At 41.3% G+C, this 72,089-nt stretch overlaps 1 long non-coding RNA gene across 1 annotated transcript; it reads left to right on the top strand.

The window, feature by feature from the left end:
• The first annotated feature begins 633 nt into the window (after nucleotides 1-633).
• LOC122458472 lies at nucleotides 634-44,234 on the top strand. The gene is made up of 3 exons (XR_006278529.1): nucleotides 634-738; nucleotides 28,223-28,293; nucleotides 44,052-44,234. It is a non-coding gene; the product is annotated as an uncharacterized LOC122458472 (long non-coding RNA).
• The last annotated feature ends 27,855 nt before the right edge of the window (nucleotides 44,235-72,089 follow it).

The raw sequence follows: 72,089 nt of genomic DNA on the forward strand, positions 1-72,089 counted from the left end.
CTAATAAATTTGTTAGTCTCTAAGGTGCCACAAGTACTCCTTTTCTTTTTGCGAATACAGACTAACACGGCTGCTACTCTGAAAGCAGGGAGGAGTGTGTGTCAGGATTAGAACTTGGCAAATACTGAAAGAAAACAAAAAACAAACAACTAGAAACACACCCATAAAGATTATTTTGATATTTTAAATGAGTTCACTTTGTGTTCACACCTGTTTTGCATTTAATTTCTGCAAATATTCCAGCAAATATATTTACTGAAGAAACAGTCACTAAACCTGCCACTTGTAAACAAATATTTGTGAAAAGCTTTTTCCCTATTTGTATCCCCAAATATTTACCCCCGAAATTAGATTCTAAGAGTTCCACTCATCTAATCAAGGAATAGAAACTTACCATATAACCTTTGTCTCCATATAACCTTTGTCTCCAATCAAGATGCTTACATTTTAACAACAATCTGCAGACAAAGTATCCTTCAGACAAATGAGGAATACATAGATAAAATCCTGATGTGTTCATTGGTCATTCCAAAACTGAAAAGGGGAGTGAAATTCATTATGTAAATTATTCATTGCCAGTTATTCACTCAACTCTGTTCAGGAGGAAGGTCTGCCCTTGACATCTTCCAAATAGGGGAGTGCATTACAGACCTGCTCCAGATCAACAGTAGTCTGACCTTTGAGTTCAATGGGGATTGGTTCTGGACCCAACGCTAAGCAAGAGTGGTGTAATACAAGGTAAAATGCTTTTTTAAAATATATATAGATTGTTTGAAAAATAAAAAGGAAACTGAAGAAATTACTTAATTGTTTATTATACTTAACCTAATCACCTCCCTGCTTTCTTGTGCTTCTCCCACCTCTCTGTCTGGTTTGCTGTTGTCTCTAGTCTTAAACTTAGAGCTTAAGCTCTTTAGGGCAGGGACCATCACTTGTTATGTGTGCATAGTGCCCAGTAAAATGGGGCTTTGATCCTTGGCTGGGACCAATAGATGCTATCATAATAACAACTATAAGAAGAAATGTAGTACTGTATTTACTATGGATCTCATTCTGCTTACTATACACATATAAGCAAGGACTGTAGGATTGGGCCTAGTATGCCAATTGTCTAAATTGCTTACAAAAGCATCAGCTAAATGGTGGTTCATACATTTGTACAGTACCATCAAGAAGCATACAGAAACCTAAGGGGAAAAGAAAGAAGGCAGTTTAGGAGGCAAACAAATTTTACACTAAGTCCAAGCCAGGAGTCTATAATATGTTTCGTTTATATTTATACAGAATCTATCTGAAAATTAAGGTGTCTTTAATTGCCAAGGGTAGCAGATGTGTTTTCTTGAAGTTATTGCCAAAAAGAAGTAAGTAAAAAACTAGAGTTCAGCTCCTTTGCTTTTTAGAGACTGCTGTCCCTGCTGTCTGCATGTTCCAAGAAGAGTAGCAGCCATATATATCAAGAGATTTAAAATATTTTAACTTGCAGGTCTGTAGCTGCAGCCGATTATTCTTATTCTGTTTCACGAGTGAACTTCAGATGTAAAGTGCTGCATTCCTTGTGCACACATTTGCTTTTCATTAACAAAGGATACATGTGTACTGCCAGAAGTGAAACCCTAAACCTAGTATAATAGTTTACAACAACAGCATTAGTAATACAGCTTCTCACATGTCTCGTCAAAAGAAAAAGAAGTAGACTCAGAGTAGTGAGCTTCTCACCTCCAGGTCACAGTTCAAATCAAAATCCAACTGTGTAATTGGACCTCACTGGTGCCCTGTTTGGTAGACTCATCAGAGAGACCAAGAACTGAACACGCATGAAGACTAAACTGTGGTACCCTCTCACTATCAGAAGTAATTTCTGCAGGACTCAGGCACGTTGGTTGGGGCTGACTGGGGAAGTTTGTACTGCCACTATCTGAGCATACCTACTCTTTGGAAAATAGAGGACTTTATTCTCCAGGATTCTCAACCCCACATCTTTTAAATTTACCTTTAAAAAAAAAGGTTTTTAAAATATTATAAATAGTAATGCACACAAAGGGCCTAATGTGAAGTCCACCGAAGTCAGTAGGAGTTTTTCCATGGAGTCCAAAGAAATATCCTATTATTTTCCATTTTATGAATATATTACCACGCTTGATTTTTTAAAAATATACTTGTCTTATTTTCTCAGACATTTAACAAGTGACAGTTTTAAGCACATCTTAGAATTAGGGATAAAGACTTACATATGTTAACAGGACCACTTACTCTGCCTAAAGTTCAGAAAAATTGTAAATCTTTGTAGGATCAGGGCCCAATTAATTAATGTACTCAGTAGCACAAATATTGACTACTCTAGTGCCTAAGCAGTAGCTAGGGAGACTCAAGACTGCACCTTCCAGGTTTACACTCAAACATGAATATTGACACTTCATGAGCCTTCCTTTTAGACTGGTGACAGGTGATGGAACAGAAAAGAGAGCATGTTCCAAAGGGGGAAGAATTCCACATGAAATGGTAAATGTACGTTGATGTAGAATATGGGGAAAAAAGCAGCAAAAAGTGTACATTTCTGCAACTGAGAAGAGAAACCACTATTTGCAGAGAACTTCACATGTTGGTCTTGATCTTGTGAATGGCTGAGCAGCTTCCTTTGAATCACTGAGAACTCTCAACTCAACTTTCACTGAAGTCAATGTGAATCAAGGGTGCAAAGCATCTTACCTCTTTCAGGGAAGGAAAATTGAGAGAAAAGTTTATATCAGCACAATCACTTGTCTGGCTTTTTTACCCCTCCTTCTCCCATCCTTGGTTATTAAAGACTTCACACTAGCTAGGTCAGTGTACAATAGTTCTCCATATCAATTCCTCACCTAAACTCCACTGCTCTGTTTGATAATGCTACCACCTTCCCACTGCCACAGTGTTGTGGTTTTTTTTAAACTATTAACGGCATTTATTCAGATGACATACTTTTTTAAAAAAAACAACAAATGTCCTACATTCTACATACTGCAGAAACCATCACCCTGTGACCAAGAGCTGCAGAATGCCTGAGGTAGGGAAACACTATTTATTCTTGTAATGGCTTTTATGGACAAATCAAATGAAGTGAGATGTTTCTGAAAATTTGATCATTCATCACCAAAGCATTTTCTCATCTTGTACTCATCAGTTCACTACCCGCCACTGCTAGAAATATGTCTTCTGTAAAGAAATAGATAGACACAAACACACACGCATACAGAACAAGTGTCTGGCCTCCTTTAGATTTATAGAGAAGTAAGGTATGTTTAAACATTCATTTTCATTTTTTTTTAATAGCTAAACTCCAAGTGCTGTATCTGGCCATGAAATCTACTTCTGCATTTTAGGCCCTTCTTCTCCACCAACAGGACAGCATGCATGGCCTATTTTCAGGTTACTGTTTTGTTTTTGTTTTAATTGTAATGGTTTTAGAATTACAGAAAAATATACCAAAGATACAGTGAACTCCAAACCTGGATCTCTACAGTCATTTTCTGAGGCAATGGGAAAGGTGATACTGTGGTCACAAAAAGTAGTTTTAATCCTGGCAAAGTGTTGGGCTGTGGAGGTTGTTGTTTTGTTTTGTTTTGTTTTTTAACGTCATGAAATATCACAAAGTAATTTGGGGGTTTGTGGGATGAAAGTTTCAGCATTTTTGCTTGCTTATGAGAACTGCGCCAAAAATGTCATACACCTATTTGCAAAAGCTTGGCAGCAGCTGACAAAAATTACAATATATCAGTGTTCCCTTTCTAATGCTGCTTTGCAATAGAAAAATTTTACATTGAATTTCATGTTGTAAAGAACTGAATGAAATTAATCATAGCTGAAAATAATCATTTCAAATCAATGTTAACAGTAAAACTATTTGCAGTTAGTTACTGCTAGTGATGGGCAAAACTCAAAAAGTTCAGAGGATCTAGTCATAAAAATCAAGGCAAATATATCAAAAAAAGTTCTGATTTTAACAGAGCTGTCTTGCTTCTGGTGGACCTTTTCACTGGTTCATAGATTTTAAAGCCAGAAGTGATGATTACGGTCATCAACAGTCTGAACTCCTGCATAACACAGACCCTTGAACTTCACCCAGTTATTCCTACATCTCTCCCAATATCCTGTGGTTGAACTAGAGTGTATCATTTAGAAATAAAGGCATTTGAGACCCATCTGCTGTCTTCTATCATAATAAGGTTAACTGATGTTGAATTGGGATGAGCTTTTGAATGATAAACAACCTCAGGATGGCATGAAGAAAATATCCTGATGCTGTCACACTACATCCAGAAGACAACATTTAAAAGGTAGCAATCCACAATGCTCATTTTCCCTCCTATCCACCTCTCTTTTTTCTACACCTCAACCACATTCTTCTCCCACCCAGTCTCATTCTTCTTTCCCTCTGATCACCAGTGTCATCTCTTCAATGCATAAGAGCATCATATTAACATCCTCCCTCTAACTCCCACAGAACCTCTTACCTTAAATTATGCTCTGTCAGGTGAGAGTTTCTCTCACTGCTGGATTCTCATCAGTTCAGAGGCACCCCAGAAAGCATAAAACCTTTCTGACCCCAAGAAAGCTCTGGAACTTGTGACATATAGACTTGAAATTAGACGAAAGTTTCTAACCATCCGAGGAGTGAAGTTCCGATGAAGTGAGCTGTAGCTCATGAAAGCTTATGCTCTAATAAATTTGTTAGTCTCTAAGGTGCCACGGGTACGCCTTTTCTTTTAGGCTTCCAAGTGAAGCAGTGGGGGCAAAAGACATATTTGGCTTCAAGACAAAGCTTAATAAGTTTATGGAGGAGATGATATGATTGGATAGCCTAATTTTGGCAATTAATTGATCTTCGACTACTAGCAGTAGATATGCCCAAAGGCCTGTGATGGGATGTTAGATGAGGTGGGATCTGAGTTACTACAGAGAATTCTTTCCTGGGTGTCTGGCTGGTGAGTCTTGCCCACCTGCTCAGGATTTAGCTGATCGCCATATTTGGGATCGGGAAGGAATTTTCCCCCAGGGCAGATTGGCAGAGGCCCTGGGTTTTTCGCCTTCCTCTGCAGCATGGGGCACGGGTCACTTGCTGGAGGATTCTCTGCACCCTGAAGTCTATAAACCACGATTTGAGGACTTCAATAGCTCAGACATAAGTTAGGGGTTTGTTACAGGAGGTGGTAGGTGAGATTCCGTGGCCTGCATTTTGCAGGAGGTCAGACTAGACGATCATAATGGTCCCTTCTGACCTTAAAGTCTATGATATAAAGAAAGCAGATGGCCCAGCAGAGTTTAAGAAATCTGCTGAGACCCAAGATGGATTTCTTTACGCTAAGTATTGAGAGTGTTTGAAAATCTGTGATTTGCTTATTATGTCAGAGGTCAGACTAGGTAACCAGAATGGCCCTTTCTGGCTTTAGAAACTATGAAGCTGTGACTATGGGCAAGTCTACACTACAGAGCTACATCAATGCAGCTGCGCCGCTGTAGTGTGTCTGGTGAAGATGCGCTATGCCAATGGGAGAGTGCTCTCCCATCGGCAAAATTACTCCACCTCAGCAAGAAGCGGAAGTTATGTCGGCAGGAGAGCGTCTCCAGCCGACACAGCACCGGTATAGACAGCACAAAACTTGCATTGCTCAGGGACAGCCTTTTTCACACCCCTGGGCAACGTAACTTAGATCAACTTTAGCAGTAGTGTAGACCTGCCCTTAGTCTTGACCTGAACCTAAAAAGTTTCAGGTTTGAGTTGAAACTGAAACTGTGAAATAATTGAAGTTTGAAATGTATGGAAGTGAATGAGACTGAGGGAAGGTTCTATTTTTGCAAAATGTAAAAACAACCACAAAAGGGAGGTTATAATAAAACCCTCCAGTGTCCATTACAATATTCCTTTAAAAGCTGAATGATTTATTACTAATGGCTGGCTTGCCTCTAATGCACAGGGAAGTAAAAAAGACAAATAAGACTCATTGCATAAAGGTAGTTCTAAGAAAATGGACCATAACGGTTTTCTGAAGAATGAGTTGGCTGTGAAAGTATTTCTTGCTCTGCCTTCATATTGCATCGCTATCAGACAGGCTAATCTTCTTAGAGATAATTGAAATAGGATTTTTTTAAAAGGCATTTCTAAAGAGGAGTCAAAAACATATTGTATATTAATGTATTGAATGGAGGCAATTTCTCAAATATGTGTCTTTTCCCCTTATCTTCAATATTAGTATTAATAGAGATGGGCTTGAACTAGCATCTCATATCCAAGCCAGCCTCCATCCCAAATTTCAGAGGGGCTCAGGATCAGATACTCCATTCTGAACCTTACCCCACATTTTTGTACTCAATTCAAAGGCAAAACCAAGAGGGATTTGTTAGCCTAATCTGGTTCAAATATGGCTGAAGGCAGCAGAAATCTCTCAAGAACTGCTAATCTTGAGAGAGACTGTCTCTTGAACTAGCTGGTATTTTTTCAGGGCTATCATTGTGTAACCCTTCTGCCCATCAGAGTTGGCAGCAACAAGGGCCGGGTTCAGTATCTAGGGGTTCCATTCCAATAACGCAATGCAAAACCGGCTCGAGCCCCCACCCAGTGACCTGGGACAAATATATACCACCTCTGCTGGGCACCTCCAAGAGACAATACTTCCCTTCTCACAAGCACAGAGTTTTAGTGTAGCAAAAAGCCTTTTAATAACAATGTGGCATTATGTTGGGGAAACACCACCAACAGGATTCATAACACAACCCATGAGCAAAAAACCCACCCCAAGCAAATTGGGGCGTGTCCTTTCCCTTTGGTTCTTGAGTCCAGCAACCCAAAATCACCCAAAGTCCCAAAAGTCCAACAACCCAAAAGTCTCTGTCCCTGGTCAGGGCAGCCCCAGAGTTCGAAAGTTTATCTGCAGAGTTTTACCTCCCAACCTGGGTGGAGATGGGGGAGGTGTTAAGGGGCACCTTACATGGTCCAAAGCTGATTGCCCCACCTCTCCATGGGGCTCCGCTCTGCCAGCCACCCCCATGAGCTGCTCCAGGCATCTGACAAACTGCTCTGCTCCACCAGCAGCTCTGCTCTGCCAGCTATCCCGCAAACTGCTCTGCTCCGCTCCACCAGCCATCCCGCAAACTGCTCCTCAATATATCTTCAGGATCCCCCCACTACTTAACGCAACACTCAGTGATTTCAGCTCTTAGTAAGTTTAGCTCTTTTGTGATTTCAGCTTGTAGTAGGGGAGCCTCAGTGCTGGCACACTGTTAGCCCAAAGTGAATTCAGCTCAGCAGCCTCTACCTAGATTCCTAATGGAATCAAAATTAGCTCTGATATTCCACAGTGGAGAGAGGAGGAAGTGCAATTAGCATGTACAGCCCTCACCAGGGGGCCTGTACCACCAAGTATTAATACATGTCCCCAGCCCCCTCCCCCCCCTCTCTCTATTCACTGGGTTTTGGAACCCATGACCCTTGCCTAGCGAGTGCTGCTTAGTTGATGGTGAGTCTCTCCATCATAACAAAAGTATAGTTCCACTGTCCTTGATTCACATAATCAGGATAATAATAGTTTATTCCTGCCCCAATAACAGAGAAACTGGGGCTCCTACAGCAACCAAAGTGACCATCTCGGCAGGGTGGGTGTGCCTATGCAAATGAGATTAGCCCCTGAAGTTCTCTTCCACAACCCACCATGACTCGCTACCAGATGTCAGGGTAGAGCTCATCCTGACTCTGCTTACAATTGTCATTCCCAGGTAGAATGTGGTGCAGTAGTTGAGCCTGGAAATTCACTGTGGTAGGTCAGCTGTCCACCGAGTGGCAGCTATTGCTATTGGGGAATCCCTTAGAAGCAAAGAGTCCAGAATGGCCTAGTACTGTGAAACGTTTCTTAGTTGGAGGGAAGATAGCTTCAAATGAGGGGATGCCAGGGTTTTAGCCAGTTCCTTACAGTGGTTCCCTCGTCCCACCAATATCCCTTGCATTTTGACTTGTTTTAGCTTTAGTCAGTTGTTCTTCATTTTGACACCAATGCTGGACAAGCAAAAGGTATTGGGAGGCTGTGCTGTTGGCATTTGCTGTGAAGGAGATATAGACTTGGAGGTTGTCTTTGTACTGCTGCATTTGGCACCATGTTGTCTCCCAGCATTCCTGAAACTGTTTTAGATCCATAAGCAGTTAGACCAAATATATTCGTAAAAGAAAAATAAGTCCATTCCACAGCACACTGATATCATGGGGGTGGGGGGAACTTACTTGCAGATTTCCTGAAAGCCTCCAGCTCACTGCAACATCCATATCCACATTTTCTAGTTCTGTATTAACTAGTGTTTTGTTCAATTTGATTTTATAGCACTTATCAAAAACTATAGGCACTTCCCACAAATTACACTTGAGATAGTTAGTAGAACTCTTAAGCCCAAAATTAGGCTTAAAGGACACACCCCCTCAGGAAGGGCTGGGGAGAGAATGGTGGGGGGCAGCTAAAGGGTTGAAAGAACAGAGTGGGAGGGCTGCTTCTGATGTTGGGAAATCCATGAAGATTCAAGGACATTCCTTCACTTGGAGTTTAAAATTCATGAAATTCTTTCAGTGACATCTCACTTCCCACTTGGGAGGGGAGGAGCTGGGCCAATCATCAGACAGAAAGACATCCCCCATGATACAAAACATGCCAGTAAGCAGCAGATGAGACAGCACACGGAAAATTTTACAATAATTGATAGCCAGGAGTTGGAGAATTTCCTTACTTGAATTTAGTCTTCTCAAAAAGATTGAACCGCATTTCATCTTCAGCTGCTTTTAAGAACTCATAATATATGAATGAAACCATCTTTCTTTATTAAGAGCATCCACTAATGAGCCTTGCCATTCCTCACTGAGGATATATCTGATTATTACATAGAGATATTTATCTATTTATATGTCCCCAACCACTTTAGTATCAGAATACTTTTTTCCTGTACCTTATAAGCAGGGCTCCTGAATTTATGGTTTTAACCGATAAACACCCCAGATCCCAAAAGTGAAATCAGTGTTTATCCATTACTCCTTCCAGTATATTCAAAAAGAAATCCTTGAAAAACTCTCAATTTTGGACATCTATATAAAACTCAAAAATTGCTAAAAATAAACCCTGAAAAAATGAAATTAATAAACCCTGAAAAACAGAAGCCCTACATATAAGAAAATATACAGGGTAAAATCCTGGCCCCATTGATTGTCGATGACAAAATTCCTATTGACTTAAATGGAACAGAATTTCACATGCAGATCTTAGTTCAACATCTCATTGTTTTGTATTTTTGTTTACATAAGGCATTGCAGTGGCCTCCCTCCGAGCCAGCCTTAAGACTGTTTCCTTGCTGGCAGCCTGAGCTTTCTCAAGCCAAGGTCCCAGCCCACCTGTAGACTGTGGCTTTGCTGGCTGCCTGGGCTCCACCCAGGCTGAAGTCAGCCGTGAGACTGTTTTGTTGCTGGCTGCCTGAGCCTCCTCAAGCCCAGACCCAGACCCCCAGCTCAGTTATAGACTCCGTTTAAGAGCTGGCAGCTTGAGCTGCCCAAACTCAGGCAAGAAGCCTGACTGTGACTATTGGTCACCCAGCCCTATTGTGTGGGCTCTTGACTGTCCTGCGGACTCTGGTCCTGGCCAAACAGGACCGGACTGAGTGGCCTCCCTCTCAGTGGGAGCATGAGGGACCATTACAGGCATTTTTATCCAACACAACAATGCTAGCTTTGAAGTTACCTTCACCTCTGCAGAGATCATGTCCTGAATGATCACAGAGGACAATTTCCAAGAGAAATTACAAGTACCTTTTCACAGTTACGCACTAAATATTTCAAAATTCCTGTCACCCTTTGACATTACCAACATTCTACAGGGAAATGAGCTGCAAATTCATTAATGACCTGGGTTGGTAAAAACATCTTCTGAAGAAGTTTATAATTCAGCAGCTTGTCTTCCACCAATCTTTACTATTTTACATTTGAGCTCTCTAGACAATCCCAATTCATATATGTGTGGATTAACCCTACACCTATACTCCATAAATTCACGTGTCCAGACATTTTCTGTCTGTCCCCCCAATTAACCATTGTGACAAAGCTCTGTCCTTGCCTCCGTGGGTCCTGCATTTCCTGGCAGATTTCGCATGCCTCAGAAGCTCACCGTGACCCTGTACGTAACCCTTCTCTCTCTAGAGACAAGGGTCACAGTCTACTAAGCCATTTTCATCATAAGCCAGCGAGGGAGGTGAGGAGAAGTTATCCTTCCTTGCACAGTCTCTGTTGTCTCCCAGTCTCAGTGATTAATCGGGGGCAAAGATGGGGGGGAGCCCGGGCCCACCCTCTACTCTGGGCTCCAGCCCAGGGACCCTAATAGTATCAGCTATGGTGGCTGAGTTTTTAGAAACATGACATGTACAATTCCCTGGGCTACTTCCCCCACAGCAGCCCTCACTTCCTCAAGCTCCACTTCACCCTTACCTCATGGCCTCCTTCCTTGTGCCTGATATGGTGTGTACTACTCAGCCTCTCCAACCGCACAACTTCCTCCCACAGCTCCTGACATGCACACCCACCTGACTCACTGGGAGGCTTTTAACTAGTTTCAGCCAGCCCCTGATTGGCTTCAGGTGTCCCAATCAACCTAGCCTTCTCCCTGCCTTCTGGAAAGTTCTTAATTGGCCCCAGGTGTCTTAATTAACCTGGAGCAGCTGCCATTTCACTTATCCTAGTACCAGGGATTTGTTTAGCCTGGAGCTAATATATCTATCTCCCACTACTTTTCTATAGCCATCTGGCCTTGCCCTGTCACACCATTTATACATAAAGGCTAGAAAACCTGTTTGTCCCCTTTCTGCTTGTCTGCATCTGACTGTCACATAGCTGGCTCCATAGTTTTGCATTGTTTTGGCTCTTATATTTAAACAAACAACAAATTCTGAATGAGCTATGTGATATTTGTCTTTCATTTCTTCAAATTATCCCTTGTATTCCTGACACCTTAATCCCTTATTTTGACCAAGTAAATCTCTATGTCAAGCCTCTGACAACAATGTAGGCAGTGTGGTCTGATGGATTGTGCTTGGGGCTGGGAGCCCAGAATTCCTTAGTTCTAGTCCTAGCTGTGCTACTTAAGCATCTTGCCTAAAGCCCCATAGTATGTAACCTCTCTTCCTCATTTTCCTACCAATCCAATGCCCTATACACTAAACCAGACTGCCTTTCTAGTTCTTCTGTCTGGGTCTATAAACAATGCACATCATGAATTGCATATACTGATTACACATCATGAATTGCAAATAGTGAAATGCATTTAGTTGTGATTATTCCTCCAGGCTATTCAGTGAATGCTTACAAATAACTAATACATGCTTAGAAATCAGGGGCCAGATCCTCAGCCAGTGTAGCTCAGTTGTACAACTATACTTACACCAACTGAGGATATGGTCCTAGGAACAGTTCGTGATGGCCTAATTTTATTGAATTGTTTTGTTCTACAAATTCTGTTTGATCAGATCAACTGTAAACCTGGATTCTGAATCCATGAGCTTCATCAGATAGCACCTCAGTTTCAATCCTGCTAAGGACTGAAATGTTTTAGAACCAGAGTCTTGTAATGGAAATGACATACCAGAAAAGAGCAGACTAGATCTGTAAAGATAAATAAATACTGGGTGAGAGAAAGTGCGGTTTCATTAGAAAAGTCCTTCTGCATAATAGAAAACTAAAGAAATATGCCACAAAAATCAACCAAAAGAAAATCAGGAGATAAAGCTGAATTAGAGGCAAAAGAAGCAAAGCAGGAACAAAGTCTGGAAGATCAATTAGATCTAATTGATCTAAGATCAAATAGGTAGTAAGCACTGAACCAACTCCAATCAATACAGCTCAGTATGAACCAACTCACAGCCTGATAACCATATCACATCCATTTTATGGTATTATCTATCACTGGAACAGCAGGAAGCAGTGGCAATTCAGCTTACTCCACACTCCAGTGGACTGGCTTCACCTGAGGTATCCAGTATCCAGAGTCATTTTAGGCTGACAGTAAGGGGCGTACAGCCACTACGTAGCAAGAGAGAGTGAAACTGTTCCCAAATTGAGCTAGCAAATGAATGAATTAATGAATGAATGAATGAATGTGAACGCAAATCTGTGTTAGAGCATCAGGATAAAGGGAAAGAAACACATTCTACAAAGGCATTAGGGCTCAGAATCAAATCAAAAGAGTTCCATCAGAGCCACCTACACAGAAGAAGAGAGGGGGGAAAAGAGATCAACAGCAGACAAAAGGGGAGAGGTGGGATAGAAGAGAGGAAGGAAGTGCAGAGAGTCTGAGAATGAATAATGCAGATATAGGTGAACAGGGGTAACATCATCTAGGGAAGGGTTCAGAACACAATGTTAATGTAGGGTTGAAAACAGAAAGCTAAAGGTTTGCGGGTCTGGTGTTTTGCTTTTTGTTCTTTGTCTCATGCACCACAGAAGTTAGCAACTACCACAAGTAGGTGAATATACTTGATGACTACTTCTCAAAGCAAGACCACAATGCAAACCACTGCTAAGGGTACCACGCTCCCTATTATGAAGGCAACCTGCTGCCCATGTGGCGGTCTGCACAGCAGACATTCTTACATTGCATCTTAACCCTTAATAAAGTTGCAAATATCTAGATACTCTTGATAGGCAGGCAGCTGGCCCAACCCTGGGAGAACAGAGATATATTTTCAGTCCTGAATTTCTTAATCCTCCATTCTCAGAAAAAGCTTTGAATATGGTTCCTTGTTACTGAAGAATCTGAGAAAATTAAATCCCTCATATATGTATCCTTTTTTAAAAAATTCAAAACTGTGCAAGACCGCAAAAAATTACTGACTCTTTAGCCACTTTTATATAAAGGGACAGAACCAAGATTATTTAGCTTGTTTGAAAAGACATGAAAATGTCTCACATTTCAAGGTGTTTTTTAAAAAATTTCATTGCAAACATCTCACACCACCTTAATCTTTCTGAAGTGGAAGTAAGTCTATAGCTTGGGCAAACTAATACACATTTCATAGTCACTCATAAACCAAGCCCAACTACAGTTTAATGATGTCCTACACTCATGACTGTTTAGATCATAATTCAACCTTCAAGCAAGACTCTAGGTCATTGTTTTTACTTTCAGTAATAACAATACTATATAATTTATGAAATAGGCACACAGAGCACTAAAGGGTGCCTATAGTTACAGAAATTTGAATGAATAAATAAATTGCTGCCTGCATTGCAATGATGGTTAGAAAATTGAGGCCTAACTGGCACTTCTCTCCAGATGACAAAAAAGGATATTGCCAAGAGGCTCAAGTACAATACTATCTCAGGGAATTAATCGGAACTTGTCTAACCAATTATTAAACAGATATTGTTTCTCCTAACAATAACCAACCCTCTCGGTGGTGGCTGCATAAAGTAATGTCAGACTACACAACATCTATTGTCATAAGGATTCAAGCCATGATTAATTCTACTGTTAACACCTGAAAGTTAATATCTGAAGCAAAACAAGCACTAGTTGGAGCTGAAGGGAAAACTATTGTGTATGTTTTATTACATGGCAGTGTAAGTACATATATAGGATAAAGTCTGCAATTTGGTGAGAAATAATGCACTGCATACTTTACACTACATCCAAATGGAGAAAGGATATCAGTGCAAATGATTACCTTGATCCATGTGCAGGTTTGGCATTATACTTTTAATAAATATAATATAATTATAATTAATACCTGCATTATACTTTTGTACTCACTTTATCCCAGGCTAATTGAAACAACACAATTCTGCTGCACGTTCTTTAACTTTGTTCTGTAACTTTCATCTGTCTCCATTTTGTTACCATTCCATTTGCTGTGTTTGCTTCGAGATTGTTTTGTTGTTGTTTTGTTTTTGTAGTGCCCTAAAAAACCTCAGTCCAATGAGGTTAATTCATCATCAGGAAGCCTAGTAAGGATTTCATGCTGCTGCAAACAATGCCAATTTACAGCAACACTGGCAAGACTTTGGCAGACATTCCATTTTAAAAATCATTTGTTTGGCCCCTGTGTTACTAAGACACTGCATTATTCTTCAGCTCATCAAGAAAGCTGCCTGTTACCATGCCAGTAAAAGGTTTTACTTTGCTCCATAAAAGGACAAAGCTCCCTTGCATTCCAAAGAGCAGAGCCCAGATGTGCTGAATCCTTCCTAAATCAAAGCTTCTGGACAGCATGTTCTTCATCTGTCTGATGACACACAGAGGCGGTTTCCCTTGTTCTCTCTTCATTCTTCTCTCTCTGCATATTGTCACAAATTGGTTTGGGTGAGTAACTGCTTCACTTTTTCTATTTCTGGCAGAGTATTGCCCTGCAAAAAAATTCACTCTTTGAGTCTCCCCACCTCACACCTTGCTATTTCTGTAAATGGTGGGATCGTTTTGGGAAAGATGCAAAATGTAAATATTTCAAACTGTTTGTGTAAAAAAAACAAGAGAGGATTCCCAGTTGTAAAATACATTGCCACCAGCTCACTCTGAATTTACTTATGGCTCAGTGTATGTTAACATTGCACCACGCCACTCCTGTCTCTGATGGAAAGGATTGCATTCAAGCTAGCTAACCAGATCTTGGGTGTTTTTTTCCTTTTGGTGACATTTTCAATCTTTCCAACTCCAGATAGCATTGTGATATTGGTTATCTGGGTCAGGATTTCTATGGCCCACAAACTCCATAGCACCCAAACACTACATAGCCATTAATGATTTGATGCTCTCCCCTGTGAAGTAGGGAAAAACTATCCCAATTTTACACATTGGAAAGTGAGGCATTGAGAGATCTTAGGGAATCTAAGTGAGTCCCAATCCACTGCCCTAACCACAAGATGACTCCTGAATTGTCTGGTTGCTCAGAGCCATGGGGGCTGCAAACTTGTTCTCCCAGGGGAACAAGAAGAATTACCATTACACTGCATGTTCTCCACCATAGTGATGTGAAAGACTTGTAGTTACTCCCCAATTCATGCTGCCCCACATGCCCTGGACAGTGTCCCAGATAAGAGCTAATAGCCATTTCCTTTATTTGAATCCTTCCTGAAAACTCACTTCTTTGAGCCAGCCTTCCACCAATAACTGTCTTCTCCTGTGCTTGCCTCTATGATACAAACAAACAAAAACCCAGGAAAACATGCCTAACTACCACAGTGCATGTCTCATGAATATGTTATAGTCCCTCCCCATCACCTTTGTCCACATATCATATAACCTATTGTGAACTCTTTGAGGCAGGGACTGTGTCATCTTATATTTGCCTCTAAGGCACCAGGCACGTGTATGGCACTATAGAAATAAATAACGAATCACATCGTCCCTTTATTTTTCTTTTTATCCCAACTCCCATCGATTGGGCTTTAAGAGAGTTTAGTGTAAGGCCAGAAGTAAAGGAATAACTCCCTCCCCATAAGCTGAGAACATCTTTTGGTGAAATATAATGACCACGGTCTGTTCTTGCACTTGAATCTTAGATGGCAATGCCAGTACTAGTTAAATATCCTTCCAGCTTTGTTTTCCCTACGTAATTTTGTCAATTCTGCCTCTACCTACAAGTTTTAATTAAGTGATTAATCCAGAACTTTGACTATCCAGATGCAACATGTGAAATAGTGCACCAAGCATTGCTTCTCTGTGCTTGTCTATCTGTTCTAGCAGCCTAGTTGTTTATTCTAGTCTGGAACGCCCACAGCAGAGATGGAAGTGGGGAGTAGGAGTGTCCCTATTCTCAACACATGATCAAGCTTGGTATCACTTGCTGTGAAAGACACAAGAAAATGTGCAGAAAGATGCTTTGGTTGTGGAGCATCAGCTGCTATGTCTTTCATGATAGAATTTGTTACTTTTACCTTTGTTCTAGTTGCATTTGTAAATTTGGTATTTGTTAAACTTTGAGCAAATGAGTTATTGTGGAAAAGTTCTGGTTTTCTGTCCATTTGTATCTTTACTAGGGACATCAATCCTTCTACCTCTGAATTTCTAAGACTCAGCAAATTTATACAAGAATTATTATTGTCATGTTTAGTTTCCTTTAAGAGATTTTTTTTTGGTATCTGAACAGCTTTCTCAGCCATCCCATTTCTCTGTGGATATTTTGGCAAGGAAATTATATGCATAAACATGTAGGACTTAGCAAATTCCTGAAATTCAGTACTTGAAAAATTAGGTCTGTTGTCATTCCATGCCTTCCATACTGTGATTTGATATGGCTATGCTTATACTTCATAGCTTGGAAATTTCCATAAATTTAGAGTGGTATTCAGTTTAAAGTAAATAGATTTCTAATTTAAAGACGGCCCCTCCCCTATTCTCGGCCATTGTCTTTCTGGGATTTTCTGACCATTGGCTCTTTTGTTATGCTCTTCAGAAGTGACTACACGTATCACAATGCACTATCGTGTTTGTCAGCTAAGTACTCATCCCAAATCAGACATTTTCTCCTATCCTTTGCTTGGATTTTTCAATACTTAGATGACTGCTATGCATTTCAGAAAGCATTTTTTCTCAGCACTGCTAGTAAAATAATTTTTAGTAAAAGTTGTCCTCAGTTTGGCATCTAACTCTGTTCTTCGTTTAGGTCACAAATATTCAGCTTGGTCTCTTCCTGGTTCAATTGAAAATTCTGCTCATTTTGAAGTAGTAATAGGTATATGCCTCACTCAGTAAATTTCATATTGCATCACTATCACTTTCAGATGGTGTTCATTTGTTATTGCCCTGCTAACTGTGATCACTCTGTGTAGTTTCTTACCTGATTTATATTCCTCATGAAGGTCTGGGGTACAATGTTCAAAAGTGCCTAAGTGACTTAAGAGCTAGAGAGATGGCTACAATGCAGTCAAGGAGTGTGATTGCAGCATGTGTAGACATACCCAACCTAGCTTGGGTAACAATAGCAATGAAACTGTGCTAGTATGGACTTCAGGGTGGGCTAGCCCCCCAAGTATCCGGGGGTCACGGATGGGTTTGTGAAGCCTGAATAGGGTTGCTTTCCTGAACTGGCTCTTAAGTGATTAAGTTGCATTTAAAACAAACAGTTGAAGCTAAATTCAGGGCTAGTTAGGTTTTAGTCTTAACTAGGGGGCTGGGGATATAATTCACCAACATATTGGTAAAAGAATTTGAGGAATTATGTCACATTTTTTTGGGGAAAAAGACCTACAAATAATTTTCCTCTTTATTTGCCCAGTTCTAGTCATGAATATAGTCAAATCAAAATTCACTTTTGAATGTTCAGGATATACACAAAGAAGGTTTTGTTCACTTGGCTCTAGTCAGAACACACAGGAGACAACTCCTTTTACTATCTGCAATGTTATTTAGTAATACTGGGATTTAAAATAAGTTGTAATAGTTACTTGCCTTGTACTTGTATTTTATTATCTGAAGTCCTTTACACAGCAGTCAAAATCTCCTACTTCCCCAGAAGAACTGTTCCACTGTATTTGAGCACTGTCAATGCAAAAATATGGGGCATTTTAAAAATATGCATAAAATAAATTGAATTTCATATTAAAATAAATGTTACAGGAAATTATGCACTGATTGTATGAATCATTTTCCTATTTAATTCGATAAAAAAACTCCACCTTTTAATTCACTTTAAGTTGCTACAGAATTTCCAGTTTGCTACTGAATTCAGCATCTGAGCGCTACAAAAAAATGGCACTTTGCTGCAGAATTTAGGACTGGCTTGCTACCACAAAGCAAATAAGATTTACAGACAAATAAAAAATGACAGGTCAATCCACCAAAGTGCTTAGAGTCTAAGGCCAAATACTTACTCTCTCAAGTAGTTCTTACTCACTCAATTAGTTCCATTAACTTAAATGAAGTTATTCACAAAAGTAAGAGTTTCAGTGTCAGGTCCCAAATTGGACCCAACACAAGAGGAGACAAACAAAGGGGGTGGGGTGCAGTGTGGGTAATTAGGGGAAACACAAAGGTTACAGCAATAAGAGGTCATGAGATGTGTCTCTTTTGCATATGGATCTTGTATTTCCTCTTAATATGTTATTAGATGTACCATTTGAGAGGAAAAAGCCCATCAGCAGGCCAGTGGTGGTGTGGTGGAGGTCAGTATTGCAAAGCTAACAGAATGAAGGGATAAGATCTGCAAAGAGGTGTCATATTTTAAGGTTTTGCTCACTCATGTTTATTTTTATGCGATTCATTTGGCTTCTGATCTGCGTAACCCCTTCTGATATTCTGGAGGAAAGCCACTCATCAGTTTCTTAAGGTAAATGTAGGGTTACTGATTTCGTTTTCAAAGTTTCCTTTCAATTTATTTAAAAAAAATTAAATTGGTACTGCCAAATTTAATGACAAGGCTACCCTGCTGAGTTTGGAGCCCAGAAAGCTATTGTCTCCCTGGTCTATGTATCCTAGACTGCGCTAATGTTTCCTATAATGATACTAATAACCAACCATCAGCAATAAATGCCTTGTCATCTCATTGTCGCACCCAGCAATAGCTAGAGCAGTGATACTGACAAATGAACCTGCATAATCACTTTAGATTTCTTTGTTAAATTTCACAGTGTGAAGACAGCTTCTGCTCAGCACGTCACAAAAAAACAAACAAGAGCTATTGCTGTCTCCTCCATCAATCTCTGCTTATTGTTGTCATCCATATCCTTGTGCAGCCCTGATTCCACCAACCACCTTCCAGCAAAAGTAAAGTCAGTGGGTTTTGGGTGGAGGGGTTCTGATTAAGAGGAGGTGGACCTTTGATTTCTTTCTCCCACTGTTCCTTTATAAACAATTATTACCAGGAGACACTGAAAAAGGGAGAGAACTGGAGACAGGGTGAAAGTGAACTTTCTGTACTTTCTAAGGCTGTTTCATGTGAAAAGAAAGGGGCTCATTAAAATCCAGTCAAGTCTGACATTTTCCCTTTTACCTTTTCAATCTTTTTATAGTTTCAAATCATTAACTATCAGCATGACGCTCAAAGGTAGCTCTAGCCATCTATGAAACAGTGACACATTTGACAATAATGCTTTTGAAGAGCTTGTCACATCTTCTCCCCAAACAAGTCTCATTAATGCTTAGACTGTCTTTCGTTTCTCCCTGCTTCTTTTCTCCTGATTTCCCTCTAATTAGCTTGTTTTTTTATGCTCCCTTGTTCCACAGTTTGAGCTTAAAAAAAAAGGTGGATGTCATTTCCATGAACCCCAGGGCCAAGTTAATCAGCAGAATTAATTACTCTATTACCCATTGCACTGGGGGCTATGGTGCTTATCTTCCCAGCACCCAGTGTTCTCCTCTCCCATGCGTCTTCAGTTTGCTTTGACAAATGTAAACTTTTCCTCTCTTCTACAAGCAAGCTCCTAGATCCAGCCAACACATGGAGGTATATTTTCCTAAGAGTTTCTCTCCAGCCTGCAGGGGCTATGACGACCCAAGAGGGCAATCTGGGTGTGCTGCTGCCTCCCTCTACAGTCTGTGCACTCTTTTTCAATATCATGGCATTCTGTAGCCAGGACTTCGGTTCCGATTTGCAGGGATGCTGAGCACCCACAGCTGCTTTTAAATTCAGCTTGAGGTATAGGTACTCAGCATCTCTGAAAAGCAGGCCCATAGTACTTTTCTTTTTCAATGTTATTTATAATCATTAACCAATTCGCACAATATCGCTGTGAGGTTGGTAAAGAAGTATCCTCCATTTTACAGAGGGGAAACTGTTCAGAATGGTTCTTGCCAATGACCACAAAAGAGCTCACTGCCAGAGCTAGGAGTAAAGCATCAGAGTTCCTTGCTCCAATTTCTGTGTTCAGAACTGACTGCAAGGCGGTAGGGTACAAGCAGAATCAGAACCTTATTTTCCTTCTTTTTAACCCTGCTGTGTGATTCCCACTGTCTTACAATAGCATACATTTTAATTTGATCATGTGTCATTTCTCATTGTGGTAGAGTAGCTGCAGTGCAATAGAAATAAAAGCTACAGGGATGGGGGATCGGTAAAGGTGAGGGAGATGGGTTACAACTAGGGTTCCTCTAATTGTTATAGCAGAGCAGTCACCTGGAGTGAAAAAGAGGATTTCCCTCTCTTGCTGTCCTATGGAGAGTATCAATCCGCAATCAATAGGGTAGAAGACACTTTGAATTTGGAAGCGAAATGGCCCTGGTTGGCTGTTCCCACCCAAAAATGCACAATGGTATGAGAAACCAAGGAAGCATGGGTGAAAGGAGAGCAAGAGCCTTTTCTGAGGACAACAATAATAAGTAGGAGAATTCCCAGGCATGTTGATTAAGGGTAAAGTCTCTTGGGAGAGAGCTACTCTAAGGGAAAAGGTCCCTAAGAACTTCAAATTAATTGAACAACTAACTCCCTGCATATTTTACTACAGGGTTTACTTCAAGATTCTACCACATGACATTTTGTAAACTCAGTTTATCTCAGCCCTACCTACCTGGGCCTAGCTTTCTCTTCTGCATATTAAGGGATCACTTTGGCTACCCCAGCATAGAAGAACCAATGTGTTAAGAGCCTCTCAGAATTTACACTTACTCTCCCTGGAACACCAGGCTGTTGGGATGGCTATCATGCTCAGCAGGATTGCTGAGTCCCACGGGAACATGGCCAGCCAGATTGGCCCTCTACATCCCTCTGCATGCCACCTGGCATCTGGCAGCAGAAGGGCTGGAGGGAAATACAGAGTGCTTCATACAGAAGCAGGTGTAAGAATTCCTGCTGAGTGTGCTTTTCCCCTGGGCTACATTAAGCCATATTGCCTGCATCTGCCCTATACAGGCAGAATGGCTCCAGGAACTTTTGGTTGGCTGCCACCACAAGTGTCTTCCTTCCACTCCTTTCACCACCCCCACCCCACCACCCCCAAACTAAAAAGCTCTGGGAACCAAGAAAAATGTCTCTGTAAACAGTAATTATTTGAGAAAGATTGTTTGTAGTTACCTGCTCTGTTTGCACAGGGAAAAAAAACAGTTACGTATTGGTTGGGTAGCACTGTGGAATGACTAGTTTCTTTTGCTCTGGATATCTGGGTTCAAATGTACTAGAAGGGTTGTCTAATTTGACCTGAATACTAATCCACTCTGTGTTTTCATACATGCCAGTATGATTGGCTATCGCTGCTGAGGAGATGCCCCAGGACAGAGAATAGTTGGCAGGTCGGGACTGAGGCACACTGACAGAGCAGCATATGGAGTTTACACAGCACCTGCCTACATTATGCCTGGCCTTAGTCAATGTTCTGTCTCACACTTTAATGAGCACCTTATTGAGTCAAAAGCAGATAAAACAATAAAGGGTTTGCTTCTGAGGAGACGTGAGCTTGACCAGGCATAGATAGCACTCTGCAAGAATCACGTTTGTTTCACGTTTTGAATGGAAATTTGCATGGTTTTGTTCTACATTATTTTTGTAACTGCTTTACTCAGTTTTAATAAAAGTGCTTTGCTATTAGTGCATACCAGAATGCATGTCTTTGATTTGCCATCTCTCTCTCCCCTCAGAAATTGGGGCAATTTTTGCACTAAAATTGACAGTTTTCATTAAAAAAGGAAGAACTTTTGCTTGAAAAATTGGCATAACTTAACTAGGTTTTCTGGGAGAACAGCCCCATTTCCTTGTTAGTAATGAAATATGAAAAAATAATCATCTGAAGTCATTTTACAATTTATGTGCAAAGTGTTTGCACACCTCTTTTAGTGCCTCATCGTGCACCATTGAAGTCAGTGGGAGTTTTACCATTGACTTCAATAGGAGAAGAATTTAGCCCTTATCAAGTATAATTACAGGTGCTATGGGACAAGTTTGGAGTAGGGGGGAAATCCTGTCCCATAGGGCCCAATCCTCCAGGAAGATAGAGGAGGGTCCTGAGGAAACAGCACTGAATCACAGTTATATTTTCGTTTACACAAAAAGCAACTATATAAGGCCTGTTACAATTATTTTAATACTTAAAAATAAATAGGACCTTAAGGTCCCCTTGCATTTGTCCCCTCTTTATTAGGCTGCATCCCAACACAATGTGGACACTGCCTCTGCATTAGGGACAGGGACTTCTCTCCATATAAAGGTGCAGTACCCAGACAACAAGTCATGACAGATATGAGCTACTTACACCGTATCTAGTAGTGCTACCAAGCATGATACTTTATTTGCTTCTAATCTAGAAAAATTGAAGAAAGCTGATGAAGATCAGTATTGCAGGCTAGTGGACCAGCAAGAACACTCTGCCAGGCATATGTCACAAGGCTAAGAGCAGCTGGCTATGAGGGATACTCTTTTCTCAATCACATTTCTGTGTCTTCCACATTCGAGGTGCTCAGTTACCACCAGTGATGTGGTTAGGGTGGACTGGTCAGACAGCACGCTGTCTCGCCCTTGCCCTTAGTGTCTGCTAAGTGAAGCTCTTAAGCATACTCAAATGAACCACTTCTGCTGGATGGCAATAATATAACTGAGAATCATTAAAATGGCTGCTTCAAATTTCATATGCATTTACAAAATCTCTTATAGTAGCCACCAGAGTCAGTGACTAAAGTTATAACGCTATGGAGGAGGGACATAAACTTTTGTAAAAAGAAAAGGGGTATCGGATGAAGTGAGCTGTAGCTCACGAAAGCTTATGCTGAAATAAATTTGTTAGTCTCTAAGGTGCCACAAGTACCCCTTTTCTTTTTGCGAATACAGACTAACACGGCTGCTACTCATAAACTTTTGTAATTCTGATCCTTGTCATATGTCTGGGTCTGGAAAATAAAGACCAGTCTCATGTCACAACTTCAGTACATTAACTTCTTCCTGTATCCACCCCATCATGTCCACCTTCTCTCTCGCCATATTCAACAAGTCTACGTTCAGTGTCCTGAATTCATCCCTATCCCACATTCACTTCCCCTGCTACTTGCCTGGGCGCAGGCACATACAGATGCATGCAGCACTGTGTTCATGTTCCTGTGACGAAGCTATTTCCACAGGTGCTGAGCAAAGACTGTGCTGAGCTCTATCAGAAAAATTTAGCAGCCTGCAGGATTAAGCCTTTAACTTCATGATCAGTATTGTAAGTGAATTCACTGCACACGCAATTCCATTCTGCACATGCAAAATGAATAACTGGGCTTGCAAACAGAAAGAAAGCCTTTTTTTTCTAATTTACAAATTAAGGTTTTTAGACATGCAGCCAGTAGCTGCCAAATTCTGCTCTCCAAACTACATCAAATTCTGCCAAAACATAGAGAAGAAAATGATAAAAAGCATTGGATTAAATTCTATTTTCAAATATATTAAGTATTCAGATAGTTCTTTTATATTCCTGCTTTAGAATAATGACAAGCAAGGGTATAAGCAAGCATACCATACACACCGCTGTGCCATGCACACTGCCACATACAGTTTTTAATTTCCTTTGGGCAACATTTCATGCCGAAACTGGATGGTTCTTTTTGTTCTATATCAGACACTGCACCTGCTGTGTTAGTGATCAGATTGTATGCAGTGGCGTGTCTATCACAGGAGATTCTGAGTATAATGTGGCAAAGGGCAACAGATTGGCCAATGTATATGCCAAATGCCAGTCACACCCATGACTGCAGAAGAAATAAGATTCTCCAATTAAAGACACGGCTATCAGCTTTGCATAGTTGAGATATAAAATCTGGACAAAAATTCGTTCAGCACAGAAAAAATACAAATGCCAAGGAAGTTTTCTCCCTTTTCCTTAACCTAGTATTTGTTGCATTCTATTATAGTCAGGCAGATTCTTCATTAATGGCCAAGCCCACTCGAGCCAGTGGGAGACGGATCACAAACATGCGAAAAAGCACAGAATCTGCCTATTCTGCTTTAATCACTGGCAGTACCAGTGCCACAGCAAAGCTGCAGATGTCCTCACATAAGTATTGCCCAAGTCAGCTGCGGCAGTAACAGCAGTGGAACATCAGTTATATGGAAGATGGGGATTCATGAGGCACCTCTTAGGCAGTGACTCCCCCAAAGTTGGTGCAGATCAGGCAGGATCATGGCGTCCTTTTCTAGGGTTCAATCCAGTGCCTAATGAAGTCAATGGAAAGACTACCACTGACTTCACTTGTCTTTGGATTAGGCCCTTTCAGTATATTCTGCCACAAATACTACAGAACATGAATGACAGTCGCCTTAAGGAACAGATATCACCACACTGTGACTGGTGAAGAGAGATCCTGGCATTAGCAGTTACAGGGGCAAAGGTGATCAATGAGCTAATGAGGATGAAATCTATAAGAGAAAACTGAGGAGCAACAAAGACCAGGCTCAGTATTGCCAGTGATTCACCATACATAAATGTATTTTGCCACTGTAGTTTTCATGCTTTGTTGTTTCAGAATCAATAGACTAATATGACTAAGCAACCATTTCCTCCTACCAAAAACTGAACTGACCTGAGAGATTATATTCCATTTTATTTTCTTGCTTTGTAGCTTGAAAATGAGTGTCGGTTTGGAATCCAGTGCTTCTTTATAAATATCTTTAATATGCCATAAGTGCTTCCAGCAGTAAATATAGCAGACTAGAGATAAATTCGGCCCATCACATTTAACCATAAGGAACCGAATTAGGGCACAGGAGACTTCACAGAATTCCACTTATCTGCCCCCCAAAAAGCCATCAGAATAATTTTTCTATCTTAACACTCATACCTGAAAGTATTTAGGCACTTAAACAAAATGTATTGAGTACTAAAAACAATTTAGTCCCCAATATTTGCATTTTTAATTCACTGTAGATTGTTATTTCTTTGCACACCTATTGGTTTAGTCTGCATGTTTATCTCTTTTCTTTTAGCATATGACTGTGTTCTTAACGATAATTTAAATACGTACGACTATTTTCTTTTCGCACCTATGCACCTTATTATTTATTCTTGATCTCCCATTTTCCTGTAAGTTATTGCTTGTAAAATATTTTAAAATCAATAATTCAGCTTAAACTCCCTTTAAAAGAAGGAAGAAAACATGAGAGGCTAGATCTCACTCACTCAGTCAGACTACATGTATGAATAATACGTGTATGAATAAGGAGAGCAGGATTTAGCCCAAGAACATGCTACACCGGGGTAGGGACAAAAAAAAATAACATTCACACACCCACCACAACCCCCCTGCACATATTTTAAAGTAGCAGCCGTGTTAGTCTGTATTCGCAAAAAGAAAAGGAGGACTTGTGGCACCTTAGAAACTAACTAATTTATTTGAGCATAAGTTTTCGTGAGCTACAGCTCATTTCATCGGATGCACCCCCCTGCACATGTACACTAAACAAAACCAGGCAAACTTATTAGTGGATTCCTCTCCTGGTGTTAGTTAACAAAATGCCTTCATTCTCCTATCAAACTCCTTAAAAGTAAAAGTACAGTCAAGGTTTCAGTGCCATTCTTCTAAGGACTTCCTTGGGATGCACAAAGAGGGGAATCTCGAGTAGCAGTAGAGAGGTTATTTTACCTCTGTATTTGGCACTGGTGCGACTGCTGCTGGAATACTGTTTCCAATTCTGGTGCCCACAATTCAAGATGGATATTGATAAATTGGAGAGGGTTCAGAGAAGAGCATGAGAATGATTAAGGATTGAAGAACATGCCTTATACTGATAGACTCAAGGAGCTCAATTTATTTAATTTAACAAATAGAAGGGTAAAGGGCACCTTGATTATAGCCTGTAGCCTATAGCCTATACCTCACTCACCTTATCTCTTTAATATTCTGGGACCAATACGGCTACAATAACGCTGCATATATCAAAATCCTTAATGGTAGTGGCACAGCCAAGATTTCAGCACTATTCTTCTAAATTCTTTCTTGGAAACAAGGACGTCATTGTGGCACCAGAAACCTGCCTGATGTTCTGAAGTCTTTCCCAGAAATATTGCCTCCTAAGAGAATTGTTTCTGGAAGTGGCATCAGTGGTACCCCATGTATGGTGGGTCTGCATGTGTCCATACTATTTTGGAGTGTGTGTAGTTACAAGTGGGTAGCTGAATTGATTTCATTACAGTCTAAGATTTAGTTTACACTATAGAGTTTTGCTAGCATAGTTATGTTGACTAGGAATGTGAAGAAAAAAATCACACCTCCAGGCTGACACAACTGTGCCAGCATAACCTCTCCTTTTCACTGTGAGTCTCTCTCTCTCTCTCTCCCCTATCTCATATGCTCATTTTCAACTACCAGCTGAACTCCTAGTGCCAGACTCATTGGTATGCTCCCTCTGCTTTCCACTGCTAGCCCTCCTAAATTCTCTCTACGCCCTGCATCCTCTGTCACTATTGACAGTATTACCATCCTTCTGTCACCAAGCTCTGTAACTTGGGCATCATCTTCAACTCCTTCCTTTCTCCTGCCCCACACATCCAGGCTGTATCCAAATCTTCCTTCACAATGTTGCTAAGGTCTATTTCTTTCTCTCCAGGCAGTCAAAATTGCTATCCATGAGTTATCTCCCTTCCTGATTGCTGTGATTTCATCCTCAGCCCCTGCAGGACCATACAACAGGCAGCAGCCAGCATCCTCTGCTGTCCCTCACCACTCTAAGGCATTGACTCCATTGTCTCTCCTTGTTCCACCACATCAAGTTCAAGCTTTTAAGTCTTCACCATCAAGGCACTTGACGACAACTCTAGTTGCCTACTCTAATCTGTTCCCTGGTCTGCCGCCCACCACCTCCTCTGCTTTGCCAGGGACACCAGCTTGCCCTATTTCTTGTCACACAGACATCTTCACATTCTTCAGTGCTGCCCTTACACATGGAACACCCTCCCGATCTGCAAGACTTCCTTCAAATAGCTGCTCAAGGCACACCTCTGCAGTGATGCCTACACAAAATCAACCATTAATAATGGCTTGAGCAGATGCAGGGGGGTCAGTTGTCATACACTTTTTTAATGGCAAATGCATATACAAACTGTATATTTATTTACAGTCCTCTTCTTTCCCACCTTTTATATGTAACTTACCTTCTTAGACTATGCTTTTCATGGTTGGAACTGTGACTTCATATGTGTTTGTACAGCACCTAGCACAATGGCCCCCTGGATCCTCATTGGAATTCTGGCTCCTACTGTGATATAAATATTGAATGATCTTGTTGTGGAGGCAGGAGCAGCAGGAACTCATATCGCCTGGATATTTCAAAGGGTGTCATTTCTTTTTCTCTATAACACATATACCCTTTAGGTGGTCGTGTAGACTAGACAATTAGTGGGTGTTACCATCAGATGTATATTTGGTGAACTGCCCTTTTGCTGGTATCTTGTTGCAGTAAGAAAATCTGTCATTCTCTTAGTGGTTTGCTGCTTGGAGGGTGAGCTTAATTAAAATGTAAAATGTCAAACATTAGTAAGAAGGAGGATAGCCCTGTGGGGAGTGAGGATGAATCAAATTTATTAGTCACTGAGCAGCAGGCTGGTAGCCCTTCACTCAGAAAAATTTTAAAAGGTAGTTAATACCGAATACAGAAGCACTCTAATCTCTATATTCCACCCAAGCTCCTGAAAAACACCACCACAGGTCCCACCAGTTCCAGAAATGAAAGGTAAATCTGGTACAGAGATTAAAACAGCCCCATTTAATATCTTCCTGCAGGACACAACACACACTGTGCACTGCATTTGGATTGTAAAGAGAAATGTCTCTCGTAGGGATTTTTCCTCCAATTATCAAGAAAATTCTATGCTCTGCAATTTATACTGCGTGTAAAAAGATTGTAAGTGAAGGGCAGTTAGTGGCAAGCCTGAAAACTAATTTGATATGCTACCTGGGAACTATGTCTTAAGGATCAGCCTCCAACAATAGGATTCTCTGTTCTACAAATCTCAAAAGCAAATGCAGGTGGACCATGAAAGCTAGTCAGAAATGTGCAGTGAAGGTCAAAATTACGATGTGCATAAACTCCACATGTCATTCTAGAGGTACAATAGACTATATCTTCTGCAGTTCTGTATCATGCTGTTTCTGAACTTGGTATTCTATGATTTCACCTACCTGCTATCCTCCACACTTTTCCCAGCCAAAAGTGTGTTAATAACCCCTACCATGCCCAGACATACATTCCTCTTAAAAACCCACTTCTGCCATGCTGTTCATAGTGAGTCAAGTTGACTTGTATATAAATTGCCTAATGTTTGTTCCCTTTCCACTAACTTCTGACGATCTTTTCTTAGCTTTTGGAGCTCTTCCGAGCAGACAGTACCCGAATATCCTTCTGAAATGTTTGGAAAACACCTGGCACAAAGTGAGTATTACTGTAAATAAATAAATAAATAAATAAATGATACTCTGGTGAGAAATATGAAAAGGAGTACTTGTGGCACCTTAGAGACTAACAAATGTATTTGAGCAAAAGCTTTCGTGAGCTACAGCTCATTTCATCGGATGCATTCGGTGGAAAATACAGTGGGGAGATTTATATACACACACAGAGAACATGAAACAATGGGTTTTATCATACACACTGTAAGGAGAGTGATCACTTAAGATGAGCCATCACCAGCGGGGGGGGGGGAGGAGGAAAACCTTTCATGGTGACAAGCAAGGTGGGCCATTTCCAGCAGTTAACAAGAACATCTGAGGAACAGTGGGGGGTGAGGTGGGGGGAGAAATAACATGGGGAAATAGTTTTACTTTGTTTAATGACTCATCCACTCCCAGTCTCTATTCAAGCCTAAGTTAATTGTATCTAGTTTGCAAATTAATTCCAATTCAGCAGTCTCTCGCTGGAGTCTGTTTTTGAAGTTTTTTTGTTGAAGGATAGCCACTCTCAGGTCTGTAATCGAATGACCGGAGAGATTGAAGTGTTCTCCGACTGGTTTTTGAATGTTATAATTCTTGACGTCTGATTTGTGTCCATTTATTCTTTTACATAGAGACTGTCCAGTTTTACCAATGTACATGGCAGAGGGGCATTGGTTGCACATGATGGCATATATCACATTGGTAGATGCACAGGTGAACGAGCCTCTGATAGTGTGGCTGATGTGATTAGGCCCTATGATGGTGTCCCCTGAATAGATATGTGGACACAGTTGGCAACGGGCTTTGTTGCAAGGATAGGTTCCTGGGTTAGTGGTTCTGTTGTGTGGTGTGTGGTTGCTGGTGAGTATTTGCTTTAGGTTGGGGGGCTGTCTGTAAGCAAGGACTGGCCTGTCTCCCAAGATCTGTGAGAGTGATGGGTCATCCTTCAGGATAGGTTGTAGATCCTTGATGATGCATTGGAGAGGTTTTAGTTGGGGGCTGAAGGCTAGTGGCGTTCTGTTATTTTCTTTGTTGGGCCTGTCCTGTAGTAGGTGACTTCTGGATACTCTTCTGGCTCTGTCAATCTGTTTCTTCACTTCAGCAGGTGGGTATTGTAGTTGTAAGAATGCATGATATTGTGTCCCTCGAGGAAGGAAAATAGTGAAGTTCTCCAGGTGGAAATTCCTCCATATTCTTGCATGAGAGGATGGTGGCATTTGTCCCTCCCACCTCCATTCACTGAAGCAGCAGCCAGTCTGGTCCCCAGACTTGTGGATTCTATGATAACCACAAATTTAAAAGGATCCTATCCTAGGAGACCTGTGTGTCTTTGAATCAGCTACATGGCCTCCCTGCAGTTCCTTTCCATTCCCTAGAAGCATGATTCTTGGCTTTTTTTCAGGGTTCTTTCGCTCACTGTCATTTTGTACTATATTCAGACACTGCCACCAGACACATTGATCTAACCATTGAAGTAAGTTTGAATAAAAGGCTTGCTAAGCTAAGGTCTCTTCTGTCTCATACTAACAACATTCAATCAGAGCCCAAAATAGAGACACTTGCAATAAAAATAGTGCTGCAACTCTCTTTTATATCTTCCTATCACTTATTTCCAACAACAATGAAATTAGAGATCCACGAGAGTGGAGGCAGCCTTGTGAAGGTTTATTTATGCACACGTGAATTCCTAGAGTTGTCAGAGGAATGGATTGTGAATTTTTCAGTGGAGCCAGGTGAGAAAGAATGAGATGAACTGAAAACAAAAAAAAAGTCAGTTTTAACTAATGTGCTCAGATTATTCCCAGAAAAACAAGCTCTATAACAAATCCATGACTGATCTACTTCTAATTAAGCATTTATTCTAGTTATGTGGCTTCCCTTGCATTCTGAGTTTTCTAGTCTGCTTAGTCATTCTAGCTTCCAGTATCTCTGCTGGACGCCCTTATCCAAACAGGATATTTCCTGCATTTGTGATACCCAAGTCATCAATACTTACAGGGGAAATCCAAAATCCTGAACTTTTGGCAGATAAGTGAAAGGGACACGGATTTTTAATTAGATTATTTTAAAATGCAATTCATTTTAATTTAAGATTATATGTAGATTCTGTTAATCATTTTTAACCTTTTAATCCAATGGTTTTACTTAAAATCCTTAAAATTAAGTTTTTCCATTCAGTGTAAATTCTGGTTCTACAAAGTAGAAAAGACAGAGAGCATTTGGGAAATGGAAAAAAAAAAGAATAGAACAACAATGTAACCTTACAAATTACAACCAAGTGGAGCTGTCAATAACATCTTACCTAACATATTGTCACAGAATTTTCCTTCTGTGTCATTTTGGTCATTACTGTAACACTACATGAGAAATAACTCCATCTGTTAAAAAAGAACAGAAAAGCAGCTGCTATCCTTATGCAAAAATAGCATTAGCAAATACAGTCCTTTTAACTTTTACAGTCATAGTTTTAGTCTTGCTTTATTTGTATCACATAAGCCACCATAGCACTTGTATTGTTGCGGTAATAAACTCCCCTCAAAAACCAAATGAACAAAAATGAGCAGAGTGGTCCCCGTGAAAGTAATAAAAACTATTAATGTACATTGCCACTTTAAAACAATTCTTCAGTCCTTGTTACTGCAAGATGTGAAGTGCTAGAGGACAGCACAGAGATGCCATGCTATTCTGCTGATTCATTCTAGCAGCCAACCCGGTGGGTCCCATTAACTACAAGCAAGGAATAGAAGAGGATTTGAGCCTCACTGGGTATGTCCACACAGCTGCTGGGAGCAAGTCTTGCGTCTTGTTCAACAGATCTGAGGTAGCGGGGCTCACACTAGTGTGCTAAAAACAACTGTATCAGTGTTCTGGCTTGGGCTGGTGCTTGGGCTCTGAGGCCTAAGGAGGGGGTGGGCTTCAGAGCCCAAACTCCAGCCTAAGCATCCAAGCAATGTCAACACAGCTATTTTTAGTAAGCTAGCCTGAGCCCAACTAGCACAAGTCTATCAATCCAGACTCCAAGAATCATTCCCAGCAGCTGTATAGACCTACCTGCTGTGGCTGAGGGACAATAAGCTCCTTCAAGGAACAGTCAGGCTGAGGAGAAAGCCTAGGCTGAGGTTTATGATTTGTTGGAATTTAAGTTAAACAATAAAGGGAAATTCTAGGAAGAGGGTACATTTGGATCATAGCCAGAGCGTAGGTCTGTGCAGGGAGCCAGGGTGGCTTCCTGCCGAATCCGAGGGTAAAGAGCCACTCTCTCAGCCTGCGTGGCCGGGGCCAGACCAAGCTTACTCCAACCCCCGGAAGGGGAGGGGTGGAACAGGAAGTACAAAGGGCAGGGCCCTTAGCCCCGTCAGGGCAGCACCAGGGAGGGAGGGAGACACAGGCTGCTGGAGAGCCTGCTGTCGAGCCAGGGGAGGCCCTGGGCCAGGAGAAACCTGACCTGGAGGAAGGACTGGGGCTACCAGGACTGCCAGCCGCTGAGTACCTGGAGGAACTGGAGGGGCCAGACTGTAACCTGGGCCAGCGTGAGCCTGACACAGAGAGGGAGCAGGAGTTGGAGCTGCCAACAGCTGAATACCCAGATGAGCTGGAGAGGCAGGGCTTGAGAGACCGGGTAGGAAGTAGCCAGGGGGAGAACTGCACAATGTGATGGGTGTATTTGGTCAGCGTGTTGCGGATGGTTCCCCGCTGACCCAGTGGCGGGACCCTTTCCTCCCGCCACTGTCAGGGCCCTGGGCTGGAACGCAGTGGAGTTGGGTGGGCCTGCGTTCCCCTACCCGGCCAACCCTCCTTGGGTAGCAGAATCCTGAATGCCACTGACGCGTGCCGGCGCTCTCCCTGCCTGAGAGGTGCGCCGCAGACTCGTGCCGGCAAACATTCTCTGCTAATTCCCCAGTGACCGAAAGGTGTGACTAAGGCCTGCCAGTGGAACAGTTGCTCTCCATTGCCCCTTAGAGCTCGGTTGACCGATTGAAACCTGTCACATCCTGAGATAGGAACTAGGTGGGAATGCATCTAGGTGGGAATGTAGTTTGCTGTATCCAGGGGTTGACTATAGTATGGCAAGTCTGCCAGGCCCATGATGTATAACAGAGTGAATTCCAAATCAAACACACCAAAGAGGTCCAATCTTAAAATGGTCTATACTGAAATTATGGCCATTCCGCTGCTCCTCAGTACGTAATGTTCCTTTATAGAACAATGACCTAATACTCATTTCTCCAACACCAAGGGCCTGATTGCACTGGATACCACCACACATACAGTGCACCAAATGAGGCACATGGCGTTAGGGATCTACTCATTGATGTATAATAAATTTCACCCTGACCTTGATCAAATGATAGCATTTGAGATGAGAAGGGCTGGTGGTGTTTGGATCTGATTAGGTTCAGGCTAGTGGTTCAGCTTGTGGTTTTGAGGACAACTCCAGGCTGAGTTTTGGGTTCAGACCTGACAATGCCAAACATTCATCAGTTGTGTGCTCATGAGATCAAAGACCAAAATAATGGAGTTCTCTTAAAAGCAGCTGATTTGTGAGAATTACATCATCTTGGGCTGAAATCTTGTGAGAACGCTTCCTTTAACAAGATCTCAGTTGCATCCAACCTCAAACAGAAATCAGAGAGGCAGATTCAGATACAGGAATTTGAACTTAAACCTCCATAAATTCACCACATTTGAGGTTCTGGTGCATTTCCACTTTATTTGTGTTTGGCTATTTCAAAGAGGGTAACATTTTGTTTGTTTGGGGTTTTTTTCCCTTGGTCTGGAGTGTGGAGTGTTAATTATTGAGAATTATAATGATTCTTATGAGACAGCTATAATTCTGTCCAAATAAAAAATTAGTATTATTACAAATGTGTGGGTCATATCCACTCCCTGGGGCCATTAATAATAGTAACCTAGGAATTTCAGATTGGGATTAAACTATTTCATTTCTAAAATGGTTAAGGAGTTGTTAGAGCAGCGAGCATAGTCAAAAATATTTTGTGAAAAAATATTCAATACATTTTGTACATTCAATACATTTAGTATTATTTAGTATTATTATTTATTGTTTGTTATTATTTATTGTCTAGTAGCACCTAGAGGAGGTAACCCTTCATTTTCTGGACACTGTACTGTGATGGGGTGTTTATCCCACACAAGACCAGAGTAAGTAAAAAGGGTCAATTAAAACCCTGAGACAGGCAGCATCTGGAGGAGAATCAGGGCTGATAAAGTCTAACTGATGATGAAGCCCAACTGGGCAGGGGCTGGTCAAGCTGGTATAAAACCAGGAAATGGAGAGCAAGAAGGGGGCTGCAGGAAGGAATGCTACAGTCACTTCCCAGAAAGGAGGAGAATTAGTAAAAGACAAGGAAGAGTCCTAGGGAAGAGTAAACCCTGGGATCCTACCTTGGACTACAGACTCCGACAAGTGCCTGAGAAGGGTGAAATAGCTGCAGGGATTCCTTCAAAGGAAGCTTCAGTGGTAACCCAGAGGGAGTTGGAGTAGAAAAAGGTAGGAAGCAGGCCAGGGAACAACAGTCTGGAATTTCAGAGACTACAGTGGCTAGTCATAGGATCCCTTGGTTGGAACCCTGAGTAGTAGGTGGGCCTGGGTTCCCCTACCAGCCACTGGGGAAGTGGCACAGTCTGGGCAGTGAACAGGAAGACTGCCTGAGATCGTCCATCCAGTGGGACTCTGATACCCTGGAAGGGGAAAACTGGAGGGCCAACCCCGGAAGAGGGAGTCACGAGGAGGGAGTAATCTAACTCCAGAGAGAAAGATACCTTGTGGCAAGCAACTGGAGGAGGGGGGCATCAGACTGGTGGAGAGCTAATCCCCAGATGATCCGCAAGGAGGCGCCCCAGCAGTGAGTAATGAACTCCGACATGTACAAATACACATAAGACAGTCCGTGGTCTGAAGGGTTTAAGTCTAACTGAAGAAGACAGGCAATGGATGCAAGGAGAAGAGAGGCCACAGAGATTAGGCATGGCCAAGGGCATACAACAGGTGAATGGCAGAGCTTGGAATAGAATCATGTCTTTCTTAGTCCCAGCTCAATGTCCTAATCCACTGACCCCTGTATTATTCACTATATAACATATTCAAAACAAAAATTCAAACAGCTCTGGTAGTTAGAAAAAACATCATTACATGCCAAAGAAATCACTTTTGACACAGGTCTGATTATATTAATGAGCAATATATAAGTTAAACATGCCCTTTGAATTGGGTAACTCTCCTTCTGTTTGTTTTGACTAGAGACAGGCCACTGAATTTGGAGCTGCACATGGATTTGAACCCTGCAAAGTTTGGTGTTACCATGTATGTGGTTTTGTTTAAGCTCTCTCTAGTTTTGACAATAACAAAATGCTTTGTTTTGAGGCTATATGAAGGTTAAGACATTTGGTGCCACAGCCTATCCAACATGGTATAATTTTCAGAGTAAAAGGTCAACAAAACCACCACACCAAACATGAACTTTCCCATAGCTAATTTATTGTGAAAACTAAAAAGCATTTCACACAGCTTGCCTGACCGAGATCTTGGCATCACAGCAAAAGCTGATCTATGAAGTAAACTGGATTTTTTCAGACTGAAAGACTCTTAAGGTCCTTGAATACAAAAGGCTCCATTTAGAAAGAAATTGCAGTCTGTAAATATAATCTACAATCAAGGCTCTCAGAGTCACAAAATAGCATGACTATATCTCTGATTACTAATTTAATCAGGCACCACAAGCACTTAAGTGAAGAACCCCAGCCAGACAAAGGGAGCTCCTTACAGCTGTTTCAGTATGCTATATTGTGCAATACATGTCTGAGCAGAGCTCCCAGTGTGTAAGTGATCCCATGTCTGTGGGGCAACACTTTGCTAAAACAAGTGAATTATGCTGACATGTACTGTAGAAATATGCTTTGCTATGATGCTGCATCAGTAAACAACATACTTATTGCATTACTAGTAATCCTGAATCTTTGCAGTACTCAGAAGTGACTTCAGTTCAGTCAGGATGTGTCTCAAACTACAGCCATCATGATGTTTGAATGAAAGTCCCTTCTGTTGGAAAGGTTTGCTATCATTTTCAGCAGCCATACAAAAGCCTTAAAAGAAGAGAAGTAAAGAGATGGTAGCCAAGTGCCCTATACCGATGGAAAGCTGTAGCACTTCCATGTAGACACTCGCTAAGGCAACAGAAGGGGTTCTCCCATCACTATAGTTAATCCAGCTCCCCCAAGAGGTGGCAGCTAGGTCAACTGAAGAATTCTTCCATCGAGCTGGCTCTGTCTACACCAGAGGTTAGGTTGGCTTAGCTGCCTCTCTCGGGGGGAGAGGAGGTGGATTTTTTCAGACATATCTCTATGCCAAATGTAAGTTTTCAGTGTAGACCAGCCCTCAGACAATGAGTTTAAGCTAATCTATTCTCTGAACAATATTGGGAGAAACCCTAAAATCACATTGTTGATACTAGACCATTTTTCAGAAAGCTAAAATTAAATGTGCTTGTTTTTCTTCACTCTAAATAACTAAGTCTTACTGGTCTCTTAGATACTAAAGCAATTTGATCAAGCTGCCAGCCTTCCTCTTCTTTCTCAGATGCCCCTCTCTCCCAGACCTCTTTTCCATTCCTTTTGTTCTGTCCACCTTCACCTTGCACTTACTGTTGTACTGAGTTCCAACTCTCCAGTGCTCACAAACATTAAATAGATCACTAGATTCCTTACTTGAAGATGCCTCAAAGTGACATTAAAAAAAATCAACATAAAGCATTTCCCACGCACCCCCAGCTCTAAGCAAACAGTGGGTGAAAAATTCACAACCACCAGATAACATGAAGTCTCTTCTTAGCCGACATATTAATAATTCAACCCTTCTGATGTAATTTAATTAATTTTTCCAGTCCCAACTGGCTTTCTAGAGAAAAGTAAGGTTCATTTAAATTAAAAAAAAATGGAGAAAGTGTTGAGATTTTGTTATGGCTTTGTACACAGATGTGAAAGGGAGTGCTACATATCAGAACTCTGACTACTTAAAGGCTGTTGTATTAGCAGGAATCCTCACCTCTTCATACAAACTAGCATATACCAGATGGCTCCATGGGAGTCAGGAGGCTTGAAATGGAGCAATCATTCAATCTGCAGATGGAATATACAGTACGTTCCCAGTTAAATAAGGGGCTCATTTATTCAGATGGATTCTGCATATATGGAGCATGTCTCAGAGGACATACTATTTTCTCTGTCTCCAGATTTCTAACAAATTTCAAAGCTAGTGTCCACTTCCCATCATATTTCTGCAACCAAATTCAGCAACAATCCATTTAAGTAAAGGGATGAAACTTTCTCCGTGCTCCCTAAACCTGTGCTGGAGTTGTAAACTGAATGCAAAATTCACATTTTGCTTATAACCCTGAAATAAGGAAACCCTATTTACAGAGGCACAACATCCAATTTTTCATTTGTGAGTGCAATCTTTGGACAGAATCTTCAAACGCTGAGTTCCAACATGGATAAAACTAATGCTATGATTACTTATATATGAAAATAAACCTAATTAGTTAATGTTATTGTCTATGCTATAAATTCCTTTAATAGAAATTGAGTCCTCAATCTAATACTAAGATCTGCTAATGTGACTCATTGTCACTATGTAGCATGCAATAGGGGAATGAATTATGACTTCTGAGATGTGTTCCATATATGCAAAATTCCAATGGGACTCCACACATGTGCAGAGGGCTGAGAAAGCAGATCCTTATGTGGGATCATGAACTTAATATATATTAAGTATGCAGTCACCATGGCCAAATTTACACATCCCCTGAACGAAGACAATCAACCCATATTTTTACTTCCTGTAACACATTATCAACTACCCAACATTGTCTACGTGGATGCACTGCCTTTCCGAAATTCACAGGAAGTGTCACAGTGCCGTAGGACTAACAAAATAAAGAGGTCAACAAGGTGACCAGGGCCATCCCTATAGGGGTGCGGGGCCCAGGGTAGAAGTGACGGATTCGTCTGTTCCAGAACCGACTGCACTGGCCAATCACACCAGCCCGCAGGGGCCCCCAAAGCACAGGGCCTGCAGCAGTCACCCCAATTCGCCCTACCCAAGGGACAGCTCTGAAGGTGGCCAAAGCCAGCAGTGAGCCAGGAACACTACATACACATGTATAGATATAATGCCAGGTATGAATAAGGGACTAACCTTACATCTAAGCTCAGCCCCCACTTTGGGGGACATATGTGAAAATGAATGTAGTCATCTCGGCTTGGTGCCCCATTTGCCCACTTCACAAAACTAACACACACAACATCATGATTTGCAGTCTCTTCTGAAATGAGCCCCATTTAATTGAAGCAATGAGAATGTTGCTGGTCAGGACTGTAGGGTATGTGGAAATGCTTCGGTACCACATAGTCATGCTATACCTAATTCAAGTCAGTCACATTATTATTTGTATAATGGTGCCCATCAGTTGTCCCAAACAGGATCAGTGTCATTGTGCCAGGAGCTGTTCAAAGACATATTAAAACACAGTCCTGATTTTAAGGAATTAAAACTTTAAGTGGAGTTTATTAGTCCCAGATTTTCATGAGCACTAAATTCACCCACAATATAATTAAAGAAAATTGTGCAAAAGTATGTACATGTCTGAGAGAAAGATATTCGTGATTTCCTAGCTAGAGCCCCTGGGCTAGTCCACTTGTGCAGGAAGGTATGTGTGCACCTTTGTTAGACTGAGCTAAGACAAAGTCAAAATAAGACATGCCAGGATTCCACACACTATGTAGGGTCAAAAACTTCTTCCCATGGTGTGGCTTTATTAACAAAGAAACTCAGACTTTCTCCAAAAACTTGGCTGCAACTAGGGTTCTTACCTGAGATCTGATCAGCCTGCACCCTAGGTCCTCTCTATCTAGAAAGTGACCCCCACCTCCTTTACATCCAGTTGGGGTAATGAGCTACTTGTTTCAGTGAGCCAGCAGAACCCACTCAAGCTTTTTCCAGCAGGAGTAACACCTAGAAGGGTAGTATGTTTTAAGCAACTGTTGCCAGCATGCAACAAAGAGCAAATTGATTTATCTCTGCAGAGTTCTACATCCTCTTCTCCTCTCCCCACCCCGCCCCCTCCCCCCCAAACACTGCTGCTTGCCTACTTACAACCCACCCCAGCCAATGGGTGCAGGAGGGTTGCACAATTAGGTCCTTATTATTTACCGAAATACATATTTCTGGCTCTTCATACTCTGGCATAGGCAATACAGCAAGTGATAATTATAGTTTAAAAATGTGAACAACACAGGGAGAGTATTGATTTATATTAATAAAATGGAGATGCAGGAAGAGGGAATTGTTAAGGGACAGTTTCCTCTCAACTCTGTCTTCTATCACTTTCCAAAGATGGGAGGAACTCAATTATACACAGCAGCCTCACCTAATGCGATTGTATTCTCTGGCTGTTTTCCTTTGAACTAACTCTCCTGCAGTATGTCTTGTCAATGTATTCTGCCACATCAAAAAGGGAAAGTTTTACTACCTGTGATTTTGGAGCGCTCATTAAAAACACACTGAGTAGGGGGATGGAGCAATAAATTGCTATCAAAACCTCTGTGGGTTCTTCACCTCCCTACCCCCAAGTCCAAATCTTGCAACAGCACATGCTCTTTGTGGACTTTGTTACAGAAACATTGATCTCACAGACCACTGTTAATACATCACAGCTTTACCAGGCTACTTGTCTTCATATGCCAAGAAGACAAATAAATTCTGCCGACATGTCATACCAAATCTGTTCTCCTGAAAAGACACGTTCACTGGTGAAACAAAGAGAAACGTAATGGCAATTAATAAACTAACATTACTGCACTAATTAGCATCTCCTAGAGGGCCTGATTATGTATTTACACCAGTTAGATACTGCTCAGTATGAGAAAATACCCACATTTCATACATCAAAAGACACTTATTTTGTATTCCCTCTTCCATTCCCACTGTAGTGAAGTGTGAAGAGAAGAGCATGAACGAAGGTAGAATAATTCATTACCTTGTCTCCTACTGATTTGTATGTTCAACATTTTTTTTGAATAAACACAAAGTCATAAATTAGCTTGTAGCAAAATAGAATTAATTGAATGTCTTAGTAGGATCATCAAACCAAGGTTTAAAGTCAATTTATCTGCCTAAGATTCTGCTAATGTAGTTTCAGCTCATTAGGGTGAGAGTGGATAGTATGGATGGGACACACAAACCCAGATCAAACCACATTTTCTCTATTTTTGGAGTAATTTTGGTAGATCACAGATTATATAGCAAATCTAAAAAGAAGTCCCCTGAGAAAAGGAATCTTATATCAGGGGCATACAATGAGGATTTCAAATGCTCTTTGAAGACACTTAGCCACATAGAAAACCCAGTGCAGCTGTATTGCACAAGGTCTTTATAATGTAGCATTTTTTCATTAGCCTATGAACAGTGCAGATACTGCATTAGTTAGTAATGGATATCAAAAGACACTCTGGTTAGATTGGCCCCTTTACCTAAAAAGTAATACTCTGGCACATGAGACCATGTAGGGCAATTTGTACTCAGAAGATGTGGTTTTAGGGGTCGGTTTTGTAACAGATATGGTATTAATCTCAGCTGATGTTCTACTGCAACTGGAATGAATCATTCACCTCACGCAGATATGATATTAATTCCATGGTATTAAACAGATACGGTATTAATCTCAGTTGATGCTCTATTACAGTCTGAAATGGATCATTCACCTCACTCTTTATCTTAAGTCCTATTCTTTCAGGCAGGTTGGTAGGATATTGGATCAAGAGTTTTCTGATTCTGTGACAGAATGAAACACAACATACCATGTATGCATAGCAAATCTTAAAGTATAATCTGAGTGCCTCTGCATTTGATATAATGTAATCCAGTAATGGCTCAGTATGGTCTCACTGGGCTAGTGAAAGGCACACAGGCTCTAAATCAGTTCCCAATTGCACCTATTTAAAAGGAAAACTTCAGGATACTATAAAGGAAAGTGTAATTGCTAAGTCAATAAAGTGGAGAAGAAATCACACACCAATACAAGTATCTTAAATATAATGGAACAAATTCAAACCTGGTGTAATAAGTGAGTGCAGCTCTACTTGAAGTCAATGGTAGTTGTGTCTGCTTATGCCAAGGCTGAATGTGGGCCAATAGTCCGAATTCATACCAGGTATAACTTCAAATAAGCCAATATACTGCTATAAATAAACAAGGAATCACTGGTATTTTAAACCTAGAACACAAAGCAGATCCATTTGACATGAAACCTGTTAAGTGTGCACTTTCCTAATCTGTGTCACAACATGTTGCCCTCTTTCCCACTCTCATTATTATTTACTTGTATTACAGTGGAATCAGATCAGGCTCCTATTGCGCTAGGCTCTGTACAGTGAAAGACAGCCCCTGTCCCAAAGAACTCACAATCTAAATTTTAAAAGGAAAACACAAATTAAAGTAACAACCAAGTGGGGGGAATGGAAGAGGCAGGATGAGAGTAGCAGTGATGGGAAGGTATGGTATGTAGCATGTACAATGTGCGGGTTCACTCCTACCACACACCCACATGGGTACTTGCCATCACAAAAGGGCAAGGAGCAGTTTCTGTTCTTTTCAGGCCTTATACACTGCCCACCACCATAGCATTTAAGTGCCTAAATTGAGGGAAGGCAGGTTCCTGCCCTGACCCCTCTCCAGGAGAGTCAGCAGAGCTGGCTAGCTATAAATCAAAGCACCTTTAAGTGGTTTAGTAGCAGGTATGCTTACTCTGGGAAGTACAGGATGAGTGACACTTTTACTAGATCGACCAGGGGCCTTTGATAGCAGTGATCACAAGTGTTGTTGTATGCCAGATAGGTTCTTGCAAGAATGGAGGCAGTGGTCTTTTAGTAGGTTCATTCCTTCCTCTTCAAGAGACACTATAGGCTGTTACATTAGGATTTACATTTTCCCCCACAAGGGCTTTCACGTAGAAGGGGAGTCGCACCACCAGGGTTTCCAACTTGTCATGGCTTAGTGAATCAATGTAATTGTGGGCAGGACAGTAAGGTGGTTTTGCTTGAAGAATGATCAGTCGCTCCTTTTTTATTGAATCCAGATCCTATGGTGTCTTTGTTTTTAGTGTCTACCAAAATTAGGAACGCGGATGAGAACAATTTGTCCTAGACTCAATCTATATAAGACTGAGCAATGCCAATAGGTAGGTCAAAATATCTACAGGAAAGAAGCTTGAGCCATGTACGTTGTCTGTTGGATGTGTCCGTCTGTAACTGGACTATTTGCTGCCTCTGAATTGTATTGAATTAGTTGCTGCTCTTGTATTCCCAGAAGACAATGATGGCAAGTAGTGCCTTCCCCCCACCCCTCAGGCTGGCCAGAGGCCTGAGTGGGGAGGGCAACGTGCTGCATCACTATCTTCCTTCCAGGGCTCCAGCTTTAAGTTGTGCTCAAGGCTCCATACATGCCATGCCACGGGAGATTGTCTTGGGGAGGTACTGGCACACCTTGCCAGCCTCCTGCTACTAGGGAGCTTTGTAAGAATCTGCAGGAACCTGTCACCTTATGCCTGAAATACCCCTCTGGACAGGCTTATCACCACTAAGGGCCATGGGGTATATTAAAGAAAGCCAGGGCTGAAAGTTTTATGTGAACTACTGTATTATGCAGGAATAATACAAAATGTTGGGCCATATCCTCAGCTGGTGTAGATCAGCATCGAACCATTCACTTCAGTTGAGTACGTCCATTTTATATCAGCTGGAGTTGTACACACAGCAGAACCCATTTAACGTGTTATGAAAGTATAACTACTCAAGTAAGGGCAATTTTTTTAAAGAAAAAGGCCAAATACTGAAGTCCTTTCCCCAGTCAAAACTCTCATTTGACATTCACTGAGGGATTTAACAGAGTAAGGCTTTAGAGTGGGATTTTTCAAAAGCTCTTAGTCCTATTTCCACTGGGGTCCATAGTATGGCAGAGCTGGTTCAGTTCTAAGCACCTTTGCTCTATTATTCATATCCCCACAAAATTTAGACTTCTGCTCCCCATGTGGATTTCAGCGCGTGCTTGCAGCATCCCATTTTGTGCACACAAATTGCTGCTTGACTTGTGTACATTTTGCGGGTGCAGTTTCAGCTCCAGTCTGGATTTCTAACCTTGATGTCAGGTATTCCTCTTTACACAGCAGTAATCCCTTTCCAGCCCAGCAAGGGCAGCACAGGGAATAGCTTCTATTCATATCTTTAGCAACTAGCTTTTAAAGCTACTTTTAAAAAAAAATATTTAGCCAAAGTCAAACTGAAATGAGGAAGATTACACAATCCTGCAAATGTAGCTCTTTTAATAAAATGAATGTGTTTGTTTTCTAGTAGTAGAGATGACCCTCCTGTAGTTAAAAAGAAAAAGAAGAGGAAGGCTATTGTTTACTTTTGGTAAATTTATATTTATTGCCAGCAGAATGTCACTCCAGTGCCACTGCTTCTCCATCCCTCCCCTCCATGCTACGTGAAAGCAACTTTGGTTTGCTTCTCTCACTCACAAAAAAAGCAGAGTTGCAATAAGAGCAAATGGTCCTTGGAAATCACAGTCACATTAGGCTTCTGTTCAAATAGCTTTTAGGGTTGTGATAATAGGAGGCATTTCTAATAACTGATGACTCAATGAGACCCTGCACAGAAGGCCTCCAAATGACAGTACGCAATTTAGAATTTAATCTAGGAACAAGTGGCAGTGATGAGATTCCAGCTGGGGACCTTCTGGTCTAAAGGCCAGTGCTGTACCAAACACTCTAAAGCAACAATTGCACTGGATCAGTGAGTAGATGCCTGTCTTCTGGTCACTATCTTCACAATATCTTTGGCTCCAACCAGGCTTTTTTTGACCTGAGAAAGACAAGGTGGGTGAGATAATATCTTTTATTGGATCAATTTCTGTTGGTGAGAGAGACAAGCTTTTAAGCTTATGCTGAGCTCTTCTTCGGCTCTGCATAAGGTCCAAAGCTTGTCTCTCTCACCAACGGAAATGGGTCCAATAAAAGATATTATCTCACCCACCTTATCTTTCTAATATCCTGGGACCAACATGGTTATAGCAACACTGCATTTGACCTAAGAAGCAGGCAGCACCTAGATTCTGTTGCTACTTACCCATGAACTCAGAGCATATTATTCATTGACAGCAAGTGGAAAGGTTCAGCATAATACAAACACACAGACTTTGTACAAAAGTAAATTCAGATTCACGGTTCTTCAGTGGTCTTCACTTCATAGACCCCCCCAGGACTATGGTTTTTGGCTATTCTGGGTCTGCTATTTGGTTTTATGTGTGCAGAAGAAACACTGTTTATGTCAACTTACATGTTACCAAGCCCTACACATGGCAATAGCAGTTAAATAAACAAAAGGTTTCTCTTTTGGATCGGATGAATCAGCTAGCCTGGTTGGTAGTGGAACACACCTTTACTACTTGAAAATCCAGCCTTGAAACCATCACTCCTTGACTCAACAGGAGCAGAAGGTGTCATAATGGCAACTTCTTCAACAGATTTTCCTTCACAGGGGAGGCCACTGACCATGAGTGGCTATTGGCAGCCCATGATGAAATGACCAGGAAGGGGGAGAATGGACACCAGAGAAAAACTTGATGCATAAAGGAAGGTGTCATGAACCATTTCATACTAACCTAATATCCCTATTCTCCTGCCTTAGGAAGGTAAGGACCCCTTTACCCACTTACCTTTAATGGGCTTGGTCTTGGATGTGCATGCATAACATCCACTACCAATGGTGAAAACTACATGCATGTGAATGAAGAAGAAAGTATATCCCGCATCAGGAAAGCAGGTCTGGAGCAGAAGAGCACATGCCTAAATGGCTGGGTCGCATCTGTTGCAAAAGCACAACAACAACAAAATTAAGGAAGCCAAGAGCACATTTACTGGTGGTTATAGGAATAAATACCAATGTTTTGGAATTTTTTTTTTGTAGCTGATCTTCAAATGAGGTGTAATATTTGCTAACATAGGGTAATTTGAATTATCCATGGATAGTTCAAAACACAAAGAGTACATTACCCAGACATCTCTATTTAAAGTAGATTTGCTTTTGTTCATCAGTGTAATGCACATGGCTGGGAAATGGCAAGGTGCCAGAATGAAACTGCTCCTAATTTTCAGAGGAGGCCACTGGCTAATTACACAGACTGCAGGTGTGAAGAGAGAAGCTCAAAGTAATCAATAGCAGTAATTAATCTGCTAGTCTGGAGCTAAAGAGCTAACAGCTGGACATCAGAAATGGACACATGCAACAAGATCAGCAATAATTACCTCTTTAAATATTGAATTGCCATAGCAACAATTAGGCATATAAATAAAGGCTTGAAATCTAGGCTCAGAGGCACGACGCTGAATCTCAAACACAACATTCTCCAAATCAACCTTTCTAATAAAACAGCAACAATATGCTTCGGCTGGGTTGACCAGGGCTCCGGTGCTACTGCAAACTCAGCTTCTGCTGCATCCAGATTCTTTGGCATTTCTTTCTTGGCAGCTTCCAAACCTAAAGTTGTGCTGTAACTTCTCCTTGTTCAGCCACCACATAAAGAGGACAGATGCTATTTCAATTTGACAGGATACAAAGCCTGTTTCCCAATCCACCACCCCACCATGCCTTTTGGATTTTTTATTTGATGGTTTGCCCCTGTAAACTAGGGGTGAAATTCTCTTGAAATACCATCTAGACAGGATTCTCATTCCAGCATCTTGCACTCCCAGCATGAGAAAAGTGGAACTCTTTAAGCTCTATACTTTTGGCCCCAAGGACAGAAATGGAGGGTTAGGTGCTTACAGTGTAGTATCAGAACACTAATAACTGAGTACCATTCATTGCATCATCTGGCTGGAGGTCCGGCATTCAGTCCACAGATGACCATTCTGCTTGAAGATAGGACTTTTAGCATTATAGCAATATGGGAAACACCTTCAGTCCCTACTCAAGGCACCACCAGGAGATCCCTGTAAGTTTGCCACAAGTCTGGCAAATAGGGCTTCAAGGACAAACCCTCACAGCATAGAAGTGACTCAGCATTCACCACTGAGTACCAGGATTCAGTTAGTACCACTTTTGTCAACAAAGCCCCAACTTTCCTCTATGCCCAATGTGGGAGCTTCATCACTGAATCAGCCTGCATCATTCCCCTCAAAATTGGAGACTCCAGCACACCTTCTGTATCTCAGTGCCTGAAGTTGGTGAAACTGAGCTCTGGCTCATCTGATGAAAGAGCATTTCTGAATAAGCAGCAACAGTAGGAGATGCTCTATGAGGCATTGCTAGTGAAGCACCACTTCATGTAACTTTAAAATTGAGGCCTTCAGGGACCACCAACACCCCACCCTTCGCTTCAGGTTCTGGGCATGGAGACAGACAGAAATCCTGAATGACAGGGTGTGTTCAGGGACACTGGGCAGGTTACTCACTTATCTCTGATCCTGCCTTCATAGTTCTGCTCTCTCCCTGCCAGATGTTGTTGAGTCCCTTTGTGCAATTGGAGGGCCTTTTGATCAGGTGTGAGCAGACTTTGCTGTGGGTAACACCTACTGCGTCAGGGTAGATTCCCTATACCTGTGTGGCTGTAGGCCTCTGTATTCCATGAGAAGGTCTAGAAGAATTTTGAGGACCTACCCTTCACCAGGAAAAAACTGTTTGGGCACAGATAGAGTTATCAATAGCAAAAGAAAAGGAGTCTAAGACCACCCTATGTCCTCTCTCATCCCTGCGCTGCCCCTTTCACCTCTGCCTCTAGGAAAAGCCTTCACTTAGAAGTGCTCCTTCATATCAACAGCTGGTTGCAGGAGACCTCTGTACCACGCAGCACAGGATCCTCATTCAGCCTCAGAAGAAACCAAAGGGTGCTAATTCTCTCTCAGAAAGCACCAAAAACTGAAGGGTCTATTAAGGGCTCCAGTGTATATTGCCAGTCAGCTACTGCCTGTAGCCATTTTTGGAAAAAGACTAGCAGCCTTTATCCCTGATGCCTCACAGATCATCTCTGACATGTGCATTTCTAGCATCGCTCAGTGGAATTACAAGATCAGGTTTTTAGGAAACCCTCCAGATTGCCCCTTCTCCCTTTGAGAATGCTCTTTTTGATCCTTCATATCTGGAAGATATGCTGCAGTAAATCCAACCCCTACAAGCAAAGCAAGTCATCAAGACTGTACCACCACACTCACTGTGTGAGCCAAAGTATTGAATATGTGTGAAATTCAACCCACTTCACATTCTGCCAACATTTAGAGTTAGGTCCTACTTGTCTAAGAAGATTCTGGACTGCACAAGTCTGAGTAAAAGTCAATTTCCCTTCAGAATTTAACGTGTAAATTATGTGATCCATTGTAGGGGGAGTTTTGTAAACAAGCTATGTTGTGAACAATCATGATCAGGTTAAGATTCTTAAAATGCCATTTACTTTCAGTAATAAATGAAGGCCGGGGACAAATGACAACGTGGTTGGAGGACCCAAATGAACTTGCCTGCAGAGGGCTCTGGCTGTGTTTAGCCTGACCCCACCTAGCAGAATGCCAATGTGAACATCAACAGCGCTTTTTTCCGTCTTGGAATGATACAGGTAGTAAGACCATTTCCATTCTAAATCTGATTTTGACCATTCCCACTCTCACCCTTGGGCAACTCACTGTGTCTCAGGTCCCGATGCTAAAGGCACAGGCTACAACAGGCACCTTCTCCGAGGGCAGATCAGTATTCATTTAGTATCCTCCACCCTCCTTCTCTCCAATGCAAATTTCCCACTGTCCTCTTCATCAGTATGGCAAATAGCTATTATTTCATGTCTGAGCACTATTAAAAATTAGCAACAGTGCCTAGCCAGACAAAAATGCCATTTACTGGACAGCCTGTAATGATTTTAGCAGCCTAAAAATCCTGAGCCAGTCTGTCCATGCCTACTCCGCTAATAACTTCAGTGTGCACATGCGCACACTCTCTCTCTCTCTCTCTCTCTCTCTCTCTCTCTGACACACACAGAGAGACAGACAGACATCTCCTTCTGACCTGAAGCTTTCCACCACTCTCTCTCTCTCTCTCTCTGACACACACAGAGAGACAGACAGACATCTCCTTCTGACCTGAAGCTTTCCACGATTAGTGTTAAGCCAGAAAAAAATTTGGAGGGGGTGGGGGGTCAATTATGGTTATTTGTGAAACCTCAATTCTGATTTTCCTGAATTTCAAGTATTTGTTTCTCTATACATTTATCCTCATCTTAGAATTGCCTTGCTTTCAGACAGGTTTTTTCTACCAAATAGCCAGAAGTAATGGACACTTCTCTACAACCTTATCTGTATCTTAATTGAGGCCCTAGATGTACAATCCAATTAAATAGCATGGACCCCTCAAGAGCTTCACTAATTTCAGCACAACTCTGCAAGAGTCTACACTAGCTGATCTCTTGGGAAGACTGGGACCTATAGTTTGTGTTTTGGAAATGAAACGTATTTCATAATCACCCTCATGTATTGATTTCTACAACCAAGTCAGCAGCATTCCTGAGTCTCTGTGGTCTATAATATTTCTTTACACAGTATTTCAAAGTCCCTGTAATATTGATTTGTGTTGTATGTCTCATTCTATAATATTTGTTTTGCACAGTGCTTTTGCAGTCTCAGTATTGACTGCAGCAGTTTTCCGCCTCTCTAATGAGTGGGAGGGGGTTCACCCTCCCAAGAACACTTTTCAGATATTAAAAAAGACTCTTTATTAAAAAAAATCCCAACTGGGTTTATTTAAGAAGTGGTTTTTAAGCAGTTTAAGGAAGCCACAATATGACTTCTGACCAGGAGGGCACCCACTGGCAGCTTAACCAGTCACTACTAGTCACTGCGTGGTCCCCCTCCTCTCTTCTCCTCCCCTTTCTCTGTGTGGTAGGAAAGGTCCAGCCATTTTATTGCTGCAGCCACCAATAGCAGGGGTATGGAGAAGCTAGAGCCAATGAAGAAGGGCTCTTTTCTATGGCTTTGATGAATGGTGTGATTGGTCCATCCATGAACCCTCCCTGTGCTCCTCAAAGCTGAGATGTGGAATTAATACCACAGACCAATGGGATACTCTGAGCTACATTGCACTGAAGAATGGGAGTTAGGCAATATATGTAACAGCTAAATAACCCTGAAAAGTGCTGTCTTCCTGTGGCAGAAGGTGGGGGATCCCGTTCTCCAGTGCCTTGAATCTTAAGCCTTTGCAAAGCAGGTGCAAACTACCATTCTGATATGGGGGTACAGGATCATCTTGTAGTTGATATACTGGGACTTTGGGAGACCTGGGTTCAATTCCTTGCTCTGCCACAGCCTTCCTGTATGCCGTTGACTAAATTACCTATGATCTCAGAGTATCAGTTCACTTTTTTCTGGAAAAAAAATAAAACTTCCTTTTTTGCACTCTTTGTCCAGCTTCTCTATTTACATTATAAACTCTTTGGCACAGGAACTGTCCTACTAAGATTTGTTTACATTCTGCTAAGAAGGTAGGGTTAGTGAACTCCAACATTTTTGCCTGATCTGGACAAAACTATGTTTGTACAGTGCCTAGCACAATGAGGGACCAATCTCAATCAGAGTATCTTGGCACTACTGTAATACAAATAATATTCACCAAGTTATGCATTGTGCTGGTGTTAATGAGTACACAGGAGCTAGGCAGTGCCCAATCAGCCCCACAGTCCTTGTTTCAGTAGGCTTACAATGTATGTTATGTGTTTTGATATGAATCATCAGTCTGCTTCTTCACTTAAGGAAACAAGATGGGCGGATGGGTTTAGAACATGTTCCGTTCATCACCCAGGTCCTATCCAGGTTCCCTAACAGCATCTCTAGGATCATCCCTAGTCTGATAAATGGAGGCAAAAAGGAAAACATACGTCCCCTTATCTCCAAGTGCAGCCCCAACAATGTTGATAATAAAATACACACAAAGTTTAGTGTGAGAAGTAGGCTGTTATTCACAAGAAGCCTTCTCCGATGCAAGGCAAAACAAAATCTTTGGTAATGTGGAGTTAAGACTGAAAAATTTACTTCAGGGAAATATCTTAAAGGTCACCTGAAAAGGAGGGGGAAATAGGTTGGTTTCCTCATTTTTTAATGATAAAGAGGGAAGTTCTCTTTAGATTTTTTGGTTTTGGTTTGGTTTTTTTTGCAAGTGTTCCAGTAGGTCTCTGTGACAGGAGTCCATCTGGGAGCTTACAAATTGCATAGGACTCAGGCAGAGCTGGAAGCTGTGCCAGGTTGGAACCGGTTCCCACCTCTGCAATGACTGCTGATGATCTCCCCATCTGCCTTTCCTCTTCCTTCCATCTGCCACATGGACACTCTTACTCCCCTTATGCATGTCTCTCTCTTTCTCCCCCATTCTCTCCAGACCACCCCTGACAGCCCAGGCAGTTCCTTGCCTGCTGCTCCCTCCAGCCTAGCCATCTGTATCGGGGACATGCAGAATGTATAAAAGCATTAATGGAAGGCTTTCCAGATTGTGCCTCAGGCATCAGGGTCATGCAAGCTTTCTAGGGCACACATCATGGCTGAGGCAAGGTTTTGGAAATCCACATCAAGCTGGTGTCATCACACATGAGGTCAGCAGACAATTGTGCCTTTGCTATGGACAGGCCCTAGGGTGTAGAACTCTCTCTCACCTGCAATCTATCTCATTACATTTTCCCACCATATACGTACCCACAGAAAAGGTGTTTGTAGAAAACAATTGTTGACCGCATCTGTAGATATCTTCTTTCCTACCCTTGCCTTTTCTCCCTTTTTATCTTTTGTATGGGACTCCGTTCAGTTTGTTTGACTTGTTAATTTAACATAGGGCGGTTTTTTGTGTTAATATTTTAGTGTATTTTTAGAAATGAGTTTCAAGTATATTTTACAGCACCATCCACAGCCTCTTGGTGGGAGGATATTTATTAAAATACTGTAGTGATATTAAACAGGCTTGGATCTCTCTCTGTGAAGGGGTTCGCAAAAAGAAAAGGAATACCTGTGGCACCTTAGAGACTAACAAATTTATTTGAGCATAAGCTTTCATGAGCTATACGATAAATATTTATATTTATATTTATAAATCTCCCCACTGTATTTTCCACTGAATGCATCCGATGAAGTGAGCTGTAGCTCATGAAAGCTTATGCTCAAATAAATTTGTTAGTCTCTAAGGTGCCACAAGTACTCTTTTTCTTTTTACGAATACAGACTAACACGGCTGCTACTCTGAAACCTGTGAAGGGATTGACTCACAACTAATGCCTCCTGGTGGCCAGGTGCCCCCCCCACCCCCGCATGTACCTCCTATCAATAGTCACTCCAGCACTGGGATAGTCTCCCTCTTGCTGTGACTTAGCCCTCTGGCAAGGACACTTTAAAGTCTCTCCTCTTCCAGGGCCGTCAATGAACAGAAATAAGGGGAATTAACACAAATCATTCATCCCAAACTTAAGTTAAGACTCTTCCTCCAGAGGGTGCATCTCAGGCTGTGGTCCCTACACTGAGTTCATAGGTAGTAGAGGGGTATGTCTACACAGTAAAGAAGAGCCCGACTTGGGCTCATGGGGCTCGGGTTGTGGGTCTGTTTCATTGCTGTGTAGATTTCCGGGCTTGGGCTAGAGCCTGAGCTCTGGGATCCTCCCACCTCCAGCCCAAGCCCAGACATCTACACAGCAATGAAACAGCTCCACAGCCCAAGCCCCACAAGACCAAGTTGACTGGCACAGACCAGTCGCAGGTGTCTAGTTGCTGTGTAGACATACCCAACGTGAGGTAGCATCTACTCCTCCCTTCCATCAGGTGGGGCCTTGGGCAACAGTCTTCTGGGGAGCTCTTGCCTTTGGTCAGCCTTCTCTCCAGGAGCTGAGGACTGAAGTTCTGCTCTCCGCCCCGGTCTGCCATCAACTGAGCTGGTCATACATAAAAATGGCCATAATAGGTCAAATCAATGATCCATCTAGCCCAGTATCCTGTCTTCCAACATTGGTCAGTGATAGATGCTTCAGAGGGAATGAACAGAACAGGACAATTATAGAGACAATTATAGATTCATCCCCTGTTGTCCAGTCCCACCTTCGGGCAGTTGGAGGTTTAAGACCATCCACAGCATGGGGTTGTGTCCCTACCATCTAGGCTAATAACCATGGATGGATTTATCCTCCATGAACATATTTAATTATTTTTGAACCCACAAAGTCTCCTGGCAATGAGTTCCACAAGTTGACTGTGTATTGTGTGAAGAATGCTTCTCACTTTAACCCATCACACCTGTAAGAGAAGAGCTTAAGCCACCTGATCCCACATTAATCCTGTGTTGCCCAGCATGGGGTTAGTATATCCCATTCTCCCACAGCTTTTCTTTATTCCCTATATAACCACCCTTTTGCCATTTAATGGAAGAAACTGCAATGATCAATCAGGTCAGTACCAGTTCATTAGGGAAAATGCCAAGGCTGCCTTTCTCTGGGTGTTTAGAACACTTTCACCCTGGAAACACACAAGGGTAAGAAGTTTCATGATGTTGCTGTCAATTCATGTGAGGATTGCATTAATATATGAGAATGAATACGGATTCAGCACAAAACCAGTCATTAAAGTAAGCCAAAACCTGGGTGCAATTGTTTATAGAATACAGTGCAGTGCAAATACAGTGCAGTTTTAGGCCCCAGTCTTTCATTGGGATCTACTACTCCAGCCCCTTGTAGCCATGCTGACTCCAAGTAACATCAATGGGAAGTGCGGGGTGATCAGAAAAATCAGATCTCCTAATTAGGTGCCTAAATATGAATTTAGAAGCTTAACTTTAGACACTTCACTTTGAACATTTTGGCCTCTGCAAATTATCAAGTGTGCTTATACAATTTTTAAGATCTTATAAATCCACAAGCCTCAGTCTTTCATTGGACCCCTCCTCTGTAGAGTCCCATTGACTTGGTGTTTATAAATTCTCGCACTATATGTTGTGCACATATTACACACAATATGTTAATTATAGAGTCTTTTCTTAACTTTTTGGAAAAATTTATAGTTTGACATCAAATTTAAAAGCCTCTTGTTCTAATCACAGTTTGTTACCACAGGACTGGCTCATTAAGCTCTAGTTTTGTCTTGACTTCCAGTCTGAAAGATTTAACCTAGGGAGATCCTCAGATTTGCCATATAAAACAGTAAGCTTCAAACAGTGAAAACTTCCCAGATCCCTTTGAAGGGCACCAGGAGTTCAATGAAGCCACTAAAATCATACATGCAAATTGCTTAATGTTCTTTCACTTTTACTGCACTTACACAATATTTATTATATATGGTAACTAACTGTTTAACTCACCCGTTTCTAGACACTGATTTACTGTCAGTTATCTCCATAATAAATGAGTAAATTAGAACTTTTGCTGTACAATGATACTACAGGCACTGGTGTGTGGATTTCTGTGTAACATCATAACCACTTGCATATTTATGATATGGGAGTGTTTTCATTTTGTCATGTAAACTATATGAATAAGAGCAGCAAAGGTACATGTGTACATTTCTGTAGCTCTTTATACATTAAAGAAACACTATCACACCACAAAGCTGCTATTTTACTTTCAGCTGCTATGGAATGAGCATCAAGGTGAAAATTTATACAGTGTGACACCTCACAGGCCCTAGATATGGAGAAAGACATGTCAATAGGGTCACTTGTCTATTGCTGGTAACATCTTCTGAAACGCTTGGAAATGACCTAATGCCAAATACAGATAGCTGTTTCTGGAAGACTGAAATTATATGATTGCATCCAGTGTTAAAATACAACCGTCAAGCTAATGCATTGCATAGTCCAAGAAGACTCATCATTGGGCCATATATTGAGACCCTTATTCACACAAAACCACTGTTGAAGTCCCGGGATAGGACCATTGGTGTTTTAACTGACCAAAGTTTGGCTCATTCTTTTTAGGTGCATTCCCTTTGGATCCTTTACTCAGACTACTATACTTAGAAGACCCACACTCCGCTCTTTTCTCCTCCTTAACCATACAGTCTAGCCTACATGAACCCATATTCTTATTACTGGTTCCATTGTCTTCCCTCCTATTGCATTCATTTGTTGCATCTTGTCTGAATTAGATTATAAACTATTCCAAGCAGGCAATGTCTTTCACCTACAGCATTTAGCACCCTGAGGCTTTAATCCTACATACCAAAGAGAATCCTTGAAATTTGTGTCCGGTATTTCTGGTTTCAGTTTTTTGCTATTGTTCTCATTCAGTTGGAGGCAAGTAAGGCAAAATTTAACACAAGATGAGAACTGAAAATGCTGAGTGCCCGATTCTCTATGCAGTTACACTGGTATCACTCCACTGGCTTGATGGAGGCATTCCAGATTTCTGAGGATCCAAGTGAGAGGAGAATCTCTAGACTCTTCCTCAAATCACTCCTGAATCCTGCTGTACATAGCCATGGCTATTTTTTCCCTTCTAGACAGGTAAACATTCATAGTACTTAACAAAGAAACGTGCACAAATGTTTGCCATATTGTTCACATAGGAAATCAAAACTGTTTATTTTTGTAACACAGGCAAATTATGGGTTGATTTATACAGATGTATTTATTCAGTGACTCATTAACAAATATAAAGGACCTAATTTACTGTGACCTCAGTGCCCAAACTGTGGTAAATTATGCTGCACATAGAAGTGGGACCCAGGTCTTCAGAAACTGACTTGTTAAAGTTTTGTAAAATCCATGTAAAAAAAATTTAAAAAAGAGAAACTTCTAGAAAGGGTGGGATTTTCTACTGGCATTTTAAGCCTCTTCCTCCAGCCCCTGCCCTCAGCTCTAGTCCCAATCTTATTTTTGAGCTCATGCAACTCAGGTCCTATATGAGGAATCTGGGTATGCTTTAGAATGGTACTGGGGAGGAATTTAGGGCCTGATTCTGCTAACACTTACACATTCTGGATGTCCAATTTATGCCATCTTAGATTTTTCAGAGGCTGAGTGCTCAACGCTCTCTGAAAGTCAGGCTCCTCAGTTGGGGCACCCAAAAATCAGTACTCACTCTTAAAAGTCTTGGCCCTCTGTCCCTCCACCTGACTTAGAGTGACCAGATAGCAAGTGTGAAAAATTGGGACGGGGGGGTGGGCAGTAATAGGTGTCTATATCAGACAAAGCTAGGAATATCAGGACTGACCCAATAAAATCAGGATATCTGGTCACCCTAACCTGACTACATTGTAATAATTACATCTCTTTGGTCAAATTTCAACTATAAATGATCCGAGAATTTTGTTGACTTGAAACCAGTAAATGTTTGTGTTTGAATCCAATGCTTTCCTTCCATCCCCCAGATTTATACATGTAGGCTTCTATGTTATACTTTTTTTCACTGACATTACATACAGCATCTAAAAATAAGAGTGATTAACTAGGCATCCATGCAGAATAGTTTTATACCAGTCAGATCAAAATTAATGAAACCAATATTTTCCATGAATTTACAATCCCATCCTTCTATTGTATGGTGTATACTCTGAATGTATATGAATGTATTTTGAATGTGTTTATTATATGTAATGCATTTATGGTCTCTTGCCACAGCATCCTGGTGAAAAATGCCCCTTGGTTAAAAATGTTTGAATAAATTAGTAAATCCAACACAAAGGAAAAAAGCAAGCAAAGAAATTGGGGAGGAGGAGAAATCAGCATGAGGAGAGAATATATTCTTAGAGATAAACTCCCTTGCATAATACTTTCTTTGGTAGATTGTATTTTGCTTTAGCACTTAAGGGAGAGTTCTTGCAGATCAGAACATTTTGAGTATTTGAGGGAAGGCAGGGCGAGTTTATAAATAAACAGACCTGTCAAGGAACAATAGGCACTTACATCTGTAGTCACTTGTGAGTTGTTTCTAAGTATCAGTCTGAGAATATGAATTATTTCTGGACAGACCATGTAGTTCATCATCAAGCCCAGTTCACTGAACATAACACCCCAGCACATGCAATTATATCTTTCAGTATTAATCCCACACAAGACAATGATTTGGAAAATAGAAGCATTGTATTTGTAAGGAGCTTTTAAATCATAAAAAAGTCATTTCCCCCTCTAAACCTCTTTTTTCCTCTCCATTAAAGGTACAAACAGTGTTCCACCTGCTAACACTCACAGACCAATAACTTTAATTTTTGGCACTTATTTACAGACTGAATAGATCCATCCACACCTGCTTTTCCCTTAATTAGTTGGCTATCTAAAGGCTGCAGATTGGCTGCTGCCAGCTTCCTGTACTAATAGGAAGATCATTTAGGGCTGATGTAAGAGCAGTTAAAAAAAACTCACACAGAAACACTAAAGGGGAAAACATTAGCAGAAAAGGAAGAAAATTAATAAAAACTAAGAGGTGACAGCAAGGTTGGTGTCCTGCATTTGTTTAAGTGAACTCTGAAAAACATTAGTACTTTACCAGACTAAGAAATTTACAGTCATTAGTATAGGGCCTGATTCAATGTCTATTGAAGTCAATGGGCGTTCTTGTATTAATGTCAATGGGTTTTGGATCAGGCCTATAATCAATGCTCTTAAGATCTAACAATTTTAGCTTCTTACCACCACACACTTTACAAAAAGAACCACTGTGATTGCAAGAGTCAAACTAATATTAGTTTATTAATATTAACCAATGGGAGGAAAACAGCTAGCAGAGATTCAATTTACATAGTGGAATCAGCTGAAAATCTGGAGTAGCAGCAGCGTTGAAATACTACAATAGAAGTCATATAAGTACCTAAATAGATAATGTCTAAAAAAAAATTACTCTGGTTCTCTTCTACCATCTTAGTAAATCAGAAGTAATGTAAGGAAAATACAGCAATTTTATTAAAAATAAAATGTAGCTCCACAAAAATCTGGTTCAATCAGGGCTAAGTATGATGCAAACTATAGTTTTGCTTTAGAATGCCACTGTGGTTAGGCTTAAAATACTGTGAAGAATATAAAAGAATAATAGTTGATAAGACCTTACCTATCCTAAGCATAGAATTTTCAAAATCACCACTTTGGGCCGAAGGCTGCTCCCACGGAAGTCACTGGGAATTTCTTTACCACTAAATTCAATGGGAGCAGACTTACTTCAGTGCCCAGAACTTTTGAAAGCCTTTGGCAGTAGCAATAGCGGAAATGCTAGGATAGGTAAAGCGTCACTGGTCATTGGCATTTTAACCACCTTGTCTTCGGTGTGATTGCAGCTCCGATAGACGCACCCATGCTAGCTTTCATCTAGCTAGCGTGGTTAAAACTAGCAGAGAAAATGGAGCAGCTCGGACAAGCCTGCCTGGAACCCTGGGTATGTACTTGCGTTGGTAGCCCGTGCCAGGATCCATGCCACCACTTTTTCACTGTTAGTTGAGCAGCGCTAGCCAGATTAAAGGTAACGTGGGTATTCCTACACAGGCTGCAGTCACATCTCCGATTACCATGTAGACATACCCTGACTTTGAGCCAACACACACACACATATATACAGAGCAGCATCCAGTTCGGGTTGCCAATTTTGGTGGGATGTATTCCTGGAGGTTTCATCACATGACATGATCTTTAATGCAAGATTAAACTTTCGTTCCTGGAGACTCCAGGGCAATCCTGGAGGGTTGGCAATCCTACTAGGGTGCCCATTTTTACTGCTTCATACTGGTACCAAATGCATACTCTTCATTCACAGGGAGCAGCAGCAGGAGATGTCATCTCCCAAGTGCTCTTTATGGAGCCCTGCAGAGCTGCGCCACTCCCTTATCAAGGTTTGGGGCTCAGTATCACAGTATAGGAAATGCTGGCTAGGTGCTCAGAGACTATGCTGAGAGGGAAGAATGGTCTTGTAGTTAAGGAATGGGATGAGGCTTCAATTCCAATTTTGCCACAGACTTTATGTGGCCTGGATGACCCAGGTCTGCTGATAATGGAGGGGCACAAGTAAGGGCAGCGTCGTCAGCAGATGTCACTGAGCATGCTCAGTCCACGAGAGTATGCTCATTACATGCCAAGCAGATATATCTGGGGGGCACATGACCCTACATGACCCCTCCATGTGTCGTCTTCCCTTGACTTGATCCAATGCCCACTGAAGTCTTTTGATTGACTTAAGATTAGAGAAGGTTTTCTGTTCTTCAGTTCCCCATCTGTAACTACACTGATGTCAGTGGATTGTGCAGTATCTAAATCAAAGCAGAATTTGGACCCTTGTTTTTATTTAGGCTCCAATTAGGCAAAATACATAAACCCATGCTTAGTTATTCTGCAAAACACCATAGCATATACATAACTTTGAACGTGCTCAAGTGCTATTGAAGTCAATGGGCTTTAATTATTTGTTTAAAGTACATGTTTAAGTGCTTTGCTGATTTGGGACCTCAGTTTTTAACCTTCTGACTTAATGTACATTTGTATAGCACCCAGTAGAACAAGGCTCTAATCCTGCTTGAGTCCTCTGTGTGCCACCATAATACAAACAAATATTATGACAATTCTAATCCTACCACTTCTCAGACATTTCAGAAACGCATTCCCCAAGCTTTATTTTTAGGAGAGTAGCTCTGTACCAGCACATCATTTTTACTGTTTCCCAGGCACAAAGAAAAAAAATCAACATGCAGTATGTTAGAACAGATGAAAAAAATAAAATGTATAATTAAGTACATAAGGATGTAACAGAATGAGTAAGAGAACAAGAATTAATTACTCATCTGAGAATTTGCTTTGACCTGTTATGTTGCAGTCACACCTATTTCAATATAATGTCTCAATAACCCATGTTGTTCTGCTCCAAGGCTCAGACCTGTGATACTGCATTAGATGCATTTCCCACATTGTTCTTTTCTCTTTGGGAAGTGGTATGATTATAAATGACTGGTTTTGAGAGCAAGAGTTTAAAACATTGCCTGAGGCATGCAAAAGTTCCATTACTTCTTAATTAGTCACTTCTTTCTCAGGGGCATTTTATAGCTGTTTCTTGGACTAAAGTTACTATTTGATTATTACAATTGTCTACTATTGTGTATATATTGAAAACAAAGGTTATGGAATATCTGAGTATATTATTTATAATATTAGGAACTTCCTTGTGTTATGACTGATGGAATTATTTTTGAGGGCTTTGCCTCAGAGTTTTTAGTTTCTCATGCAGTATATTATCTATAGTGTGGAACTGGAATGTATGATGGCAAACTACAGAATCTAAATTGAAAGAGTTACTGACAATGGGATATGATGTCTGAAAGCACTAAACTGATCACCTACTGAAAACACAGATTTGCAAATAAATGACTTCAATTTCACAGACTGTTATTGGGAGGATACTAATGGTAAATGTTTCAGGGAATTATGCGAGAAGTAGACCGGGCAGAGAGCAAAAAATTCATGGGCTCAGTCAAGGTTCATTATTGGACACCAGGTAGGTGAGGTAATATCCTCTCACAACAGAAGTTGGTCCATAAAAGATAGTTTATCTCACCTTTGGTATCTAAATCCAGGGAATGACCTAGCTATAACAACATTGCATACCGTAGTAATTAAAACATATAGAGACCTACAAGTCCACAGATTCATACCAGGAGCATGTTATTCACTGGAGAAGTTTTTCAATAGCACATAAGGAATGTAGGAGCCCAAGTCCACCAGAAAATCCCAGTGTGACCTGTGCTCCTAAACCCCTTAGGCACTTTTGAAAATCTCCACCTGTACACCTAGGGTAACAATTAACACCGACATGGGCAACTGGCAGCTACACTTGGGGAAGGATTCAGTCCTGGTGAAAGAAAACTAAACTCCATTTAAGGTTTCACAGCATCCTCAATGGCAGAAGCTTCTTGAGAGGTTCACTGAATCAGTTTGTTTCCCACATGCCATAGCCCTATCCCATCTTCATCTGACCCCACCTAGTTTTCAAGGGCTGCCAACAAACTCCAGGCCTCCTGGTAGAGCAGGGGTTAAACAGACAGATATGGGCACAGTCACATTAATTGAGACCATGATTATGCTCTATTCATAACTAATCAGCTGTTGGACACCTGATGGATAAACAGTGTTGTCACTATTCCCCCCACCACAAGGGTAAATTCATCATGGGTTAGTTATTTAGAATGAAAGACTACCCAGCCTGGCTGGCCACTGCCTTGCATTTGTGCAAAGTGAGTGAAAAAGGCCCTTTGCTCAGGTGTAAAGGGCTACACAATGGGCAAGCTAGTAGAGAATCAGGCCCTATAACTGATGTAGAAATCAATATATATATTCCAGATCCCTGACCTAAACCTCAAACTGGCAGCTTTCACTAGACTAGAGACTCTAACTCTGTAGACAGTGTAGTTTGATCAAGATCAGAATAGAGATTGTTCACTCAGCAGTATGGAAATGATCACAATTGAGCCAAATCTGCATCAGAGTAAGCCCACTGAAATCCATTGTATCTACAGTACCTACCTTGAGCGGTACATTCATTGTATATTTTTATTTAATGTCATGGAAAAAAGCCTTTAGCTACTTATTTCTTCAAAAAAAAAATCAATAACTTTGACTAGCCATATGGAATCATCAGGTTTGCTCAAAGCTATTTATCTTACTCAGAAACATTTGGTCACTTAGCTTTATTTCCTGTTCGTTTGGCTTACTGGAATAAATTTAGATTTTAATTTCTCAATTAAAATGCCCCTCTTATCTCTTTCATCAGAACATCTGAGAAAGCATAGATGTCTTTTGCTCCTATCCACACAGCTCCTTCTTTCTACTAAGAGTAAAGAAAACAAAAAAGAAAAGGAAAGGCCAAGCATGCAACCCACCATTATCAAAAATCATTTTTGTAATCTATGGATATTCTACAAAGCCCCATCTCCTCCTCCTCTTAATTGGACTCTTTAAAGGGCACCAATATTCCCAGGAAAAGGATGGCTTCTTCTTTTACTGCACCAGAAAATGCATTTCAAACATAAGCTAGCTGCAACCATATCTTTGTTTGGCAAATGGAGTATTCTCATCACCGAGTCCTGTTCATAGCAACACACAAAAGAGTACTCTGTAGCCAGGGGTAATAGCTGATCCCATAATCTGGCACTAACACTTAGAAAGATTAATTACCCTATTAAAAGCTTAGACATTACTAAGAAAATCTTTGTATAAGCGTTTTAACTCACAACAAATGCAACATATTTGGTGCCATCAGTTTGTTGCACAATAAAGGTTCTCACCTTCCCACAGTTGTTCAGTTTTGTCCCTGTCTCCTATACTATATAAACGTGCACACGTGCACATACACAGAGGGCTTTTGCTGTTTTCCAATACAAAGGAATAAAGTACAAGTGTGTTTGGAGCAGATAAAGTAAAAACTCCTTCTGTCCTCAAATTGGCTGCCTCAGAGATTAAGCAGCAAGAGCAGACACTCACTGATTCAAAAGCTGCTGTATCAGAAACCCGAGGTACCTAAAGAAATTCAGGTTGTAATCCCTACACAAATTATATACCCAAATTATGAAAATATGAGGAGGGTTACATTAGGAGAGCATGTTATCAAAGACACCTTCTAGAGTATATCGTTACTGATTAGTGCCATCAGATGCCAATGCAAAATAGCTTGTCACCTTGGCGTGGTTTCATACTTTCCTCTTATATCTCCCTCTGCCACACTGTCATTGGCAAGGAAAGCTCTAACAATATGAACAGATATAAATAAAGCAAGTGTTAGTCATGCATCAATGTTTAAGATCAAAATGATTGGCTTGGCTACTGGACGGACTATGTCATATGAACAACATCTTGTGCAATAATGAAACCAATACTGCAGTCTGTCCTGAAGGACAATAGACTGGTGAATAAGAGCTAAAATGCTAAATGTGGGAAAGCAAGTTCATCAGAAGCAGAAAATAATGCTATTGCTATCATTATAGTGCTCACACTCATACTTTAAGGACATGTATATGCACTCAAATACTTTTTTCTACAAGGGTCATCTTCCCTGCTTCTTGATAAGCCTTGATTCTTCTCTCTGACAAAGAGATGGTGGAAAAAATGGAAGCTTCCCTTTCTCCCCTAGAACCTAAGGCATGACCTCTTCTGGAATACTATGTCCAGGTCTGGTGCCCACTATTCACCAAGGATGTTGATAGATTGGAGAGGGTTCCGAGAAAAGCTATGAGAATGATTAAAGGGATGAGAAAACATGCCTTATAGTAATAGACCCAAGGAGTTGAATCTATTTAGCTTAACAAAAGAGTAGTTAAGGGGTGCACCTATAGGGAAGAAGTATTTAATAAGAGGCTCTTCAGTCTAGCAGAGAAAAGTATAACATGATCCAATGGCTGGAAGTTGAAGCAAGATAAAATCAGACCGGAAATAAGGCATACATTTTTAACTGTGAGGGTAATTAACATTTGGAACAATTTACAAAGGGTCTTCGTGGATTTTTAAATCAATATTGGATGTTTTTTCTAAGAGCTCTGCTGTAGGAATTATTTTGGGGAAGTTCTATGACCTATGTTATACAGGAGGTCAGACTAGATGATCACAATGCCCCTTTCTGGCCTTGGAATCTATGACTACTTTGCACACATGTAATGATTTTTAGCCTATGATCTCAAAGCACTTTACAAAGGTGAGTGTTACTATCGCCATTTTACTGTTAGCTCATGCTTTTTCATACCTGTTTTCGTTTAGATCAGTACCTGCATTGCACACATCTGTGCAAACTGAAATTGAGAAAAGGATGATCCCTGCCCCTGAGACATTTACCTTCCTGTGGACACATTGGAAATAAAACACTGAGTGAAAAAGCTTTCCTTGGTTTCTGTGGCACCTGATGATGATCAAAAAGACCCAATCTCCCAGGTTCTTTTTGTCTGACTTTTTGCTAACCACTTGAGACTAAATAACTCTTGGACTTAGATGAAGAGAAACCAAATGAAAACAAAGTAGGAGGGATGGGTGGGGAAGGGGGAGCATCACTAAAACCTTTTTACTGTATAACTATTATGCTTTTTCCTGGTCCAAGTACACAGATAGCCAGATGACAATATTATCTGCCTATGTTAGACTTGGAGCTCTGTGATACATCTTTGAACTCTTGTTGCCTGGACTTGCTCACTTGATTTTGTTCCATTCCTAAAGAAGCTGGCTTTGGGAATAAGCCATCAAGCCTCTGGGGACCATTCATGTCTGAATCACTATTTTCTTGCCATTCATTATAGCCCTTCTTAATCTTTCAGCACAATTTTTTCCTCCTTCCTCTGTTTTGTTAGGGATGAATCTCCTATACTGGGTGTGTATGCAGCCATCACTGACTGTAGAGGAATATCCCCTTCATTCCTTCGTTGGAATTCCACCTGAGCAGCTCATGTTATTTACAGCAGATATTGGCCTCACAAGTGGCGCATGTTTTCCAGTTCACATCCTGCTGCCCAGAGCAGAGCTCATCCCATTTCCAGTTCTGTCTCTATAATCACACTCACTAGAATACAAAGGTAACTGTGCAACTTTTGCTCACATTGCTGAGCACTTAGTCATATGAGTAGTCAATGGGACTACTTGCGTAAATGTACCTTATCACCCATTTCTTCCCTGCTGCCATCTGACAATTTCTCTGCTACTCGATGGCTAGGGCTGAGTGCAGTAAATCTAATAGCCTCTGAAGCAGCATCCAGGGTCCTTTCCACGCCTTCTGGCCTGACTGCTCCTGTTGCAATGATAATGGAGGCAGCAGTTGTACTGCAATTAGGATCCTCATGGGTCAGCCAATCTGACTGAGCAATGGAGGCCAGCTGCTCCACTGCCAGCAAGATCTTCTTGGCACTTTTCCTTTCCTAGAATCCATCCTCTCTTCCAGGCCACTGGCACTATTCAGTTAGGCCTCTGGCCAACAGAACCACATAATTTCCTCCACAGACCAAAGTCACTTAAATAGCTCTGTAAAAGCACCACCTGTGACTCTGACCCACAGTCTGTGCTTAAGGCCCAAGCTGAACTGGAAGTAGATCATCATGTTCTTAGAATCCTCTTTGCTGCCTCTTTTTCACGGAGTGTTACAGATCTTTTAGACCCTTCCACTGGGAATGCTAAATCCTTGCAGCACTATCTAGTTCTGGTCTTTCACTAACCTTCATATTCCCCAATTTTATATGTCCATATTACAGCCCCCTCCACCTATTGTTCAGTTTTTGTGACAATCCACATATGCATAGTATTTTCACCCATAATGGATAAGAGAGAGACAAGGTGGATGAGGTAATATTTTTTATTTGACCAACTTCTATTGGTGAGAGAGAGAGAAAAGCTTGTGAGCAACACAAAGCTCTTCTTCAGGTTTGGGACAAGAACTCCCAGCCTCACAGCAAAGTCCAGGGTGAAACAGATTGTTTAGCATAAGTAGTTAGCACATATTGTAAGGGACCATTCAAGGTAGAGTGGCTACAACTATACTGCATATAGTGAATAAAGGCATTTTACTTAGACAAAGAAGAGAGGGGTGAGCTCCCCTATGTTGTTATACTTTATCCTCTTCCCTCACTGGTGATGATTCAGTGGATTATAACTATTTTGGCTGTCTCTTCTGGTTAGGACTTCAGAAATTTCATTAAAAACTATTGTTTAAAGTTTCATCTTTTCAGAGTTAACATTTTGTTACATGCTTGTTTTACTTCTATATTTAATTAAAGAGGGAGAGACATAAGAACGGCCATACTGGGTCAGAACAATGGTCCATCTATCCCAGGATCCTGTCTTCCGACAGTGGATAGTGCCAGATGCTTCAGAGGGAATGAACAGAACAGGACAATTTATTGACTTATCCATCCCATGTCATCCAGTCCCGGCTTCTAGCTATCAAAGGTATAAGGACATCAGCTCCTTGCTCTTCTTGAAGACCCAGTGGCTCATGCTGCCAGGTCTCCGATCCCTCTTCCAAACTGTGTGAAAAAAGAGAGAGGTATGTTCCCTCTGCAGTGAGGCAGGGTCAGATTCCTTGGCTAGTTTGTACCATTTCTGGTGATGCAAAGCAGCTGAGAACACTGATTAACTGGCCACTAAAAACAAGTTTATGGCTAACTTGCATCACTAGAAGCAGCACATAGTAACTAGAGTGTAATGGTGAACCTGGCTCGTGATGTTTGCAGCCCACTATGCAGATGAATAGTCAAATGTTAGACTCTTCATATGTCCTTAATGAGCAAAGACAACAAACAGTGCTTCTCAGAAGTGAGAGACAAGAACTTTAACACCCTTGAAATATTCTTCACCATCAGGAATGCTAGTAGCTAATTTCAAACTGTTGTAACCATCCTCCTGGATTACATGGAGAATCATCATATACTCCGATGTAGAAAAAAAATAGCTGAAGGGTACGCTGCTCTTTGGCAGATCCATGGGTTAACTTGGCCCACTGTCTGTCTACCAGCATGGAATTTTGTGGTTCCAATCTTTCATTTCTTGGTACACACTAGAAAGTCAAAACAGTCCCTGTCTCTGGAGAATATTACAACATACTTCAGTTGCACATTTAACCAACCCTCCCCACGAATGTTAGAGCTCTCTTCACAGTCATCATTTTCTGTTTTACTTAGCATTACTGTCTTAACATGAAGAAATTTGAGAGTTAAGGATCTACATGAGATCTAGTCAGTGTCTCTTTGGAACAGCTCTGGGTCTTGTATCTTGGGCACCACTACCTGGCTTGACTGCACCTTCTCCTTCCCAGAGCAGAGATGTACTGAGTTGGAATTTTAGCATGACCATCAGCATTTGGTTGGCATGAAATACCTTCTTGCCCCCCACCCTCCCATCACTTGCCAGGTGAACACATTAGTGATGGAACCCAGTTTCTTTGCCAACAAAGCAGGAGGTCACTTCTCACAAAAATTCCCCAGCTCCCAAAGAACATGGCTAGCACTTGTTGACTGACTCCAGATGCTTTAAAGGGACAGTTTTCCTATCCCTTGCTGTTCCACATTCATCAGCTACTCAGTGGAAGTACAGCGACAATAAAGGTTTATGTAGGTCCTTTCCAAAAGACAACTCCAATAAACTTGTTAGTCTCTAAGGTGCCACAAGTACTCCTGTTGTTTTTGTGGATACAGACTAACACGGCTGCTACTCTGAAAGGATATGTCCCTTTGCCCCACAAAAGACAATGATAAAAGTTTCCCATATAACACTAGTAAAATCTCTCTCTCTCTCTTTTTTTTTTGGGGGGGGGGGGGTAATAGAACACAGTTTTCTTGCCAAAACCACCAAAAAGAGCATTTACTTTCTTGCTTGAGGTGGATGCACAGATGAGTAGATGATAAAAAAGAAGTATGACTGGTGAATAATTCTATGTAGTTGCCCTCCCTCTAGTGACTAAAATAAAGATTACAATTCACTACTTATATATTTGTATAAGCCACAGCATATACAAGGGAAACTCCTTTGTAATAAATGTTCTGCATCTCAAGTTACATTAGAGCAGAGGGACTGAATTTTCAGACTAACCCTCCAAATTGAGCACAGAAAACAAGGGGGCCCCTGCACACTAAAACTGGACTTAGATGTTCTGATTAGAACTTGCAACAAAATTCCCTTCCAGTGTTTCAGAGACAGCATTTGAAATTTTAATCCAAGAAATAAGGACCCATCTTATTATACAGAGAACGACAAAACAGAGTGATAAATGTGAATTGCCATCAGCCCTTTCATTCCTTTTTGTCCGTGTTTAATGATCGTGGAACTTATAAAAGAGCATGTGTCTTTGCAACACAGCTTGGCAAGGCTTTTCAAATATTTACAAAATCTATTTTGTATGCCATGCTAATAATAGTCCAATAGGTCCCCAGATAGAGCAGTAGAGACTGAGGCGCTCTTGTTCTGGCTGTTATTTAGTAGCCCTCCTGCATAATGCTGAAAGACTTCTCACTTCTTGTAAAAAGGATAAGAGACAGGGAAACAGATTGCCACGGTTTTCAGATGCTGTTATTTTAAGAACTATTTGGTTCGATGAAAACTGAGCATTTTGAGAAACCAAAAGTCTGTCATGACCTGTATTCTATTCCTTACACACTCACTTTTGTTTAAATGATGCATTAAAAGCAGGAACACTTATTTAAAAATCGAATTGTCCAGCTGGAAACTTTTCCCATGCTTGCCTTTTGTAGGAAAAATATGTTTCAGGTCCAGAGAGGCATGAACCAAAACTCCAGATTCAAACAAACACACTCAAACTCTGAGGGAACTTGGATTTGCTCTTCACATCTAATGATTATCTATACTGATCCACACCCACAAGTCAATCCCAAACTACACTGAACTCATGTTCATTGCAGCTATTTGGGGTAGAGGGAAGCAAAGGTGGCTCTAAGCAACCCTTACGCCTCCTCTTAATCTGAGTTTACTGAGGGAGCCAAACAGACCCTGTCACAAGTAGCCACAGAGTTGCTCTACCCTACTCTGGCCAGAATAGACTCCTCAGGAGGACCGTAATGCCAACCAGAGATCAGCAGATCACATTGTGTTCTAGTCCTATCCCTCTGGTCCCTGTCACACATCAGTCCTCAGGTGGCACCAAGAGACCCACTATGCTGGAAGTAGGGAGTGTAAAGCTGCTATGACACCTTTATACTATCAGAGCATCCTTGCCCAACCAGCCATAAAGTCATTTTGCACTGCCTATTCCTATAATAGGCCAGATCCAGCCCCAGAGCTCCAGGAGCACTTATGAACATCATCCAGAAAACATGTCTGAAGCCCATCTTAACTTCATATGGGTCTATAAATCTACTGAGGTACATAATCTAGAAATCCCAGGTTTCTCCTCTCTCACTGATTTGACACCACAGTGATTTTCAGCCTTGTTACTCCTGAATTACAACAGTGCATGTAAGGAGAATCAGGCCTACTGTAACTTTGTTACTATTAATCACTTACATATTTTAGCCAAATTCTCATCTCCACAGGATTTGCACCAGTGAAATGAGAACTGAATCTGGCCCTGTATATTCTTTACTTTAAGCATGTGCCTAAGTCCCATTGACTTCAGTTGGACTAAAACAAGTGCGAAAGTGCTGCCCTAAATACGGCTGTTTTCCTGAATTGGAGCCAGAATGCTCATTTCTCAAACTACATGCAAGGGTAAGTAAGTCTCAAAAATGTGGCAGTTATGGGCATAGTCGGAGCCTATGAAAAATCTTGACTGCAGTGTGTTAGTGAGTGTTCACTGGTAGGAGAAAATGTTTCCTCTGATGTGACTATGTGCTCTTTGGTGGGGAAAAAAGTCACTGCACATGTGTTGGTGCCAGAAAAAATTAACAATAATGCTCAGCGGTGGTGAGTCATCTCCTGTGGCTCTAGGAAATTTGGACTGAAGCCAGATTCAGAGGGGTTATGCATCTCTCCAGTTTTCAAGAATGCCATAGCAGTCATTCCAAGGGCACATATATACTTTGCATGAAGGCAGTCCACACAGAATAATAGGAACACTGACTAGTTGGAAGGAGATTCCGTGTGCTTACCATTCTTTGTTTTTATATCTCAGCATTCTGCATTGTCTTTGGTTCCCAGGCTTGAACTGGCATTATAGTGAGCCATGAAAATGAAACCAAGATAAATTACTTACAATTCAAATATATCATTGGCCTCCACCCTGTCCTGTATTTCAGATTTTACCCAAAAATCTTTACATATTAAATTTACAGATTAATTTTTTAAATCACAAAAGAGCAACAAGATGTATACATAACACTGTGCTCACCTCATGACAGTCACAGTCATAGCCATTACTCTCTCATGCCCTTGCTCCCTCCATTTTATTTGCTGTCATCACTAGTTGTGTTCTATCTAGCCTACTTTGTAAATCCTTTTATTTGCCTGTGAATTGGCATCCGCACCTATCCTTTGTATAAGAAATAATGCATGCAGAGACTTTTGTACCCCATATACTCCCTATAGCAATGTGAGCAAGTGCAGAAGTAGACACACTAGCAAAAAGGAAAGGAGATCCCAGAGCTCTCCAAAACAAGTTTGAAAACCTTTAAAAGCAAAGTAACTGTCACACTTGGGGGGTGCTATTCAGACCAGTAAAGGGTTGTGCCACCACTTGCCCTGCAACCCTGTGTGCCTTATAACACTTTGCAGCTGTAGCTAACAGCCTGGGATGCTCACTGCCAGACTACAAGCATGCAAATCACACACTGAGTGTCTGTGTGTTGGACAGCCCTGGTGCAACAGCTCTGACCCCGGCAGCCTGTCTACAGCCTCACTCTGCCTTCCAGCAGTTATAACAAGCAGGGTGACCCCAACACACTCCCAGTCCCAAATTTCCCCAAAACCATGTGCCCTGAAGTGTCCAGTCCTCCCCTGAACCACTCAGAGAAATAATGTTTGTTGCTCCTTTAAAGAAACAAAAGCACATTACCCCAGGTAAGTTAATAAGCTGTAAATACACTTTTTCCTTCAAATACAGCACTGAGCTGGTTTATAGTAAAAACAAAAAAAATGTATTAACAATATGATATAAGTGATGCCAAGTAAGAGGAATAAAGTTAGAAAGGGTTTCAAGCAAATAAAAGTAAAAAGCACATTTTTAAAACTTAATCAAAGTACAGGCTTTGATCAAGATGGTTTCTTACCACTCTTTCTTCTTTCCAACCATGGCTGACTCTGTCTGTCAGGACCTTCCAGAGAAGCACAAGAGGCTGGTTTCCCTTGTCTTCCTAGGTGAAAGATCTCTGCCTGAGCAGGTTTCTTACCTATATTCTGTTTCAAAAGACCTCAACACCCCTTAGTTGAAGGATCCATCTTTCTCAGCTTGCAAGAGTCCTGTTTCCTTGTATCTGTCTAGAGATGGATGCCAAAGATGGCTTCCATCCTTGCTTATATTTTCCAAAGGTCAATGATCTTGTTTCAAGAGGCAGGATGACCTAATGTTGTTTTTCTTCCTGTGGACTTCCCACCCCCCTGTATTTGAATGCAAGAGAGGCTGCCATTTTTTTTATCACATCTTGCTTAATTTCATTGCAGACAGGTAGATAGCTGTGACGTTCCCTCCTACCTTCCAGAGACCTGTTTCTCCCTTTGTTTGGTCACAGACTGTAAAGCATAATATCAACAAGTATCCATAATTCTTATGTGGTGTTAATATGTACAATTCACAATGATATTATCACCAGTGTCATAGGCTTTCATAAAAATCCTCACTCTGTACACTTTTATAATACAGCAATATTCTATACAATCAGTTGATTCAATTGCTTAGCAGTTGAGGTTCAGCCCCTCCCTTTGTCTTTATAGACCAGTAAACCTTTGCAATGTTTTCTTTGAAAAGTTAAACCCAGACCAAGCTTCTCTCTCGTGCCATGCTGTCTCCTCCCCCACTTGTTAGCTTGATAGCTTTGTTTATCTAATATGAAAATAGACCTTAATTGTCTCTGCCTGACAACCGGACTGATCAGAGAAGCAAATATGCATTCTTCTGTCTAGAGCAGACCTGTTTATCAACGCCTCCTGACATGCCTGGCTTAAACACATTTTAATCATCACTTCAGCATATATTCATAACTCGATGCACACTCCATACATACAGTACACAAGAATATTAATGATCGGTGAGTTATTCGTTTTCCAATAGCATATTACATGACACCTTTTAGATACAAATTATAACCAGAGTGAGTTGCATTACACTGAATTTGACAGTCCAGCTGAAACTCATTACCTGATACCAATGAGCCCCTTGCCCTCTGGCTCTGGAATGCTCTTAAAGTCACGGTAACATGAGACATTGACACAAAAGAAGCAAATGAAAGTTTGCCAAAGGAATTTAACTGCACCAAAGAGTTTTGGGCATATCTTCATTTTGTCTACCATGAGACTTAATTGAAGAACAGGAAACATATGTATGATGAGCATATGCACATATGAGTGTGTCAAGGACAAGTGTGAGATCGTGGGAAGGTAGGCACTTGTGTTATTATTATGAAATCTGTTTAGTGTATCTGTATGATTATGTACTCATGTAACTGAAGACTGTATCTGCATATGCACAATGTATTTGAATTAAGGTTGCAGAGGCAGATCTGCCTCTTTCACCCCCTCTCTCTCCACTGGCTTCCAGTCCCAATCTCCTTGCCAGGCTAGTTCCATCTCCCTCTCACTCAATTCCAGTCTTCCTCCCACCTCCTTCTCCCAATCTACCCCACCAACCCAAGGTCTGGCGCTTGACTCCTCCACACTACCTGGGCATCAATCGTGTGGGAGTAGGGGGTGGCATTGAGAGCACAGAAGAGAATATCTTTACTTTCAGTTCCAGTGCCTAGACATGGATCAAAGCAGCCCAAAGCAATCAGAAATTGTACTTGCAGGGAAAATCTGGAGCATGTCCAGTGTGGATGGAATCTTCAGGGAATTTAGCTTCATAGTTCTAGCAACTCTCTAATGAGCATGTGCAAACTGATTTTTCAAATGCTTATAACTTGGCTAAATTTGGATTTTCACAGAGACAGCAAGAGGCACATTCCTGATGCAAAGTCTACCTCCTAGCCAAATGTCAAGTCCCTACTCCAAAGTATGGGAGTGCTAGAGCTTCTCAAAGAAAAGGTCATCAGAACTTTTTAACATGGACACAACAGGATATTTTTCTCTACCCTTGTTCTTGAATCATTTTGGCTGAAATCTTCTAAAATGGAAAAAAGTTCAGCATAAGGCAGACAACCTGTATGTGAAATTTAACCTCAAATATATGAAGTATGGCACGATATAAGCAACTGAAGGGGTTTATAATGGGAAGTGTCAGGCAACCTTAATAATAGGTGGTGCTACCAGCTCCACCTATAAGTCTGAGGGATCATCTATGGCTGTGGGGAAGTGGCTTACCTTTTAATGTTTGTTGCTGGTGTGCTTCAGTTTTCCTCTGGCTGGTTGGGTAGATTTCCATCAATTTGGTGTATTGGCCCTCTGGCAAAAAAAAAGAAAAGGACTCCTCTTCAGAACAAGAATTGAACAAAACATTCATTCAAATGAAACAAGTCCCTCTACAGACAGTTCAATAGTCCTATGGCTCTCTGCACTTATCAGTTATTTTCTTCTTTATGGAGGCGTTTTCCTACGATCTCCCTAAATGGCATCATAAGAGGGACCTGTGTCCTCCTAGTATGCATAACAGCCCAGATACGCATAAAGCATAGTCAGTGGTCAGTCACAAGCCCATACTGCCCTGCTCCACCATTTCCCAGGCTACTTCCTATTTGAGGTTTGCCTTCTCAGCCTTCTCAGACAGATCTACCCAGGCTCCTTTGGTGTTCCTGCTCAGCCAGGGAATCACCACTCATCTCACTCCGGAGCCCTTGATCCTAGAGGGCATTCCCAATTAGCTGCTATTGACTCTGGACCTCTCTGCTGTTGGGTTTCTAGGCCAAGCTTCTGTCCAGGTTTCCAGGCCAAGCTTCTGTCCAGGTTTCCTTCCTCCTCACTGGGCTACTCCAAAGGGATTAGAATGTGCTGGGTGAGGGTCTATCTCTTGATTGAGTTGGAGGTAACCTTAAATAGACTAGCAGTTGCATGACCGTTTGCTTCCAGTTCTCCAGTTTAAGAGAAACCCCAGGTATAAGTCAAAGCTGGGACATGAACTCCACAAAGGCCCAGCTCTCTCTGTGACAATGGGCATGTTTAAGAATGTGAGTGTACAAACATGCAGGAGGGGTATCCTGGAGGTGTATAGGGACT

Source organism: Dermochelys coriacea, chromosome 2 (genome assembly GCF_009764565.3).
Source record: "Dermochelys coriacea isolate rDerCor1 chromosome 2, rDerCor1.pri.v4, whole genome shotgun sequence".
NCBI classification, from domain to species: domain Eukaryota; kingdom Metazoa; phylum Chordata; order Testudines; family Dermochelyidae; genus Dermochelys; species Dermochelys coriacea.